The sequence below is a fragment of the Apostichopus japonicus genome, chromosome 12 (assembly GCF_037975245.1).
Source record: "Apostichopus japonicus isolate 1M-3 chromosome 12, ASM3797524v1, whole genome shotgun sequence".
In the NCBI taxonomy this organism is placed as follows: Eukaryota; Metazoa; Echinodermata; class Holothuroidea; order Aspidochirotida; family Stichopodidae; genus Apostichopus; species Apostichopus japonicus.
In genome coordinates, this window is record NC_092572.1 from 13,489,275 (window position 1) to 13,542,449 (window position 53,175).

The 53,175-nt window shown below is 35.2% G+C and overlaps 2 protein-coding genes and 1 long non-coding RNA gene across 5 annotated transcripts; 2 read left to right on the forward strand and 1 right to left on the reverse strand.

Moving 5' to 3' along the window:
• Window positions 1-3,400: 3,400 nt before the first annotated feature.
• On the reverse strand, window positions 3,401-16,455 carry LOC139976846 (uncharacterized). 3 transcript variants are annotated; one of them, XM_071985673.1, is made up of 8 exons: window positions 16,354-16,455; window positions 16,078-16,169; window positions 9,834-10,142; window positions 9,091-9,417; window positions 8,450-8,602; window positions 5,865-5,923; window positions 5,421-5,466; window positions 3,401-5,127 (listed from the first exon to the last, which is right to left on the reverse strand). In XM_071985673.1, exons 2-8 carry the CDS (start codon window positions 16,130-16,132, stop codon window positions 3,416-3,418), a joined length of 2,661 nt encoding a protein of 886 aa, XP_071841774.1. In that variant the 5' UTR covers window positions 16,133-16,169; window positions 16,354-16,455; the 3' UTR covers window positions 3,401-3,415. The 3 variants fall into 3 exon arrangements, with proteins under 3 accessions (XP_071841774.1, XP_071841775.1, XP_071841773.1); XM_071985674.1 differs by having other exon boundaries at window positions 5,865-5,914; window positions 16,307-16,446; XM_071985672.1 differs by having other exon boundaries at window positions 16,307-16,446.
• Window positions 16,456-19,394: 2,939 nt separating this feature from the next.
• On the forward strand, window positions 19,395-27,286 carry LOC139976850 (uncharacterized). Its single transcript, XM_071985680.1, has 11 exons — window positions 19,395-19,684; window positions 20,352-20,468; window positions 21,057-21,084; window positions 22,381-22,424; window positions 22,697-22,864; window positions 23,299-23,409; window positions 24,774-24,948; window positions 25,426-25,545; window positions 25,918-26,029; window positions 26,623-26,719; window positions 27,202-27,286. Exons 1-8 carry the CDS (start codon window positions 19,447-19,449, stop codon window positions 25,463-25,465), a joined length of 921 nt encoding a protein of 306 aa, XP_071841781.1. The 5' UTR covers window positions 19,395-19,446; the 3' UTR covers window positions 25,466-25,545; window positions 25,918-26,029; window positions 26,623-26,719; window positions 27,202-27,286.
• A 3,478-nt stretch (window positions 27,287-30,764) lies between these two features.
• On the forward strand, window positions 30,765-34,408 carry LOC139977716 (uncharacterized). Its single transcript, XR_011796647.1, has 2 exons — window positions 30,765-30,850; window positions 33,407-34,408. It is a non-coding gene; the product is annotated as an uncharacterized lncRNA (long non-coding RNA).
• Window positions 34,409-53,175: the final 18,767 nt, after the last annotated feature.

Below are 53,175 nucleotides of genomic sequence, written 5' to 3' on the forward strand. Positions count from 1 at the left end.
CTTGTTGCGTGATGGTGTTTCTCGGCAGCTTGATATAGTTTATGTTGAATAGTCTGGTATTGTCCTGAAAAGTAAAGAAAATTACTTTATAAAAATAAATGTAAAAGTAACCTTCAGTGAGTGAGCATATTCGACCCATGTGAGCAAGTCAACTGTCAACCCATGTGACTTCAAAGTGCTTTCGCTAAGTAGATTAACTAAGATTAATTCGAGGAACCTCAAAGTCAGAGGTTAAATAGGTACAATGCTTTCACTGTATTGGTTTTAATATCTCCAAACTGATGTCTGTGGGCATTACATTTTAGACCGGTATTGATAATATAAACACAGTATAGTCGTTGCTGACGTAGATTCGAAATAATAAAACTAGTGGGTGCTTGTGAGAGTGTCGAAGGTTCCATTACTGTTACCAAGCTATCACGCAAACTTGTTCTACTCCACTGTACACCATATGCATTACCATCAAAGATACTTTCCAGTTTTGTAAAATATATGTTTACGGTTCCTCCGATACTTTTCTTGGGGCTTTTGTACGAAATGTTTTCAACAAGAGTAGTTGAAACATTTTTACTTACGCTGCATAAAACATTGGAGGGTTCTTCCAAGTTCCACTTTTGAGGTCCAAGAATTTTTCGTCCCTAAAGTCATCCCAAGAACGTCTACTTGAAACTGCAAAATAAATGCATCGAGATCAATCTGAGATTTCATTCTGCATGGCTGCTTTCAATAACACACAAAGTTAAAATCACTTGTTTTGTATATGGTGTTCATTATCTTCGACAGTGTAAACGATACTTATTAAGTTTAGTTTTAGCAAAAATTGAGATCATATCACTAATAAATTACATGAAAGAGCAAAACCGATGCTGAGGAAAAGATTGAAAAGCCATAATCTAATGTTGTATTTAATTGTATAAGCAATAATTATTCCTGTCGAAAATTATAACACTCACTACAGATCTGCAGCTTTGGTTCCATTTGCGTTTGAAAAAGAGTTGTATACATACTTTGAGTTAAGATATAGCAACATCTACAGCGGGTGAAAAATTGATGCATAAATACTGCAAATGTCGGGGATAAAATTAGATTTATGTTACAAAGTAAAGAGGCAACGGTTTCAGCTTTCCGAATTAAACATCTGGATTATTTATATTGTAACATATTTCACATAACATATATGACTTACACGTATACCAGTCATTTACCTTTACAAATACAAAAACAATGAATGCATAATCGTCTTTTGAGGTGATGGCGAATGCAGAACAATTGTTTACAAATTATATTATATTTGCTCTTCAAACTAAGCCGCAAGCGTTATTGAATTCCTCACCCACTCTCGGCATACACTACTCTCGGTCTACAAGAATTAATAGTTTTCAAAGATTTCGTTTGCCTTCATCGTAAGAGCAAACACATTAGCACAAGAAAACACACAATTAACGTATGGTAATTGTAATAATTTACTTACTTTGTATACTTGTTAAAGCTTCTTTGTCTTGGTATTGGTCACCAACCTTTACAGGAACATTGTATCCTACAAATCTACAAAACAAAATGATAATAAACGAGAATAACAATCTCTATATATAGAATCTTGTTTACCGGATACTGAAAATACCAATGAAGTTTTGATTCAGCATCTGGCTACTGTGTACCTGTGGTTTTTATGGGACGGAAATTACAATAATTATTACTCCAATCAGTTGTCGTCTTATTCCAGTGGCAGATATTATTGCTATTGTTTGAGATGTAGATTTTCTACTCTGTAAGCTGAAAATCTCATATCAAGATTTCGTTCTTAACGTTAGTTGTGATTGCTTGAATGTTGGCTATTTTCTCGGAGAAACTAATGCTTCCTTTCTCTATTATGGGAATCAAAGTAGGTGGTCTGTTCAGGTGTCATCATGGCAAAACAATTCTAAAGCTACACATTTTGAGTAACTTTGATAATGTTTTTAATTTTTCCTTGTAGGGATACATTTAGAAATGTTTGGTTAGTGACAGATTTCGTTCTTAACGTTAGTTGTGGTTGCTTAAATGTTGGCATTTTCTCGGAGAAACCAAGGCTTCATTTCTATATTAAGGGAATCAAAGTAGGTGGTCTGTTCAGGTGTCATCATGGCAAAACAATTCAAAAGCTACACATTTTAGTTACTTTGATAATTTTTTTAATGTTTCCTTGTAGGGATACATTTAGAAATGTTTGGTTTGTGACAGATGTTATTATCATTTATAATTACATCACTATGCAACTGCTTTGAAAGAATAATATGTTTCTCATTTGTGAAAAGGTTTTATATTAGAAAGGAAGTATAACAAAATCAATATCAATATCAATGGTGACATTGCTATATTTGATGTAGCTAAATACATTAATTTAAGAGCTTCATGTTTTACTAAAATGTGTCAACGATAAAAAACACTAATAGAATGTGGCTGTAATCCAGGCTGGTGGAAAATTCACTTGACCGATAAACACGCATGGGGAGTTTCCCTTTTAGAATGATTATTAAGTTATTACTAAAGTCCTCAAATAAATACCGAATCTTTGCTGTGACATTTCTTTTCGCCCACTGTACGATCTTCATTAGTAAACCATCCTTTTGTTCCAGATTGATGTGATTTAACTCGATGATTTCAATCTCAGGCAACTCCAATTGAAGCAGAAAATCCAATGGGCAGTCTGCACCGAATGACATAGCTGCAAATTTTACCTGCGAAATAGATGAGATAAGACATGAGTTAATCTGTCCTTCTTTCTTATGGTCGTAAATATCGAAACTGATAGCAATAAAATGATTAAAATAAGTGTTTACCCAATGTGTCATTATCGTGGTATAGCTTAGTGCATTTTATGTTATGGAATGGGCCATTTGATGACAAAAAAAAGAGAGTTTATAACGAATGTGACTTATCAGGGTCAATTTAAGAGAATAAACATTCCTCGCTATGTCTTTGGGTATGAAATAAATTTTCACTTTGTAACTGTTTGAAATACTGCATTCATATGAAAAAGTATCTGTTTGTACGAAGGAGTTGTCGGCGTGTAACAAAGAGCGTTTAATCGTACGAATTAATGATTAATTGGTAAGACCGGGTTAGTTTGTACAAAGACTGTAATAAAATCTAAGAGTTATATTATAATTTCTAGTAGCATGATGTGTAATGTATTCCATAAATATTTAGTAAATTAATATTTTAGACAAGTCTTGTTATAATGAAAATTGTTTACTATGGTTGTGCTTCTATTGTATTATTATTCTCAAACTGATGCTAAATTGTATAACGCTGATAAATCCCCCACACTGTCTTTCTTCCTATAATAGTTGTGAAAATATATTTCGCTTGAGTGTTCAGAATCAATCGACAGATTACAGACGATTACAAAATCACTAATGTTTTATACAGTTTGCTACAAATTAGGAACGCTATGGGCGTTTGGAGACTTGTTTGTGACTGATAAAACATGGGTTAAGAAGATAGCAAAGCCGTTACTCACATTCGAGCGTAAACACTTTCCAATGAAGAGTTTGAATGAATTTTGATGATATCGCTCATCTAATCGCACAACTTTCATGGCAATATGCGACGTGTTCTTCAGCAGAAGGGAAAACTGTTTGACAGAATCTTCATTATTTTTCATATCAAGAATATCCTCATCGTTTTCCGATTCGTAGATGCAATCTGCTAACGTATTCCAGCGTCTAGTTTCTAATAGGTGTTTCAATGTTTCATCTCTCATTTTATTAGATATGCCGCATATGAACCGCAATATTCGGGAGATTCTAATATTTTCTTCTGTCTTGTTGGCTTCTAATGCGCTCAAGAATTTCTTTGAAGCGACTAAATCCCCTGAAACAATGTATTCTGCAATACAAAACTCTTGAATATAATCATGAGAGAACATATTGTAGTCACATTGTGACACGCCAACATTCTGCAACGATTTGATAGGTTTTATATATCCAATTGATTTAGCCATTTCTATTCTATGAGCTTGAAGACGTGTTTCGTTAAGATCAAAGTTTTTAATCGATTCATTGATATCATAATTTAAAGATGCTTTTGCGAGTTCCATTCGTAACGGTGGTAGCGCACTTAGAATAGCTTCGTTACCGTGCTTCTCCAGGAAGCTTCTGTCGAGGCAAGTTATGACTGAGCTAACTAATGAAGACATTTTGTTGATATTCAGCTCAAAGAATGACACTTTGATGTTTAGTAGCTTTGATACTATGATATGAATAAACATAACAATAAACAACGGCGTGTCCTTAAAGTCTGTTACTAAATCATTTTGATTTAAAGTATAAATTGTTTTTTCTCTTAAGTCTGCATATATTTCATCCTTTCCTTGCTCCTTTTGTTTACTTCGTGCTGCATTGGCTAAACAATCGTTATGAAGCGTTTTCGTTTGACATGGTTTGATGCGTTTGTAATACTCAATTGTTTTACCGACGTATGTTTCAATCTCTTCTGTATTGAATCCTAACATCTCGACTTTAACGTATACGTGTTCGTAAATGCATTTTGACTGATCTATCTTTCGTGACGTAACCCACAACCTCAAATCCGGGTATTGATTCAAATTGGACTCGTTCAATAAACGTTTTAATGAAATATCACTAGGTGAGACATCAGGTGGGGTATTTTCGTGTTGGCTTATTTCGTCTAACCCATCCAGCAGTAGATGACATTTCCTTTTCAGTATAATGTCACACAGTTGTTCAATTGGTATGTTAACATCTCCAGGTAAAGTTTCATGTAATTGTTTCCCAATACCGGCATTAATGTCGATTCCTGTCAGTGGCAGAATAAAAAGCATTTCTTTTTTCTTTTCATTAAGTTCCTTCTTTGACCACTGACATGCTAGATACTGACAAAGTGTTGTCTTCCCATGGCCAATGTCTGCAATAAACAATGCCCTCTTAATGTTTTGAGAGTACTTTGGATCGAGCAAGGAATTGCTTGTTTTGATTTCTGTGGGGCTTTCCGGATAAGTAACATTAAAAATAGCTTCGGCGTAGAGCTCATCGATCAGAACCTTCTTTCCCCATGGTACTGGTTTTATATAGCTCATCGACAGATATTGATATTGAAGATGATTCATCAACTTGTCCATTTGTTCTTAAAACAAGAAGAGTCACAAAAGAATAGTTTAGTCTGAAGTTTTATAAACATTCTTGGGCAAAGAATAAGTGTGAACAGAATAAATTTGGTTACAAATAAATAAATTTGTTTATAACTTTATTCATTTTTGAAAAGAGGATTTGAGTTATTTATGTAACATCATTTTCATATTTATACTTGAGTTTTGTGTCATTTTCTTAAAGGGACAATTCCCTAGTGTTGCTTCCTTTGTCTTTACATGTCAGGAGAAAATAAAGTTGTCAAGACTGAATAATACACTACATCATTACCTTCTGATAAAGGCGATGAATGTGTAAGAAGGGGTTCTGTTGCACTCTGTGAAAGATAATAACATGACAGTTAAATGTTAATGATTAAAAATTGACATGTCGCATAAGAAATAGCGATTCGTGTACTTGAATATTTAGCAATACAAAGTTACATTCGACGAGACGCAATTACCATTTTCGAGGAATATAATGCAAACAATATGTGATCAACACGTAGATATTCTAAAAGAGCTAAATAACATCTCAATTATGCAATGGCAACAAGTTAAATTTGACATTATTTGTATTGATAAATTTATCAGCAATTGCTACCGTAATTATTATTTGGTGTATAATATAAGTCAAACATTGTTATAAAGCAATATTTCCAAAACTCAAGGAACGCTTTAAGAAAGTCTGAAATATCATAATATGAATAATTAGTACTATTTATACTGAACATACCAATTCGGTGTCATTCCCTTGATGTTCGTTTTTGGAGTTGTCCTTCCTTACTAAAACAATTGTTAACAAATTGTTTCAAAAAAACGTTTTTAAAATTGAAAGAAAAAAAAAGAAATTCATGAAATTCGATTTCAGAAAAGGTTGATACTGTTGAGCTACGTTTAAACGATGTACAATATAAATATGTCATCAGTAATGCGTTGGTTCTGCTAATATTTTAATCTACTCACTATTCTAGGACGTCAACCTATCCTCATAATATTCGGGGTACAAGTGTACATAAATTATATTTAACCCATTCTTAAGATAATATTAAAACTATACCATATAACATATACACAATTACTCAAATCATAGCAGAACATCTAATGATATGATTTCATTGTCTGACATGCTAAAATGTTGATCTGCTGATTAAACCTGCTTCAAACAGAGAATTAACAGTTATGGGGATATCTCTATCTCAAGGCAATTCTTAAATGTCAAGGTAGCGAACAATTAAAAAAAGTGATCAAAACCACCAATAATCATCCGTATGGTAGTACGCAGTCAAATAATCTAGAAAACCAAGCGCAATGGGTAAGTGACGAAGCAAGGAGCGGCTCTAATGGGCACACAATCTCCAGATTACTATAAGTATCGTTCTTCAGTGGCTGGCCAAGAAACGTTTTGAAATTTGAACCAATGAACAGTGTGACAATTTTATTTAATGGTTTTAAAGACGTGGAAAGTATATGAGATTGTGTACACTGTTATTGGATATGTGTTTACAAGGTAGCTAGATTTTCAGATAGCTATTGACCTCTGCTAGAGATTTTGGAGCACATCAATAGATGTCAGTAAGCTACATTTTTTTTCATATTCGAAAGCACACTGAACATACATAACAAACTGCTTCAACTCATGAACATGGAAATTGATCGAATCCTTAGGAATTTAAGCCTGTGTGCCGCCGAGTGCCAAGGATGACAACTAGGACCTTTTATAGTAGAAGAGTCGGTACCAGTTCCACGAATACTACTGAAACTCGACCCATTGCAGAATGCGCGCGATCCCCGATCCCACGTTTTGGTTCATATGGCATTGTGTCATGCCTTTAAATATATTGGTTCCTTCTGTGGAACTAAGACAAATCGTCTTTTCTCGTGTTTTGAAGGCCTGTTAGTACAGCGAAAGGCTTGGAACATCGGCATTTTCACAGTACTGGCAGCGTGGGGATAGCGTATGCTCAGCTGTGTTTACAGAAAAAAAGATGAACGGATGACGTCACACTGCAGGACTTATGAAAACGTCATGAGTCGGTTTCGAACGTATACGTCGTTGTAACTGATAACGAATTTGCATCAGTTTGCCATCGTAGATCAATGATATGGATTCTAAGTTACCAGTGTGGTATTTCGATATTGTTTTAGATGCTCACAACAGTTTCTATAACCAATCGGATTATTATTTTAAAGCAGTCAGTTTAATCATTTCAAACGTTCACTATAATGTACTGGCTAACCAGATGTTCATTAAGAATATTGTTCTTTCTTCAACGTTAACTTCTAAATATACAGAAAATTTTACTTTCGTACAGTCTCCTCAGCTTATTACTCTAATTATAATCAATCGTCCGAGCACCACACCTAACCCTTACAAATCGTAAACGACTGTATTGCCGTAATGGTTTTATTAATGAAACACGGTTATTTTTTTATTTCAGTGTTTCACTTAGTTCGATCATGTTTTTAACATAAAACTAAACACAACCAGATCGCAATCTACCCATATGACCTACATAATAGTTAGCAATAATTCGCGAAAACAGCAGGCCTTAACACATGTTAACCCTAACTTGATTATGTGGGTTCTGCGTACTCTTTGTCAAAGCGAATTCTGAGTAAGACATAAAAATGCCATATTCAAATGTAAGAGAGCTAACTAGTTACCATCCATCTCTTTATGAAGCTCATATCACATTGTGAGAAATGTAGGTTACACTTTTAATAGTTTTTCCATGGTAGAAATTTTGTATAGGGAATGCGCTGGAATTGAGAAAAGCTGAAAGGATTTTTTTTGTATGCAGTTATTAGCTTTGCTTCTCTGAGATATAGTCTCTGACTAAAGCCTAGTGTCAGTTTAATTATCTAAGAGTTAGTTAGTTATAATATGTACACTTGTGATCTTAGTGTACTAGTTTATAGTCATTGGATATTAAGATATCGAAAGCGCAATTGATATATTTAAATATAAATTTACTGCCATGTCGTTAGTCCCACTTCTTTTTCGAGCAACCAATTTATCTGATATGTTTGGTATTAAGGAAATATGATAGTAACACATAGTTGACATAACCATACAAAACGTTCCGTTTTTAGCGGATGTTTTGAACGCTTCAGACGACAGTATATGAAGTTCTTATTAGTAATCAGAAGACGTGCATAATGCTAAAAGACAGTCCAAATGAATCTGACATTTTCTTCATGCTATCGGAAAGATATTAGTTTCAGTATGATATTTAGAATATCTTTGTGACACTTTCATTTACTACGTCTCCTACATGAAGGACATATACCACTTGAAAATCAGAATCAAATACTTACGATTCCTCTTAATAGCAAAGCAGATAACGACAAAGGTACAGAGAACTATTAGTGAAAGAGCGACGATCACGGCGAAAAGCCAGTGATCTTCAAAGAAAGTGAGCACACTGTGTTCCAAAGACACCGTAGGTGTTGCTGATACAAAGCATCGATCTGCATGAAACGAAAATAATTTGAGATATATTTAAGGTATATTTAGAGCCAATTTCATCACATTCCTAATAACCAGTTTATTATATCATATATATCTACATTTTAGTTATAATTGCTACAAAGAATTCCTAATCTTGCACGTTTATTTGATGTTTGTTAAATAAACAAGCAGTGTTATAATTCATTGAATGACAAAACAGTTGTTCATTTTCAAGAAATATGTACCAAAGTGAACTATTCAGGTAACATTTAGGTGTAAGACAAAGTAGTAATGGTAATGAAAACGTTGTGCAAGTTATATCACCGTTAAACTAATTGGGAACAACAAATTGGTTTCATAGATTTCAGCTTTAAGTGTTCACGCTTCACTTTCGTCATTTGAAGGTGCTCCCATTACATTGTTTAACTTTGACTAGTCATAGTATATCAATATTTCAATGCTTCACCGAAAATCTCCTTGCTACTAAAATATAACATGCAAGACTTACCAGAAGTAAGTTCCAAGATACTATCACTGACGCTGAAGTCATTCTCCCCAATGACCGTGCAACGTAGTCTGATAGTTGTATCGCAATTCGGTATAAGGACTACTATCATAGCTCGGCTATTCCATGTATCACTAGAGTTATCATATGTGACCCCCTCTTCTCTAAATAGAACAGTATAATTAACTACTGTTTCAAGTAATAAGCCAAGATTAACAAGTGGACGAGCGTTGTTGATGATACAAGTGACGTTATGGATCTCATTTGGAGCAGAAACACACTGACAGGAAGAGCAGTTTGTAATAGCCGGGCAACTTTGATGAGGCTGAACTGTAGGAGAAGGAAGTAAAAGTAGTGTCCGGTAGTATAATCGTTACTCTAATTTTAAGCAATGGAAAATATATAAATTGTTACTTTCCTACGAAAATGCCGCCGATGACCTGTTTTAAGTGACATTAGCCCTAAAATATTTGATGCGTGTGAAAAAGTTCTTTATTTTCAATACAAAAACAAATATGCGCAAACAACCAACAAATAAACAAAAATGGAAGTATTGATTTTACCACCATTCTTCAGCTTCCACTTTGGCCCTTTTTAGAAAACAAAATTGACTAAATTATGTGCATGTCTTTATACTTCTAACGCAAACGAAGATGGCATAAGATGAATACACAATGAACTACTGTGGGAACTCTGTGGCTACTCTTTAGTAACTTTTTGAAAAACTAAATAGTCATCATACTCACTGGCGGCATCTAACTGCACTATGTCTTCTACAAAGGCATCATCTGGATAAACACAAAGGATGGTATAATGACCATAGTCTTCAGTCTTTACGTCGTAAATTATCAAGGCGCCATTGTCATTGATGTCGTAATGTCCCTCTTCCAATGTAGGAACTGTCTTTTTTCCACCAACTATCTTCACAAGGGGAGTTGAAGAGGACGTCTTGTCTTTATACCAGTATACCTCATAGAAATTTTCCAAGTTGCAATCCATAGACACATTGTTACCTATGAGAGCGTAATTCCTTCTAGTGCATTGAATTGTGTTGCCTGAGGATAAAATCACCCAAAAAATGAGGCAGAATACAACTTAATGTTCCATATCGAATCGTAATCACAACACTCTCTGGAATTCATGTATTTTCAAAGGAAAGTACTTAAAAAGTATCTTTCTTTCTTTTTTTTTTCAATTATAAAAAAAGAAGAAGGTTGTTCCGCAAAGTTGTATAAATCATTGCAAACTTAATGAATAAAATGTTATGGACTACATAACACACATGTTTACAATTTTCCAACTCATCCATGAAATATACACCGAAAAATCCGAATTTTTCTTTTTAGCATTTAAATTTGTTACCGTAAAAGTCATTGTAAGTAAATATTTTCAAAATATTTCAAGGGGTCAAGTCGTCTCGAAGTACCGACATAAATCTATTTTCCAACAAAAGGTTCAAAGTATTTTTGACAAACAACGTGATTCACTGTAACGCGAGTAATGCTAACGGTAACGTACAAAGACAGGGATTATAGTGTTCAATATTACACTTAACTATTAAGGTCTAAGTCAAGGTAGGGTTTGTATAGGTTTATACATATGTTTATGACTTCTTAGTCATAAACTACAGTTTCAGCCTAGGCCTACTTCCACCAATTACCTAGGAAAGTCCAAAAGATCTTTCATAATAATTCCTAACGTGCAAATGTACTGCTGTAGATAATGAACGGTTGTCAAATAAGCAGTGATCCCTGGTTTTTAACTTAAATTTCACTTCTAGTGTAAAAAACAATTTGCATTGCAATGCGCATGCCTAACTTAATTTTCGGCAAAATTGGGGGCTTTTTGTTTTGCATTTAAAGGTCTAATGCATATGCGCTTAATGTAAAACTGACCCATACTATATTAAAATGATATTTTTAATAGTGCTTTGGAGGGGGTAAGGAGAAGATGTGACTTACATGACACCCCTGATACCAGCATACCAACTACAACATTCTGGCGGCATGGCTGTACTAAATCTGTAATGTGTATAGTCTATTTATAAGACAGCAAAGAGACTATCATAGCGCAAAACATGAATACTGTTTTTTTTCCCGGTTGAATCGAATTAAAACAATAAACAATATTGGCTATTGTTCTTTCTTTACACTTCTGATAGAGATTATAACAAAACAATACTTCTATTGGCCTTTTTGTATCCTAAATTTACGAGCAGTTTCTTACAGATAAAGAAAGGATCAATAGCCTACACCAAGCCCGACTTACATCTCGAACCATAATGTTTAGATAATAACTCACCTCACATACCTACACTGCAGTTAACAGAACAATATACATCAATGTATTTGGCTTTAGAGACATATATGAAGCTTATTAGTTCTGCCCCAAAGCACTGATGTATCTAAGTCATACACACACACACACAAAACGGTTACAATTAAAAACCTTGGTAATAAATTTAATGATCTATAATTATTATTATTTGTCATTTGAGTTGTATCTGGTTTGTTGTTTTAGCCAACTTTTCTGAAGTCATCTTAAAATAAAATGTAATGAAATTGAAGGACCACAAACTATTGAAGAGTGGCACTGCTAGATATAATCAATAAGTAATTTAAACTTTGAGAGGTTAGACAACTAACTACAAATCTACATTTAGTCGTCACAGTATACAAAACTTGTCAGATTCCAGTGAGAACAGTTCAGCTAAGATTGAAGTCTTACCAAGTGATGGTGCGGGTGATTTTGAATTTTATCCTGGAATGAGATGATGCTCTTCACAAAAATTAAGCTTAATCTAATATTTGCTTACAGTTTCATGTACACTGTTACAATGTAAGTACTATATATGTGGATTAGGAGGTTTGAGGATTGTTACGTCAAAATTATCACCAGTACCCCATGATGTAATCATAACAATCCAGACACTGTGGTTCTTGTAACACACAAATCTTGTAGTACATGGTGGTAGGCCTACAGTTGGTCTTCACCTTGTTGATTTTTGGTACTTCTCTTCATCAATCAAAGTAATATTCCAAACTGGCAGTTGTGAAGATTAAGGTCAAATTATGCGGTTTATGAAGTTAACTAGAGGGAAAATGCTTTTTTTTAAATTAACATTTGCAGAAGTCAGTAGTCAACAGAAGGTCATAGGGTACGTTCAGTGCCGAAGCTCCAGGATAATGATGCAAGTTGAAATATTTCTTATTCTCTCGTAACCACTTTTTAAATTACAAAAGCAATCTCAGAGACAAGAATTTATCTACAATTGAAGGTATTCCAAAGCCCAGAGGCTGTACTGCTTTCTTCAGTTCGCTTGTAACTATTGAACGTCAAGACATAATTACATTAGACAGATTCCAATTTAAATGCATTGTATATAAAACCTCCTATGATGGTCCAACGATAGCCTACTTTTATCCAATGAAGGGAAATTGGACGTGAGCGAAAGTTATTCAGTTTTGCTTGACGCCGCCATTATCAACAGGAGATATTCACACTCAATGTTGACGTTTGAAGAATACTTCAACGCATAGTACGTTATCAGCTATTGACGGTATAGGTAGCATTTCAAGGACTAATTGACAAGGACATATTGCCCAATCTTTTTCAGAACGGCGTCTTTTGCATCCATTTCCGGTTTCACTTTGTCGGCAAAATATGTCTCTCTCTAGATCACCCCCTCTCTAGCTTTTAGACTTATATTGCTACTTTTCGGCGGTATTACATCACTTTGATCTCGCTCTTAACCATTGCTCGCAATAGTATGTACGTTAATAAAACAATTGTCTGTCACATGTGATAAAACCCGCAAAAAATGGTTCCGTCTCCTTTATATATTAAAAACAAGGACCAGGAGTAAACTCGTTTACTTACAATAAATGATTTGATTATCTTTTAACGGAATTAATTCACATATTTTCTGTATTAAATATGCATCAAAAGTTAAGATTATTTGTAGCACAGTGTTAACCTTGCCTCAATGTCGATTGGTTTATCCATTGCACATCTTCAACGGAACATGAAACTGACTTGCAATCCAACCTTTTCAAAATGTTTGACTAACTGAAGGAAGTTTACGTAAAGATTATTTCATGAAAGAGCTGCTTATTTATCACATATAACTTTAGTGCAATGTTGCAGTTGCTACATATTTGGTACGTTGTCTTTCATTTACAACCTGGATACTACAGTATTTTAGTTCCCATTGATTCAGCTCCACCTGTCACACATTGTCAAAAATACACACCCTGCTAAATTATTCTTACAAGCCATTCATGAATATGTAATGTATAATACGTATTCTTGTTAGACAGTGTAATTTACATCAACTTATACAAAAATAATATATTACTAGGAACTTTATGACTCTGAAAGTCTCACCGAAATGCTATAAAGTTTCAACAGAGTCTTATAAATCAGAATTGAATGAAGCGTTATTCTGGAGTTACCCTGCCTATGTATTAGTTAAATCATGGGGGAATGTGCAACGGAACCTTCCAGAAACCGTCAGCTAAGCTTGTACTCCTCCTTCCGCACTAACCTTAAAATACTTTGACCTAATACAGAGGCCGCTTTTATTCCCCAAACTGCTTCAGGAGGAATGCCGCCGACAATTTCGATCCAGTGAAGGAATTTATTGACTGTAGGAACGTGCATATGTTACTCCAATGAGAGCCCCGAGTTCCTACAGGGATTTTAGTCTTAGCAAGTCCCTGGTTGTGCGTTTTGGTCCAATGGTTTTGAACGGTAATTTTTTTTTACGAATATTTTACCTGAAAAACGTAAGACTATGCCGATAGTGTTAAATACATTGCAAGTACAAAGACTGATAGTAGCATTGATGCAATGGAAACTATTCTGAAAAATAAATAGCAAATAATGTGGCAAAAAATATAAAAATACTGCATTATAAATTACGGGAAGACCCAAATAAAGCTGAAAACAATGTAACTTGATACAAACTTGATTTAAATTGCATCAAAAAGATGTATCAATCATGAACAGCAAATTAAAAAAAGTAAATATAATTCATATTTGTTACTGAAAGGACTACAGAAAATTTGTATCGGGACGTACATTTTCAGATAGAAAGACGATAATGTTGATCCTGAATGACATATTCCTTAGAAATAGTCAAAATTTAGAATGGAGAAGATTTTTGTTTTTGTAATAGATTTGAGATATTGATCTTTCCAAATCCCATTTTGAACCTTCCATGCTTCTTTGCAATTTGCATCTATTTACAATTCTTTCCTGAAATGCCAACGAACATGGTGTGAAGCTTTTGTCGACGATGTTGTAAACTAAGCATAAAATTGACAAATACATTGCCAAATCGAGTATAATTAAAGTGATCATAGCTCCCAATTTCAAGCAGATATTATGAATGATATGTACAGGGCTGCTAAAGTTTCGTTTTTGGAATGTATCATTTCATATTTACTGTAAAATTCTAAAGATGTTTGGAAGCATTACAGTTATAATAATTTTCCAAAATTCGGAGAAAGAAACGATGAATTACGCAGTTATTCATGTTTATAGAATAATATGTGTTCTTTATTGATAAAAACTGTGATAGATTATGTTCAACTCCACCCCCCCCCACTAATTTGTTTCCTTTCGGTATAATATTACGTAGGGTACCGGGCATGTTGAATTATTGTTAAATAATCCCAGAACTTAAGGATTCTTAGCATATCATACAAACAAACATAACAATAGACAATATGAATATAAGTAATTAATGTTAGAGCTATTCGTAATAAAGAAGGTACTGTTTCTACCAAAAACTGGAAGTTGCTTAGGAAATTATCCAGTGTTTGTGCAACATGAGTAAAAGTAGCTAGCGGTTAAATTAACCTCCAACGTCTAAGGTTTAAATTAACGAAGAATTATTACTTTTAACCTCAAGTGGACCTTGCTTTCAAAAATATCGCATGATGTTGCTGCTGGGCAGGTATAATAAAATTTCCTTGCTTCTGCAAGTAACATATCATAATATGTAACACAAAATATTGGTTAATTCTCTGAACTTTACCTCGCACTGCGAGCTATTTTACACAGTTCAGCATAAAAAGAATAATGGCGAAGAATGCAAAAAATATCTATCATACCAATACATTTTAGACCAACGAAAAGGTAGCCAATCTTATCTATTAACTGTTCTCATTACTTTATCTCGTGAGACTGTGTTGTCCTATATTTTAATGATGAGTAACTTGTGTTATCGTACTCGTCAAAATGTTAACACCTTTTCATAGTTTTAGATACAAGCATATGTGAAATAAATATATAAATGTGTGCTGATACAATATCAGTTGATACTACTTCAGATAAGCCAACGATATGCTTACTCTTCCGTCAAAGTCAGCCGTGAACAGTGCTTGACTTTCACTTGCACAAGCCATAATTGGTGCTTGAATACATTTGCACATATCATCATGTCATCGTTTTGGTTTAATACGTTGCTAAGTACACTAACGCTATGCCCAATATATGAAACGTTCAACAAGGAGGCTGCTCGTTGACATTACGTTGCCACAATCCGGATTGTATGTTACAGTATCTAGAGTTTTACGTCACAGATTCGTAGCCTATCGTCAGTAGGTTCCTGTATGTGCTTTTTGAAGACATTGTCAGTGTTCGTTTATTGTTGCAGTAGTTACTTCCTTGAGCCCTAAACCTGCCGTGTAAATATGATTTATCTATATATGAAATACGACGCATCAAACACAGGCATTGGAAGTCAAAGTTAAACAGACGTTTTCTATTTTCTGGGTCTAAATATTTTGTTATTTGCATCGAAAGCACTTTACTAGATTATCGACTAAAAGGTGTTTCCTTTGTAATGATTGTACATACCCGGAATTGATAGCAATAGAACAAAATGAAATCAATTCTACCAGAGCACAATCCGAGTTAAACGTTTACATTCATGATATAAATGAATTGTTTAGTACGCTAAGTATAAAGTCATATACTTACCCGCAGAAAATAAGCATATGACAAGCAAAGAAATTTCTAATATATGAGCAGCCATTTTGTCTCCGTCAAACTTGGTAGTAACAGCAAAGAACCTGGAAGACATAAACGGAATATAATAACCAACCTGCCCAAGAAATTCAGGCAAACATTAAAACATTATTTCATAAACAAAATTGCCAACATTGTTGTAGCTTTCAACTTCTTAGTCATTAATCTACGTAAAACTTACCAGTCGCAAGACTAGACGAGATGTTAATTCTTTAGTGTAGTAAATACCTGTTACTCTTGCGAGCGCATTTCCTTATTACACTGTATAGCACGGTTTGTGTTTTTACGATAAGGCTTAGCGTACGTGTACTTCAACCTTGTATAAATGTGTGCTGCTGTCATATGTAATAATTGTATTCATACCTAATCCTAGATGCCCTTTGGACGTGCTTAGTTTGTTTTTTTCAATAGTAATGGAATGATTTGTTTGGTTGGGAGCCAATGTACGTTTGAGAGTCACTGGTGGCATTTTACGAATGGATGCCATATCGTTACAGTGTATGGCGTTTCTAGGTTCCTCGTTGCCCTACTTTTTAAGCATAACAAAATTATATATTGACCATGATATGTTAATTTCCATACTGTGCTCTGGTATGGACTAAGTACATTACACGTCAACTTAGGGTATTTATATCAATATTTACTTATATTTAGTTGAGTTGAGTTATATAGTACGGGCGTAAAACATTGGTTTGCCGTACCTCTAATTGTAACATTGTTTGAACGCGTAGATAAAGCCGAGGTCACAAGAAGTTATAAGCTCCTTATCAACTCTAACGGGTGTTATCACCATCAGAGTACTCAGCAGTTAGTTCAAGTTTACTAATAGTAAATACCAAAACAATTTCGACTCATACCTCGTAAACGCTACACGAACGAATTGAATGTAACTTTACCGATATTGAACATGTTTTCACAACAATTGCACATGAAATATCCTTTTAAGGTAGCATCCTCTATATTCAAACCCAATGTTGATATACCACACATAGGTTCTATCAAATAAAGACCTTTTTTCTCAAAGATAAGCCGCCCTCGCGTTCGAACTAGACAGACCTTTCATTGTGAATTACTCCATGTTGAAAAAGTTAGGAGCCAGACACTACATTTCCGTTTAAGTACAGAGAATGCAAAATGGTTGTGTAAAATATTTGATTCATAGGCATAACGTATTATACAACAAAATATGTACAGGTACGAACAAATCGGAATTACTGATTAAAAGTCTATCTAATACAGAAATCCATCTCACACTTTTCTTACTTCCCCCACGCATGATTAAGGGAAATTATCAGGTGGCAGCTAGTGTCTACTCAATGGAGTCAAAGCATCTTCATCTCTGAAAAATTAAGATAACTTTATCAAGATAAATGAGTTTATGAACAGATATTGTGGATTTAAATATGCTGTAAAGTAGCATGTAATAAATTACTCCGGGTGATTAAGAATATGAATACAATTCAATAGATTGACCTTTTGCTTAATCCATGACACGAAACTGATATTAATTTGTATTTGCAGAAGTCGCATGATCTGCCGCAATACGGAGCTTTTCAGGTGGCATAAGACTTACTGAGAGAAGTATATATATATATATATATATATATATATATATATATATATATATATATATATATATATATATATATATATATATATATATATATAGCCCGAGTGTTTTAATGGTGCATGGAATCTGACAATTTACATATAATTACCACTTCTTATAAGCAAGACAAGCCGTAAATAAAAATTAATCTGTAGAAAGTGATATATATATATATATATTAGATATATATATATATATATATATATATATATAAATATATATATATATATATTTATATGTATATATAATATATTCATGTCAGGTTCTTAATAGTAACGGTTGTACCATTACAAAATATACATGCAGGTGCAATATATTAGTAAACAAGCCTAAATATCCCAGTATTAAGACAATTAGAACTTTAGATATGAGATCCTATTACTATCTTATTATCTAGGCATACTTTATTATCGAGATGCAAGATCTTTAGACATTACGCATTAAGATATAGCCAATATCTAGTCATTAAGTTATTTATGTACTTAAATATCTAGATGAAAGATCGTTTAAGTATGTAACCATCATATATTGATACATCAAAACTAAAGTTGTTAGTGTCTTGATCAATGGTCGTTGACATGCACTCAGGATGTCACCTTACAAACTCCGTAGCTTTCCTTTAAATGTATCTGAATCTTGTGTCTTTACATTGATAGGCCTGCAATATCACTATTACACACCTGACTGATAAACGCGGATATTATGTATTTAGAACGTGTGATATTATTAATGGCTGTCAGCCAAGCTTTTTCAGGTTTGTATAGTTTTTCTTATGTCTATGTGAACGAATACATGACAGTACATTAATGTAGACATTTGCAATTCCATTTCTAAAATATTTTTATATATATAATTACCACACAGGCGTCCCAAACACATTTAAAAAATGTTTATGGAATACGACGTCTACCGAGGTTTCTTTGGTACCTTGCCGAGTACCTAACGACAATGGATTGTGCCTGGTGTGTCCCATGGATATTTCAGCGTCCAGCGATGTAATTTGGAGACGGCACGATGAAAAGATTTTTCTTAAGGAACATCGATTGGTTGATGATAATATTTTGCGGGATGTGTGCCACCCTACCCTTTCTTCTCTATACATCCCGAATGTTACCTTCAACAACGCAAACGAGACGTACCAATGTAAAAGTCAGAATGGAAATACCGTGACGTTTATACTGATAATTATAGGTAGGTATCGATAGAACGTAACATGTTTAAATGAATGTTTCTTAAGTAGTAGTATGTATTATGCATTTTAGATCCTCCTGCAAGCAGGAACTCTCGAAGGAGCCTCATTGGCTTATCAAAGCTGCAAGCTGACCGAAGTCAGTCTCTTATGTTCACATTTAACGTCCATGATTATGAATTGTCAATTGTCAACAACTCTGTAACTGGGCGACATACATTAATCTTGGAGTGACTCGAACCGGGGACCTTATGATTGGAAGGCATCGGCGTTAACCAATGAACTAACACTCCTTAGCTAGTGTAATTACACTAGTGTAATAACAAATCTTTACCCTATAACAAAAAAATGATAATATTGTTGTCAGGCCAAAAGATTCGAATCTCTAAATCCAAATTGATACCTTACTAGACATGTTACAAGCTCAATCTAATATCATGTAATATACACATTTTGTTTCACTGAAGGTCATCCTACGCTTTCGATTTCAACGCAGTCAGCCGGATCATTTTGCTCAGAAATAATGAAGAAACTGGAATGCATTGCAAATGAAGTTTTACAGCCAGTGACGATGAAGTGGACGGTGAACAACAATGACATTTCAAGTAAAACATTTTATGAGATTTCGAATCAAACAGTTGCATGGACGCAGACATTCGATACCCTGAAGGAAACTGACGTTGTTAATTGCAAAGTGTCTGGACCGAATATCACTCAGGTCACAACGTCATTCAACTGCTCTCGAAACGATGAAGAGCTAGGTAGGTCAATTTGGTTTAATTCATAACATTCAAGTAATCATTTATCAGTCTGATAACTCTGATTATTTGATTATTCTTAATAATCAATGACACGCTGATTTGAGAGACGAGGATACACACTCCATCTTATTCACAATTAAAAGTGGCGGATATGTCTGCGTTACACAGATCATTGTTTGTCTCCTGGTCACGATACATGGTTGTAAGTACCAAAATATTTCCGGCTACAACATTTGAGAATCATTAGTACAACACATTGAATTCGGGTCAACTTTGTCAATACACAGATAAATTCAAAACAGTATATTTCTTAACAATGCACGACTGTTAGCCTAGTCTACCGTTCTTATTTCTACAATGCAATTGTGGTTGTACACTAAGAACAGTTCTATTTATGTTAATAACCAATCATATAATGATGTAATTGATGTTTTATTTTGACGTTTGATGCTTAACTTTCATGAAATAAGCAAAGCTGAGCAAAAGAGTTGAATATCGCCTATTACTGTCTCGACAATGTTAACTTCTCATCGACATCAATGAAGAAATGAACTAGAAAAAGAGAAATATCCAAGTTGTTATGCAACCGGAACCTTTGTTATACTAAACGTCTTTTAAGAATATACTAGAAAGGTTTTTTTCGAGAACTCTACCTTCCTCTTCGCAGGTTCCCCCCTTGCTGTGTTTGTCATGTTTACAATAATAAGCTTGGTTCTCACAGGGATTGGCGTGAGTTGTTTAATTTGTAAAAAGAAATATACTGGAGCTATTTGTAGGGTCACAAGTAAGTAGCACAGTTTTGTATTGATCAATTATGAAGGTTAATTTATGACTGTGCACTATAGCTTAACAGTTTTAACATAACGTTTGTAAGATCGGACTCCCGACGCTCTAATTTAAATGATCTCATACCACACATGATAGTTTAGCTACTATCCCATTTTAACACTTTTGTCTACATTATCAAGACGAACAGTAAAAAAGTGGTCATCATTACCACTTTATGCTGTTTCCTGACCAAATTCCTAACCATTTATCGTGGTAAACTGTTTAATTATTTAATTCACGTGGAGGAGAAGGTAATGGAGGAGAGAGGGGTGGCGGGGTGGGGTGGTTGATAGTCTTATGTAAGTTAAAGTCACTTTTTCTAAGCATTGGGGGGGGGGCGTGTTACGGTGAGACAGAAGTAAAGTTGACATAACGTACACAGCTACAAACAATGCCGCCTACGTTATTTATGCCAAGCAGCAGTTATCACTACTAACATTATATATTTGGCCTATTAAGCATATGAAATAACGCGATCGCAATCAAGATCAAACACATAACATAAGTAAAAACTTAACAGTAGTAATTTTCCTTTACTTTTCAGATATCAATAGAGTCGCACGTAGTGAGCGGTATGGTTTTTCATAAAAAAAATATTATGTTTACCTCTATTCTGAAAAGCAACTAATAGGGCGTATTACCCGAGTGTTATAACTGTACAGAGTCCACACTGGTTCTGTGGATCTGGCAAATTACACACTATTACCGTTGACAGTTATACAAAGCTAGTATATACACATGCACACACCATTAGAATAAATGTGGTCAAGTGGTACGGACTTGTGGTGTGTGACACAAGGTCCTGGTTACAATGACTACCTTCGGCTGATGAGTCCAAAAAGAATGAAACCGGTATTGAAGTGGTATTTTTTACTGGTGTGTTGATATTTATTACTTTTTTATATGCGTCATATCACTTTCTATACGTTCATTTGTTATTTACGGCTTGGCTTGCTTATACGAAGTGGTAATTATGTGTAATTTGTCAGATTCAATGCACCATTTTAACACTTGGGCTATATATATATATATATATATATATATATATATGTATATATATGTATATATATATATATATATATATATATATATATATATATATGTATATATATGTATATATATATATAAATATATATATATATATATATATATGTATATATATATATATGTATATATATATATATATATATATAAATATATATATAAATATATATATATATATATATATATATATATATATATATATATGTATATATATATATATATATATATATATATGTATATATATATATATATAAATATATATATATATATATATATATATATATATATATATATATCTATAGCCCAAGTGTTAAAATGGTGCATTGAATCTGTATCTATATATATATATATATATATATATATATATATATATATATATATATATATATATATATATATAAATAAATATATATATATATATATATGTATATATATATATAAATATATATATAAATTTATATATATATATAAATATATATATATATGTATATATATATATATATATATATATATATATATATATATATATATATATATATATATATATATATATATATATATATATATATATATATATATATATATAGTTTATCTCTATATATTACAGAACGAAGTGAAATCTTTCTTTACATAAATGAACAGTAATCCTAACAATATAATGCAATTTGTTAATATCGGATATCACAAATTAATAGGAATATGTTAGACACATGTATATACTAGTAAACACCGTAACCTATCAGTCTATGTTTTATATTATCAGCCTAATAAGTTTATCATGTTGCTGAAAACATCATATTGTACATTTCTTCCCGGTTAAACAGGAAAGACAGTGTAACAGTTGTATATTCAAAACCATCCACAAATGGTGAGTTCGATTTCCCGTGTTGTAAGGTTACTGATAATGTGTGGGAACGGATGGAATGTAGCGTAAACATACCGACATTGAATGTGTTTACAATCATTGTACTAACTCATAATTATGTACATAGAAAATTTGAACCATAATCAGACTCCAAATTCTGATCAACGTGAACCTTTGTTTGATTTTTACATGTTAGTTAAAGATATCGTTCATCCCGGAATTTATGTTCCAATCTTATTGTCTCTAACTTACATTGATGTTTTTGACATAAACAGAAGAAAGAGAAAACATCGACACCGTGGAGGACGATGGTATCTCTAATTCAATTTCTCAAATATCCAAAGGCACGTGTCTAAAAGTCGGTGAAAAATTTGAATATTGGAAGTGCTCGTTTACTAATGTCATCAACGAGGAAAAACACTGCATTGTGAAAACTCTTACTGGTAAGCATTATATCAGAAAGTTTTAAGTACTTGCCAGATAACTAATGTATTATCCCAAAGTAAAATGTTCTATCTACGTTCAGTTTTTAAAGTCGTGTACTTTGATATAATCTATAGTGCACTATATTAAGTTTATAGTAATCTCATGCAATTAATTTGACCTTTCTTCTTTAAGTTATTCTTTCCACTGAATTATAAGAAATCGATTTTGTATGTGGTAACCATTATTGTGTTAGAAAGCATTGACTGTTGTGAACATCACTGTGTCAATATGTATTTAGCTAGCCATATGTGGATACTATATACCTATTTTCTACTAAGGCAGTACTGATATAACCAGTTCTTCTTCAACACGTTGGTAACAGGATCTTATTATACACCTTAAATATATAACTGAAATTAGAAAAAGAACTCTCTCTTTTTTTTTATTAAAGCTAATAGTACCATCACAGAAGCTGAAGAGTTTCGCAAGTTAGCTAAGCGATTAAAAACGTTAAGAAAAAATGCTTTCATTGTGGATCTTCTGTCAGTGTCACTGGATATCGGTGAGTTTTGTGTCTGCACATCCAAAATTGGATCTCTTCATTTTGTTTCAAAGCAACAAGATTAGTCTTTTGTTTAGAACATTGCAATCAACCTATTTTCATTATTCAAATAGGTAATGTGTGATGTTTAATAAGCTGGTACAGGAAACTGAATGAAAACAGGTAAACGAGCTATTTTAGGGGATTTGGGACATGTCGACAACACATACACCCGATACAGATAGAGAACAATGTTCTACTGTAATAACTACAGTAAGAACTGAGGATATGTGTAATTCCAACATTTCCAGTTGTTGACATTTGTTGAGATAACACATATCTTCAGTTCTTACTTTAATCCTAATTACACAGATCACCGATGTATCAGATTTGTCAGCACAATCCAGTATTTACTGTGGTTCACACTTTTAAGATTTAAACAAGTTACTGTAATTTCTGTGTGAATCGGCTGACACAGTAGTAACAACCTCTGAATGGATGGTTTAGTGAGATTAGGTACCATTTGGAACAGTACAATTGGAGCAAGTACCCTATTTTCAAATCATTAGTATTATTCAATTTCATATGATTTTTTTTTTTTTTGGGGGGGGGGTGGATTGGTTTGATCGCACTATTTCGTACTAAGACCATCAACATGTTAGGTGATAACATACTTCTTGATTGGATTTACTGCGGATTTTGTTACTTCGTGAATGTAAACAGTGTGCGACATCTCATCCATGTAACATAAATATAATGCTCAGTTACTTGTATTTGTACGAGTGAATTTCTACAACTTCCTAGCGGTAATTGTAATGTTCGTCGGCTTTTCTCAATGGAGAATATGTTAATGAAAATAATAGGTCACTGGCTAAAAACTAATAAAAGGAATCTCGTTTCACTCAAGACACATATTATTATAATGAATCACAACACTTTTTGAACTCTTTTATTCTGTTTAATACAAAGAGACAACGTAAACTGGAAAGGTTTTATTTCTTTACCATACAGACAGAAATTCAAAGTAAAATAACTATATACAAACAACAGAAAAACAACTAAGAGATGAGCTTACATTGTTTCTACATCGTTGCCGTCTACTGAACGCAATGAAATTTCATTTGAATTTTCGTTTGAAAAAGCGAATGATGTGAATGGATTTTTTATACCCTAAAAAACACGTTACCTACACACACAGCGTAGCCAGTTACAATGTTTCTGTGTATCTTGTGTATATTAACCAACATTAAGATCGCTCGAATGGGATATAATTTTGTTCTAAAGTAATGATCATTAACAATTTACCTGTTTGTACAAAGTGAATATATTACACTTGGCATGCTCTTTATTCGTGAATATGTTACTCCTTGTTTTTTGTACATCAGTTCCTTCCATAGCTTACATGTTCATGGAATTTGGGACATTACGAGACTTGTTGCTGATGCGGTACGAAAAGACAAGAAGTCCCACATCAGTACAACAGTACATCATCAAATTGAGGGACTCATATCATTATCATATGATGTTGCATGCGCCATGCGTTTCCTGGCTTCGAAGAAGGTAACATAGTGTCTTAGATAAATAGTACCAAAGGAATGATTGTTCTCGGTCATCGCCAGGAGCAAGTGTTAGGATGTATATTACATGTGTATTTTTACTCTAAGAAAATAAAACAAGCCATTTTGCTCTTTACTACTGTTCTTTGTGTTGCCCTTGTATGAATTATAAGTAATGAACTCCAAAAACTTAATGTATGGTTTGCATTAAACAAGTTATCTCTCAATGTGATCAAAACAAGTTGCTCGTTATTTTCCAGTCGCAGTTTTAATACTGATCTGGACACTTCAATCAATGTTTATATAGAACAAGTTAATGTTGCAAAGTTTCTTAGTGTTCTCATGGATCATAACCTGAACTGGTATATTAATCGAACAAACTTAAGTATCGGAATGAATGGATGGATGAACGGAGTGAATGAATATGTGAATAACGGAATGAATGATTCACTCATTCATTGACTAATTCATTAATTTCCAGTATTGCCACCCTGTTCTGTCAACGAGAAAAGTTTTACTAACGGAGGAATGTAGGTGCAAAATTTATGATATATGTCCCGAAGACATGGCTTTGGTAAACGCGAAGAGACAAATGGAAAAGGTATTCATTTTTCATAGACTGTTGAAGTATTTAATTTCAATAGTCATACTTGTATGTCGTTCATTGAAAGATATACTTCTGTCATGTCAGTTTACAGATTAATGTGATAAAGGTTATAATAATCAAGTTATTAAGAGTATTTTATTAACTACTATAATAGTTAAGGATCTTTTATAAACATTTAACTTTCATTTTCGTCCCACTTACTGTTAGCTATATATAGATGATCAACGTCACAAGTGTAAAAACCGATTGTTCAAATGATTATCTCTATCTTTGTGTTACTTTACTTTTAATATGCACAACACAATGTATGTTTTCTTCTTGCAAATGTCGAATCAAATCCAATGTTTATCTTCTATCGCATTACAGAAGTTCCCGCCAATAATGTGGTTGTCTCCTGAAGCTGTCTTTATGAAAGAATATTCCATTGAAAGTGACGTTTGGAACTTTGGTGTTTTTTTGTGGGAGACATTCTCCATAGGTAATTGTCAGTAAACAACTGAGGTTTCTAACAATCACAGAAAACCACGAATAAGAATTGTTCAGTTTCTAGTAGAGTTGTAAATTACCTTTAACACGATCTCTTATTCTTCAATAAGGTAGTACTTAAGTTGTACAGTTTTTCATTTTTGCCGAGATTTGTAGTAGTCGCATGTAAGACATACTACACTGTCGACAGCTCCGGTCAGAGCCCTGTCCAGGATTTTAAGAATGTCGGGGTGTAGCTCTGAGGTCTTTGAAGCCCACTCTTGGGTCGGTGGGTGTAGGGAAATGTTAATGTTTATGTTAATGTTAATGTTAAATGTTAATGAATGCTAAAGTGTTTGACACCAAATGCTGCATTCTGTAGTTGAGCTATATTTTATATATACTACAAATTTGATTCGTATTTAGGTCTTTACGCAAATTTTTGTTAAAACCACTTTGAAGTTTTGTAAGGTTGAAAAAGACGGATTCACATCCCACAGCAGTAGATTCGACCCTGTTTGTGGTGCAATCGATGGCTAATTATATGAGTTTGTTCCGGTAGTATGACAATAAAGTAAACTGTGTCGAACAAATTCTCTTACCTAGCGGAAGTTCCGTGCGCAGGTCTCATGAAAAGCCAGCTAGAGGAAAAGATAAGGCAAACAATTATCCTTACACAGCCCGTATGTTGTCCAGGAGCTTTGTAAGTATATCTGAACTCTTTCTGAGCTTGTTCATATTGGTATGTTTATTCAAATGACACATGGCGCATTGCCGTTTTCTTGTAAAAGTAAAATTATATTGAGATAAAATGAATCCACCCTAAATTAGTTGAATATCAGATAACAATACTCTATTAAGTTTTAAGCAGCTAAAATAACGTGTGATATTGCAGTACACCTATTGCCTCAGTTCAAGTTGAAATAAAAAATAACGTCGCAAAGAAAATGAAAAAAACAAGTATGGAAACAGAAACAGATTTTGCACATTTTTTTGGCGCTGACAGTTATAAACACCAAGTTAATAAAATTAACTGATATGTCATTAAGGATGCGTGGTTTATTCACCCTCCCGGAGACAATTTTGCCCAGAGAACTAGTGCATCTGCAATTAATGACTATGAAGAACTACTTAAATATAACAGAAGAATGCATGAAATATTTGTCACGTTTCTTATTGCTAAAGATACAGCCTTATGCTTATGTGCTGGTGTCATTCGAAAGGACAACGACCAACAATGGAAGCCTTACACAAACAAGTGAAAACTCTACTTGAAGGTTTGGACGTGGTAAGTAATTAGCTTAACGTTGGAACTCATTTTATATTCTTCTTTTGTTTTAGTGAGAGATAAAAGACATATCACTTTTAAGTTTCAGTTGACCACATGGTATTTATCATGAAACATCACAATTTCAATATTATCAATCGATAACGATTTCTATCACACTGTTTGAATGTTTCCTTTTTTCCCGTTAGAGTGCACTAAATGAAGACGTTGGATCATTAGACAAACATGACATTCCAAACTGTGATATCGTCAACCCTGACTAGCTGGAATGTGAATGGTCTACAGGTGGTACCAATAACACTGAATGCAGTATACGCTTGAATGCACTTCTTCTATCTAATGGCTGATTCAACATTATATAATTTAACTTGCTGCTATCACCATGTCTATCACAGATCTTGTTTATTAATCGAAGACCTCACATAGAGCACAGAGCACCCATACATTTATTCTAGTACAATTGCATATAGGATAGTGGACACATTTTGTTGGTCGAGCATCATTTAAAGGTTTACATATTATGTTGTATACCTTTATGATGTAATGAGATAGAGTCAAAATATTATTCCTACTTTAAGTGCTCAAACAAATTCAGTTGCTTTAACAAAGTTTGTATTGAAATGATTTTTTATTGCACCATAAAAGGAGCTACTTTATGTTACTCTGCAGGAATTGCAATGGGAATAAATATTCAAGTGAGGAATCATGTTCACCTCACGAATTTGTTAAAAATGTATTGCATAGCCTATTAAAAAAATATATGTATATATACATTCATATTGCCTGTTACCTTTGGGGCTAACGTTTTGTCACTGATATATATAAAAAAAAAATCTACTTTGAAAATGTGACATCCTTTTTTGTCACTTTGTATCATGTGTTGAATATTTTTAATTAAACCTACCCATTAGTACATGACACCTTAAGTCAACTGTAACCATGGTAAAAGTGGAATACATTTTAGTTCCACTGTGAATTTTAAACAATAAGCTCTGCTAGTTTCACTACAGAAAGTTTTCTTTTCTTTTCTCGTTATCCCTAAGTTTTATTTCTTTATTTCTGAGTGATTTTATATTTTATATTTTTGTAAGGTTCCATTTAATCAAAGAATTTAACGTTAACGTTTCCTCACTGATGTAGAAATAAAACTCTACTTTTGAACGTTTACATCCTTGTTGGCTTTTTTTAAATATTAAATTAAACGTATCCATTGTAATGACACATTAAGTCGTTTGTAATCATGGCTAGAAGGGATTACTCTTTAGTTCCACCGTGTCTTTTTTAATAAACGTTGCTAGTTTCACGAACATAAAGTTTTCGGGTTGTTTTTTTCTCGTTTATTTCTAATTCTTTACTTTTGAGTGATTTCCTTTTTCATAAATTGGAGTGGTACTTATAAAGTACTCTCCATGTTTAACTTCCTACTTTCGAATCATTTACGTTTATACTGGGCTCGAGAAGTGTTTTTGTTAAGGTGCACTTGAGTTCAAATTGAAATGGACTAGGCCTTTTAATGATGAGGAGTACAGTAGGTGGATTAGTCAAATAAACGACCAATACTGATACTCGAAGGCAATCAATTTGGAGAAGAATGGTGGTATTTCCCACGTATTCTACGATGCATTTTTATTCATTTAGCAACTCGTCTTTGAATCGAAAATATTTTAGGGTCACTTATTATCACTGATATACTGTTCAGTTTGGTTTATAATGTGTCCGTTATTCATTCACTTATCCAATCGTGCAACACTAAAATGAGACAAGGAACGTGATTTGGACGCACTTTGTATGAAACTGTGAGGAATTGGTGATCAGCTGTACCCGCCAAGCACCATGTCGGTTACTTAATACACGCGTTTTTTAACTGCAGTGGCAATTAAGAAGTGATGTTGATGTCTAACTTTCTACTTTCGAATCATTTTCGTTATTACGGGGCTCGAAAAAGGTTTTTATTTTAAAGTGCACTTGAGTTCAAACAATACAACAATAAAAGAACAGGCCCTGCAACGGAGAGCATACAAATATAGAAACAGTAAAATAGAATGACAATAGGGAATGATACCTTTATCTCTATACACATATAATAATGGCAACTTCTGAACATATATCACATAGCTGTATAGCGTTAATCCATGCAAATTTCAACTGTAACTAAGAATAATGATATTACGAAACACCATCAGTTCTTAACATGCAATGTTAGATATACAGTACCCTTGGAGTATCACCATAATGTCCTTACGTAGAGCATTTGACACAAGACAGCTAAAACACTAGATCATTTAATTGATCACATCAAGAAGACTTAGAATATAATTAACATCAGAGCAATACCATTGCAGATAAGAAAACGCGACCCAGGGGAAGAGCAGTGCTCCACAATCCTCAGATAACCGCATTAACAATGTCCTTTGTAATAACTCTCCTTAACGTCAATTCAAACTGACGGTACCCACATGGTTCTATGAACCAGCCACTTATAGCAATACACTAATTACTCTAATACATTCTCAGCCTCCAAATTAAATAAATACGTGTGGCGATGCTTAGGTGAATGCACACTATCAGAGTGGTTATCTAGAGATACACTTCCTGTAAATAGAGTACATCAAAAAATAACGCGATTTCTTTTAAAAAAGAACTAAGAAAAAGAGAAGACAAGAAAAAAGGAAGAGAAAGAAGAGGAACCTAAATCTCAGTATAAGTTGAAGTAAACTCTCTTATTTTGCATTTAAAATGAATTTGGGGAAGGCTGTGACCTGATATTAATCAGCAAAGAATTCCCATGTGATGCTTGCACAATGACGAATGCTATATTTTCCTACATTGTTGCAAACGCGATTAGGGCGTAGAAATTGTATGTGCCGTGAGTTGTAATTGCGAATGGCACGGTTGTGAACAAGGAAATTTTCGACAACAGTTGGGACCTGTCCTTTAATAGTTCTACATGCAAATGTGGCTACATATACATATATTAAATCCGGAAGCTTGATGATTGTTTTGAAGAAAGCCTTTAAACATGTTATACAACTTTAATACATGTATTCCACGGTGGTTATAGGTTTTAGGACACCCCCAGTCTGTGACACGCTCGCCCCAGGGCAATATTTCCATCATTAACTGGGAAATACGAATAACATTGTCGGTGGAAACCTTACATCAGTCTATTTCTCTGTGCACCTGTCCATGGACAACATTGTGTGATGAAATGTCATGGTGTTCCTCCCATCGATACCACAATGGTTTAACAATGGTAGTTATGATCAATAAACAGAAAAAAATAGTGGTTTTTACATAAATATGGCAAGGGTAATTTAAGAAAGACATTTAAAGATGATTAAAAATTCTATTTTGCAGTCTCTAAACACGTAACTGGCAACTTTGGAAAGGGAGAAAATTAACAGTTTTAATTGTTTTGACCTTCACAGAAGAAACACAAACTATGGACTTTTCCCTAATACCAACTTCTTCAGAAGTGGAAACAATGATAGTAAGGGTTACAACTCAGCTAATGAATCAGTAAGCTGCTTCACTGATGTTCAGCCAGTAAGTTGCTCTACATTCCCGTTGGTACACATATTTCAAACAGCAAGGCTTAATTTGTGAACACATTATCTCAAAATGGGACGGTCTCTTGGTCATTTTTTTCTAAATGTTGTTTACACAATGTACTGCTCAAAAAAGCGAAACTTCTAGGGATATTAAATTTGGTATTGATATATATCAAATTGAGTACATGCAGGAAGTCTGTCAATTAGTAGAGTAGTCATTTTAGATCAACTTGGTGTCAATATGAATTTATGTAATATCTCATATATGCTTCACTTTACCATATTTCAAATTAGTGAAAGCCTCATTGGCTACATCATCGAAACTACAATGCATTCTGCATTCTGGTTACCCTCATTTTGATCACTGGTTTGTCATTTATGTAGGCAAAATCTTCTTTGTTTATGTGTTTCCTAAAGTCACACTGAATTTAGTAACGTAGTAGCAATTTTCCGTGAAGAAGGCAACGATGTGAGTACGAGATCATAGCTTATATTAATTGTCCGTGCGGTTGCTAGCCCCATTGGTAGGCGAACAAAATCATCTTCTGTTTTGACTCCGGATCGTTTGGTCTGCAGGTCGAATTTGCATGTTCATCGGGTGGGCGCTCTGAATAATTCCTTCAACGTGATCCTACGAGTGAACTGATATCAGTTGAAATAAAAGCCGACTGGTTCTACGTTTTCGGTAGGACAGATAAAAGCCCTTTCTTTAATGAAGAGCGTTGGTTCTTCGTTCGTCAGTTGTCTTAGCATAGAAATATTTTACTGTAAACAATCTTTTAAATATAGTACTGACAAAGGAAGACCGAGTAGATGCCAAAATTGAACAGGGTGAATCTTTACAAGTCTTCACTTGGACGTAGAGATAACAAACTTAATGTACAACTGTTTGGCTTAAGCAACATTTAAAGTAGAATGGCATACTGAACACGACACACTACAACAAATCCGTTTTGGTGGTGACCATGGAGCACGGAGCTATTAACAGATGTAATAGCTCCATGGTGTGACATAATTAAAGAATAACGGGTTGCCCTGACGGAATCCGTTTGGATTGATGTCAATGTTGTTTACACTTTACATTAAGGAAAACAACGTATTGTATTGTGTAGCTCTTCAAATACTCTTCTTTCATTCAGTGCATGAGAATCAAATCGGTTACATCAAACTATTGGTTTGCTAATTCGTTCGCTAATTCATAAGGATTAAAGTTGAATTCATGTCAACTCGTTGCGTGATGGATTGTTTCGGCAGCTTGAAATGATTTATATTGGATAGTTTGGTTTTGTCCTGAAAAGTAAAGAAAAATACTTTATAATCAAAAATTTATTGGTAACCTAGTGAGGGAGCCTGCTCAACCCATATGAGCAATTCAACAGTGAGAATGTCAACCCATGTGTCTTCAAACTGCTTTCGCTAATTAGAGTAACTAAGGCTACGTCAAGAAACCTCAAGGTCAGAGGTTAAATGGGTACATTGATTTCACAGTATTTTTTATTCTCTCCAAACTGATGTTTGTGGGCATTACATGTTGGACCGGAATTGATACATATACACACAGTGTAGTCGTGGCTGACGTTCTGTTGCATTAGGAAGTACCCGTGCAGATGCAAACGAATTCCGCCAACTAGCATTGAGCTTAAAGAAGTTGAGAAGACATCACCTTTTAGTGGCTCGTCTCCTAGTGTCGGTGGAAAATGGTACTCATCAAACATTCAGACGCTTATAGAGACTAAACCATGATTTCTTTCATTATTGATGTAACTCTGCAATCAGTGTATCTTGTGAAATGTATCAACTCTTTTACCCTAGATACTTTGTATGTGTTTGATGTTTTTGTAGTTAAAACTAAAATTACAAATTAACCTAACTTAAACGAAAAGTAACATATTTCTTACTACGTTCAAAGTGTTCATTCACATGCACATAAGAAGTTTAGTACCAAGTGATCTTTGTAATTTCCAATGTAATGTCCAATTGTTATATCAAAGTTAACATTTCAAGTGGGAAAGATACATAATATAATTTATCACGTTTCCTGATAAGTCTACTTTTCACATCCTGCTTTTCACTGCTGGGTCTGCTTTTCACACCCGTTTGTAGTTTTTTTTTTTTACATTTGATATGCTTGTGTACACTTCCATCGGTATACTATGGATACATAACTTATGGAACCCTGCGTGATATGTTGATGTCTCAATACCAAGAAGCCCGGAAGTCATATATGTTAATAAATAATAGAAAGCAACTTCCAGAAAATATGAAAAGTCAAGTTCAGGTGTTGCTGTATTTATCATGCGAGGCTGCTTTAGCATAATGACATTGTGTTGGAATACATCAATAGATCACCGACCAACATTCCAAACAATTTTTGGGACAATATCAACGCTCTTAGAAAATGTTACCCAAGTAAGTCAATTCAGAATTGTATCCTGCATGTAATCACTTAATGTCATGATTTTCTGAGAAATGCTCGACTTACTGAAACATCCAGAATTTCTCAACAAAACTGTCAACTAATGTTAGATCTCCTTTCTTTTTCATTATGCAGGAAGAACAAGTTCTTAGATGTAAAGCATCGGACTACTACTCAACCTTGGAAATATCGTAGTTAAGCTGTGGTGATATATGTTTCATTAATATGTGATGATGTGCAAGAAACATTTAGAAATAGAAACAAATGCACAGTCATGTTATGAAGCGTACATTGCAGTTTACTCAAAGAATTAGCCGCTATGAAAGTACCTTAAGCTCATTTCGTCAGCATGAAAGTCTGTAGTAACATCTGTAAACTTCATCGATGCTTCATTCAAAGTATAAAGTCAGTCCATTCTGGTTTGAATAAATCATAGAAGTTTATGTTCATATTTTAATTCTCTGCCTCTGTTGCATTTGATGACAAAGTTTGTTAGTGATAAATTACCACCAACATGTCTATTGCCCAATGCGAGATTGGTCAATGTAGATCATTTGATCAGACGGTAACATTTACATTACTTCAATTAATTTTAACAAGTAATTTGTGTGCTTTACAATCTCAAAACTTATTAAAATCTAGTCTTTAAAAGAATGAGTGGACTGGTGACAATGTCGATAAACAATTGGAGAACAATATTTGCTTTACTTCTTGTAAATGCATATTGTGAGGAAAAAAATGGTTCTTGATTACCTTATCTTTCAATTTCTAACTTCCTACTTTACAAGATATATATTTAACAAATTATCTTATTTGACAAACCCAATAATAATTAAAGGCCAAACCACAATGACTACATTTGTTCTCTTCTTCATTGACGGAGCTATTTGCCTCAAATTTGCCTCAGATTTTCAGTTATATATAGATATTTTATTGATCTAATCATATATTTTAAAAACTTACAATGAAGCAGACTTTACAACATTTTGCAATTTACCCTAAATTTGAGGTATTTGTGATTACGATTTAACCATTAATCTAGATTTAATGAAGTTTCTCAATTGACTAACCAATAATAATTAAACGTCAAACAACACTGAATACATCTGTTCTCTTCCTCAGGAATATCATCGACGAGACTATTAGTTTGCCTCAGTTATTCAGTTTAAAATAACCATTGTATCCATTTTTCCATTATTCATTAGTTTTCATTGATTCAACCATCTATTGTAAGAACTTACAATGAATCAGATTTTACAACATTTTGCAATTCACCCTAAATTTGAGCTATTTGTGATAACGATTTTATCATTAATCTTGATTTAATAAAGTTTCTTATTTGACTAACTCAATAATAATTAAAGGTCAAACCACACTGAATACGTCTGTTCTCTTCCTCAGGAAGATCATTGACAAGACTATTAAGTTGCCTCAGTTACTCAGTTATATATATATATACCCTTGTATCATGTTATTCCATTATTGTATTCTCATCATCTATTGTAAGAGCTTATGATGAAACAGACTTTACAGCATTTTGCAATTTACCCTAAATTTGAGTTGTTTGTGATATCGTTAATCTCGAATAAATTTCAATTAAAAAACAATACTCAATACGATAATATACTTTCAACATTTCATTTCATTATTATAAATGAAATTCAGTTATTTGCGAAATTGTTACCAATAAGGTAACCGTCTCTTTTCTGTCAACTAATTACACTAACAGCAGAGAATGGTATAATAACTGTGTACACAGTACTAATATGTCTTATTATTCTTACTTTTACAAGACAAGACAGCATCACACACACATCATTCACGCAGAAATGAGTATATCTATTTTCAATAACCCCAAAAGACTCTTACTTTCAACGTACCATTGTATGCTTAATAGCTGTATTGCGTTATTGCTTCGTTCAGGTTTTTATTCAGATGTATTGCATCTATGAAGTGGCTATGGCTACATATCTTTTTAAAAGGTTTCACTCCTTTTCCCGTCACATAGGCAGGCATTAATAGCATGTATCATACAAGGCAAGACAGGCAAAGGGAACACGGTATTGTAAACTGCAGGTTAGCTTTTGACATTGTAAATGTGTACAATCTAAGTACTGTAAGGTACTTCACTTCATAACAAAGATGTTTACAAAACCGGACATACTAGTTCTGTTTTATCACCGTTATATTACAAGTGCGCGTGTGAAATATAGCGTTCATAAATACATAAAATACGTATGAATATAGTTTAAGGGTTGCACTTTGTCCCTTAGGAGTTGTGTTTGATATTGAAGTACATGATAGTTTCAGTTTATAGTTTACATTTACTTCATAAAAGTCTGATGGCGATATCAAAGCTAGCACACTCGTCTGCATTTAAGTATATATTAATATAGGCTTCAACACTAAGATAGGTAGGTTATAGCCCGGCAGCCCAGTGCACTTTGATCAAACGAACGAGGTACCAATATCTGAGTATTGGAACATTTGTGGAAAAACCCAGTATATCCAAAAATGGATGTCTGCCGTGGTCGCTCTGCTGCATGTGGCCCCTGGGGCCGGTTAAAGGGGGCCCAAAAATGCATCTGATCAAACGAACGAGGTACCACTTGAAACCAATGTCAACGTAATGCATGAATGCCACATAGTACTGAATGGCCCATGCCAGACAAATTTTCTGCTGCAAAGGGCCCGCCAGACGCCCAAGAAGGGCCCCTAAAAAAATGCATCTGATCAAACGAACGAGGCACCACTTGAAACCAATGTCAACTTAATGCATGAATGCCACAAAGTACTGAATGGCCTATGCCAGACAAATTTTCTGCTGCTGAGGGCCCGCCAGACGCCCCCAAATATGGCCCAAATGCCCATTAGCGTAGCATTGACCCAGATTAAATATGCAAGGTACCACTCAAAACCGGTTTGGAATGTTCGGGTTGATCTTACAGACTATGGAAATCATATGCCAGACAAATTGTCTGCTACAAAGGGCCCGCCAGACGCCCCAAAAGGGCCCATAAAAATGCATTTGATCAAACGAACAAGGTACCACTTGAAACCAATGTCAACTTAATGCTTGAATGCCACAAAGTACTGAATGGCCTATGCCAGACCAATTTTCTGCTGCTAAGGGCCCGCCAGACGCCCCCAAATATGGCCCAAATGCCCGTTAGTGTAGCATTGACCCAGATTAAATATGCAAGGTACCACTCAAAATCGGTTTGGAATGTTCGGGTTGATCTTACAGACTATGGAAATCATCATACCAGACAAATTGTCTACTACAAAGGGCCCACCAGACGCCCCAAAAGGGCCCATAAAAATGCATTTGATCAAACGAACGAGGTACCACTTGAAACCAATATCAACTTAATGCATGAATTCCACAAAGTACTGAATGGCCTATGCCAGACAAATTTTCTACTGCTAAGGGCCCGCCAGACGCCCCCAAATATGGCCCAAAATGCCCATTATCGTAGCATTGTATATGTATATGTATACATATATATATATATATATATATATATATATATATATATATATATAGCTGTATCTATCCAGGTCATAGGTTATGCTTACCTAAAGTATAACACGCATATCAAAGGTATGAAGCTGCAAGAACCTAAGAACCAATTTACTTGTGTCAAAAAGCCATGCGTTTGACGTTATTCGTACTCTTTTGAGTGACCTTGATATATAACTTCCTTGTTTCGAATTCAAAGTAGTAAATGTTGTTGAAAAAAAGTTGTTACACTTATATATGCTGATTACAACGCACGGTATAGTGGTGGTTTCAATAATTAACTTGTTGCCAGTTTCTATTTTTTTCTCTTTCCTGTTACCATGCTCTCGTTTTTGCTTTCGCTACGGAAAATTCATAATAAACGAAGTGAAACCTTCTTCTTCTTTGTCTTCTCAAACGGCTACCGGGTTTATTGACCATTGTAGGTAAAAGCAAATGGTACTGGCGGATGAAGATTCGATGTATGTATGGGACTTTGGAACTTTTGCTGAAAGGTATTTTATTACCATAGTCAGCTTCTAAACACTACCTGCTGACACTATGTCAGCTTTGAGTTACTGTTTGCTACAAGGTCCGTAAATCGTAAGAGCTGCGTCTATAGAGGCAGCTGTGTCGTATAGCCCTGGAAATATGATGAAGCACGCCATCTATCCTTGAAAAGCATCCATAGAAATATTTAATTACAAAATCCTTCATACTCAGGTGTGATTTAATAGTTTCCAGCAAACTGTTGTATAATAAGAATGGAGGATATTGTCACAATTTGAGGTGACGTGATAAGAGGTGACGTCACGTTTAGTCTCTCAGTCACAAACTAAAGTTACAATGTTTACCTCTATGTGTGTATGATATAACCATGGATGCACACCAACATATACAATACGATGTATTAAAATATCGATATCGTTTCGATTTATTCGTGGATTTTATGGCCTGTTGTCATCATCCCAAGACAGTGGATGAATTATTCCTCTGTTTTATATCAACTTTATAATTTGTAAATTGTGTATGTCATCTGCTGAGAGAAAACAGTGTGTCTTTGGGTTATAGAATCACCATCACCACCACGGACAGTAGGGCCACTAGATGTAACACGACAAAGATTTAATTTAACTGACAAAACACTGAACTTGTTTTAAATTTATCAGAAATGAGAGAAATTTCAGTGCATTTGCTTAAAGAAATAAACATTGATTTTGAAATGGACGAATTGGTTAACTTATGAAGCAGGAGTTACTGGTTTGATAATTGGTAGCCAGATCCTGTCCAATGTTAACAAAATGATCACTGCATCATCTAGCAACATTCTTGGCAGTCTAGAGATCGTCCAAGTGTTCCTCTGGATAGTTTTATTTTCATCAACAGTAAGACCTTTGTTGATGTTTTAAAAAAGTAAGATCGGATGCTTTTTTGCTCATTTGAAGTTGATGAATCTCTTACGAGGAGTCAACTGTGAACTATTTTCAAGCGCAAAGAATATGTTTCCTCCGACTGTACATTTGAAATCAAACAAAAAACTGAAATTCGTCGATATGACACTGATCGTGGACGATGTAATTCACTTATCTGTGACAACGTCGTAATTTAAATACAAATGAAGTTCACATGCATATTATCTATAATGCGTTAATGGCACCTAATTATACTTTGTCCCTAAATTAGCTGGAGTGATATTGACCCTCTACGCAGGGTATATGTGCATACATCTTATCAATAGATAACACTTTAAAAACAGCTAAGTGTACTTTGATCTAATGTGAGGGTTTAATACCGGCGTGCATACCAGTTTCAGTTTTATTTTAACATCCACTTAATAAATGGTGGCACCGATTTAAAACCCCATCCCAAACATCAGTGTGTTAAGTACTTCTCGCATGATCCATAAGGTCCTTTTTCTATGTAAGGTTTGTCAGTCAATTTAACTAGTGTTAATGTAGGCGATGTCTTGTAATGTATATATGGTGCATCAGAAATACCACTCTAGACATACATTGGCATTCCTTGTTGGTTTCTTGGCAAATATTTGCATTTTCCCTTCGATACGAATGGAACGGCAGTGACGTGGCCAGATGTGGGAAGGTTGTACGGGGGAAGCAAAGGCCTGTAAAGACCAAAAAAAAAAAGAATTACAAAGAAAAATAAATCACTATATTAAATATGATACTCGATAGGCTACTTGATTTTATAGCTCGGCGTTATCTAATTCTCAGAAGTAATAAAATTTGTAATACTAGCACGAAATTTCAATGAAAAATTACGTTTTATTTCAAAGACGACGGTTTTTCAAATGTCAGTGCGTCGAATGGAACTGATTGTGATCTTTAACTGTTTATATGAAGTAGAGACTGGGGACAAATGCGTGTACCCACATACACGTTCTTTGATATATTGTTTAAATGTTCCATCTCCTTAAGGAACAGAGAAACGCATTCAATGTGTTAGTCATAGTATGTATGTATGTGTTTTAGCAGGATCTCGCAAAGAAGCCATCATTGGATTATCAAAGCCGCAAGCTGACCAAAGTCAGTCTCTCAGATTCATATTTAACGTCCATGATTATAAATTGTCAATTGTCAACAACTCTGTAACTGGACGACATACATTAATCTTGGAGTGACTCGAACACGGGACCTTATGATTGAAAGGCACCGGCGTTAACCACCACACTCCCAACAAAGTAAGATGGAAAGTAGTTTTTTTTTTAATATAATGACACCGTTGAGTTCCCAGGAAGTACAACGAGAAATGTTAATCAAACGAACAATGTTTATTGTGCACAGTAGATGGTACTCGGAATGAAAAGATATTACAAAACTGAACGTTGAAATGAACTCTTATACAGTCGATCTCGTAACGTGTTGCTCAGACGGGAAGTTTAATATATTCTTCTCACTAGAAAATGGCTTAACTCGTATGTAGTTAAAGATTTTTTGTATTCACCATTTTATTTTTCATTCAACTGGTCCACGTTGTGGCTGTAGTTAGCATGGTTTTTTTTTTCTTCAAGAAAATTAATTGAAGTAAAAGTCCCACTTTGGACAGCATTACAATAGACCAGACAATACCTATTAGTTTCCGTCATTTCAAAGGATATGACTTTAATTAACAATTATGCTACTATAGTCACTCTGTATATAAGGAAAGTAATTGTTTTCTCTGGAATTTGTTCAAATAAATGAGATATACCGAGTTTCAAATATCGGCGCTTTCAAGTGCAGAATGTTTTCTGTAGATTAACACACAAGGCGATTAATTTTGGTTGTTGCAGTGCCAAGTGCATATTATACGTAATGCGTATATTGGTCTCACAACTGAGAGTGCCTGGGTCAATTTTCCTACAGTAATGTGTGATACATTAGTATGTGAACTTCGTAAGGAGGAACGCAAGACATTTTGTACTAAGTCTTACACGATATTCCCAATTTCCGTCAAAATATTATCTCTTGGAAATCTGGTGCAGTTATAATAACTACCGATACCCGAATCCGGCCAAGTCCGCAACCTACAGCCCAAGCTATTCTCCTATCAATTACTGTAAGTGAGTCATATCGCTTTCATCGCTTACTTTAAGTGATAGGTTTACAATCGAAGATGACGATAAGATCACAAACTTAAGTACAGATATATCAAAGAAAATGAGAAAACAAAACGAAACATTTCATGAAAGTTGAATGACGGAACAATATTCCAGACGGAATTGTTTAAGAATTTTTGGAATACACGAAGAACCTAACGTAAATATCTATAAAAAGATTAGGAACCTGGCAGAAAGACAGACAGTCAACAGAACATTAACCAAAATTATTAAGCTAGTTATGGTCACAGAAAAATTAATATGTTTCAGACTGGGTGTTTAACGTGTCCTATTGTTGCCAAATGAATAATTATACTTAACATAAACCAATTCCTTGTTGTGGAGGTTACATTTGTGTTGCAATGAATATGTACATAACGTTTTCTTGATACATACTGGCTTATACTTTTATACCAAATTTAATAACACATTTAAGTTTGAGTTTATATCCCATAGAGCAAGGCTGTGCTGATGACGTACTACAGTAAAGATGGCGGCGTGCTTACCAAATGATGAAGTGGGGAAATCACATTCGATAAGTCAACATAATTGTTGTACTACAGCAGAAAGTATTAAGGTGTGTAGGCCTTGCAATAATGACATTATACTGAATCATTGTGCACAACTTACGTGACGATTGCATCGGTTTCTTTGTTAAAAAACGGCAATGTGTGATCGCTGTCTGATGTACAAATTTACAATGTCTTCAGATTGACATGACACTGTACTCAGTATACGGTAGTACTGGTACAGTAGTATGTTACGTACTTACAGTTTACACACAAGTACACAGCAATGTTTGTACACAGTGTCAGTAGGCCTACAGCGTTAGGAAATTTTATGATCTAGCTAGACTAGAGGCCACGGTAGCTATTACTAATACTATTACTAGGCTACTGAGCCTACCTCATTTCATGATTTATGCAAACCTAGCAAAGTACAAGCTGTAGGCGTGTTGTACTAAAGTATATTATAAGGCAATAGGGCTAGGACTGATGGATGGCTATGCAGTGCTGAACCCTAGGCGTAGGCCCTGCAATGGAATTCGCGATCTTTCGTTTTCCACCTTATGTTATTGAAGCGACGCATTTACCCGACTGACAATCTTAACTGAGTAGTACGTCATCAACACAGCCTCGCTCTGATTGGCTAAACTCCACGTACACTGCCCGAAAGGTTCAGGAAAAAAAATCGCGCTCCGGCAGTGATTTTTGTTTTCCCAAACAGGTTTACGATTACAGAGTTTTCAGCCAATCAGATTGTTCATGGGTCAGCACCAATAATGACCATGGCTTGGAAGTTCGAAGGCATACACTGGAATACACACTTACATCTAGTAACGGGGGTTCCCTTCAATCGCCCTAACTTAGCTTTTAATGCTTGGATCACATGTTGACCTTACTTATATCCATTGGGTTCGTGTTTACGTTATTTAAGACTCGTGAGCCGTTCTATTGAAATCAGTATTCGTTTCGTGGAATATGTACGTTAAAATCAAATTCACGACGTAAGTTTGCGAATTTTGAATGAATATACGCAACGCAGTATAGTCTGCAGTATTATACATTTCCGTCACTTCCCTGTGTACACAGTTATAATGCATATAGGCCCACAGCACATGTTTGATGCACCCTGTACGAAAATTTCACTGTGCAATGTTATCGATTAATACATTCACATAAAACTTCGATTAAACATCGATAGTAGATCATACAATCATAACAAACTAGTGTGATAAATATGTTTTAACCAATTCCAAAGATACGAAAAACTTTCGGGTTTATATTTGTTGCAACGATGGATGCAGACATACGAAGTGAAGGTTTAGATGCTGATTTACACACAATTGCAAACCAGTTTGAGAAAAAAATCGCTCCCCGGCATAAGCATATATCACTATAAATCTCACTTTTAATGCTTTATAGACCAGTTGTGCAAATGTTCCTTTTGTGGTGAATGTCTCTTTATGATTATGTATGTATCAAACGAAAAATCACAATTTTACAGCAACAACACCAATTAGTCACTCAACGCATCAACGAGAAATCTAGCAAACATATTGCATTCTTGAAATCATGGTATCCCCTAAAATAACATACTGCGTCAAGCATGTTCAAAGGTTCTCGGGGGCTTCTAGTGGTGTGTGTGACACATATCAAAACTCGGTCAACAGTCGGTTTCAGAATTGAATTCAGTAATGTACACACATGCAAGTTATATAAATAAAGAAAATTGAAAAACGAAGAAACAAAACCACTATCTATGTTTCTTCCTAACGTCTGCACTTTCCAAAACTTGGAAAATAATAGACTGAGAAAATGCAACAGCTTCTAGTGTAACTTTGCAATTCAATCCCTCTAAAATTTTAATTTCTCTTATAAATCAGGTTATTTCTTGACTTTAAAGTCACTTATTGGAAGTTAAAGATACCTGCAAACTCTGAAGCTGAAGTCCATGATTCCCACTAGCGCTTCGAATACATTCCAGAGAACTACAATATTTTTGTGTTTTAGAGTATCCACGAGGGATAAACAACTGTAACCAAATGATAAAGCTTCCAGGGGTGTTGCTTTTTGACCCCAGCTACGCTCTGAGAATGTAAGAGTAAATTATTTTCTAAAATGGAGATCATAATTCTGCTGTGCTTTTCGTATCAAGTTTAGATATGGCGTGATGGTTGCAAATTAGTGCATGATTTTTATTTTTAATTCCATACCCGCTTACCACGTTGTTTACAGTATAAAGACAGCCTACCTGCGCATATAGGTCTAAACTGAGGCACTTCGAGCGATACGAAGATCCTATCAGGTGGAAAATGTGGAAATTCGTCAGCTCAATAGTGCCAGTATGAAATCAAATTAAACGTTATACGCCGCGGCCCACAATACCCGTCAGCCCCGCTTTTCAAGGTTTTAAGCCCATTATTTGTTCAGAATTTGAAAATGCACATTCCTCGTGAATAAATTCACTTGAAAACATACCCATAACGTTGCAAAAATTGTATCTATGGACAACCAATATAGAAACCTCCTTCAAACCCTAACAGACCGGTAAGGCCATCAGCTGAAGCTCAAAATGTGGCTGTAAAATCAGTTTCGTTCCAGCAACACCGGGTCTAGACTTTTAATGCATTTTTGGGTAGTTTAATGCATCACAAACATTATATCAAAAGTTCTCCAAAAAATTTCCTGCAGTATTTTTGTAACGCACCCTTGAAATTGGGTATGTTATGTAGACATTACGTGCTACGATGCTATGTATTAGGAACACATGTGCTAACGTTAGATTTGGTACAGTGGTGCATACATACCACTCTTTTCTTATATGTTTAATTACGACTGATATATTTTTTTGTATAATAGTTGGGTCAGGGTTACAAGAATGGTGGAAGAGGATTCTGGTCTAAGGGTCAGTGAGGGTTGTTTTCAGGCATTACCCCCCCCCCCCCCCTCCATTTTCGCCAAAATGGTAAAAAATCACATTTTCAACTTTGAAATATGAAATACAATTTTTGCACATTATAACTTAAGGGTTTTAATTATGAAAATGTACCACTTTTAATAAACTCAGATATAATGCTTTGTAAAAATCAAATATTTTTAGATTTTCCCCCTATGTTATGAATGCATTTCGTCTGTGCATGTATGTGTAAATATACACATATAATGAAAAGTTCCTCTCCATAATTGTTACACTCCCCATCCAAACTGTTTTACACATGTGACCCCCTCCCCCTCTACTTTACATGTAGCTAAATCCCTAGTTACAGTGAGATGTGCCAATGCCCCAAGACCAGTGAGTTATTTCTTTTGTATAAATCAATATATAAGTTGGCACACTAAGACATCATGGCATATCGTAGATGTGAAATAAAGTTAGTCGGTATATATCCGTTACCTTAGTACTCTTTCTACAGTCTTCTGCAAAACTAGGTACTTTCTCCATGTTACGGAAACAACATGTTTATAATTCGCATTCCTGCAAAAAGTGTTTCCAAGGGAGTTAACGTATAAAAGAAAAGATCGACAAGGTTTCGAATGGTATTTTGAATAATAATAGTCCTATATTCTACAAATAATATGGATAATAAAGGTGAATGGTACAAATAAGTGAATAACGAAGACACTTAACTTAAGCCCCAGATAGAAAGAAATAATGTATCTATTAAGACTGGGTCGATACACTCAATGGTGTAGTAGAGCTGGGCCTTTGCGATGATTCAAGATACAGGTTCTTCATCAAAAGGCGCGGCGAGGAATTAATAAGTGATTAAAAGTTCATCGAAGGACAGTTGTACTAGTTATAACAGGATCCACTTCAATTCACTGCATGGAAGTCAGATATGGTATGGAAAAGGGAAAGAACATTCCGTAGTAGAGGTGAAGATAATTAGATGAAATAAAAGTCACGAAAGACTTGAATATCCTTCAGTCAAAACTTGAACAGATGCACAAAACGTGTTAACAATATGAATAAAACAGGTAACGAAATGTTACGGCAAAACAATAAAGAACCGTGATATTGGAACAGGGTCAGGGGCGATGGTTCCCCAAAAACAGTATAAAAACCTCTGACTGGTTTCAGGACGCGGTATTTGCGTCATCGTCATCAGTAAATGTAGTTGTGAATATGCAAGAGGTAAAGCATGCCCATAACACCCTCCCCCCTCCCCCCTCCCCCCTCCCCCCTCCCCTCTCAGCAAAAAAAGTGTGATTTGAAGAAAATGTGGATATTTATCATAAGGTGTCTGGTAGGTAGGGTAATCTACGTAAAACTACTAATAGCTAAAATGAATATAATGAATAAGATCGTGTTTTCTGGTTCCTTTAAACTCTGGGGAACAAAATAATGACAACATGACTTTGAAAAATTTAACCCTCTTCACAAACTTCAAACTTGATTAAAATTTCAGACTAAGATATCAAGATTTAACACCATCACAGTTCATCCTCCAAATCATCTTCCCCTGCATCAACAATCTCAACATCTTCTTGGAAGTTGCTGCAATTTCTATATTTACATAGGTCTGTACACGGTAGTTGTGCATTCATTCAGGAACATCTTCCTTTAAGACATTTGCCGACTCTACAGCTACTGAAGCAAAACATCTGGGTCAGGTGGCTTCGTCATCGAAGTGATTATAAGGTCATCATTTTCAAGTTTCCATCCATGTCCCTCTGGTGAGAGTGCATCAATCCTTTGCTGCAATGCCCTACTGTGAATAGCAGCCTGGTTGGTGCAGCGCTTAACATGCTGGATCAGAGCATCTTTTGTTGGTGGTAAACTCTGCTCTGAGGAGGAGATGAACAGAACACCTTGTACCATGAAATTGGATATTTTTGAGTCTCACATTTTATGATGGGGTACCAATATAATTACAATTCAGCTAGAAATATGTTGCAAATTACTTTAATAATTTCAATGGAAAGATTAACCTGATATTGCATCTCAAAGCGTTTAGAGAATTTTTTAATTTTCCTTGGGGGAGGACCCCCATATTCCAAAAGTCCTAGATCCACCCCTGAACACTCAATGAACCACACATTGAAGAGAGTACTTTACCTTTCAAGATCTGTATGTCTTCCTTGTCAAGAATTGTATCTAGTTTCTTCAACATAGAGAGTGGTACCTCACTTCAATGGCAACACGGTCTTTTCCTCTAATATTCATAAAATCTGGGCTCTTCTTTTTTCCGCTCTGCTGCTTGTCGAAGCAATACTTTAATAAAATGAAATATAAAAAGCAAATTGTTTTGCATTTTCTGTTGATCAAAATGTAAGTTTGAACAAATAAGAACTAAGACAATTTTATTTATATACCATGTGATCTGCTCATCTTCTATGGACAAACAAAGACACATTCAAATTTTGCAAACCAGTGTCATGCAAAAAAGAATTAAAACAGGCTTTTTTGACAGTACAGTACATTATCCCTTAATGTTATGGTTTAAATTATACAATGGTAGATTATATCTGTTACTAATAATAAAGGAGACCGGTACTTGTTCATTTTGGTAAAGGTACAGTAGACATGCTGACCATAAGACCTTGCAAACCTAACCTTATTGCACCTTTGTTACACTTATTTTATTAACTAATATAATATCTCTATCATTCAAATAAAGGGCCACAGTAAGAAAACTATGAAGCCTGTATTTAACACTTAGGCTAGTGCCCCAGATGGAGAATTTGAAACAAATTTCCGTTCCTACCACCTTATAACAAAACAAATCAGATGACCATGCCACTAATTATATTATGTTCAGGTCCAACATTGTGCCCTTTGACTTGGATTCTATCCCTCAAGGGCTACTGATCTTGCATTATGCAACTTCTCTTAACACTTCAACTACTGTATGCCACAGAAGTACAAGTAGAGTCGTGTAGTATGCTTAGGCTTACCTCCATCGAAAGTCTCTGCCTGCTGCAGCTTGTCCTGCACCCGTTTGCAACGCTGAGTAATGTATTGTTTCTTTTCCCACATATAATAAATTGAACAGACAATACACCAGAGCTTCTGCTTGGTTTCCTCGATCTTTTCCGTCAATTCTTCGTTTAAAATCATATGGGGTCTCCTCTGGAACTGTCCGTTTTCTTGCAGCAATGTGCTTGCTATCAATGAACCGTCTGTAACACTTATCGTGGAACCCCATCATACTATGCTGTTGAACACACGCTTGATCGTAGTAGGCCATGGAGTAATCACGATACGGCGATATCACTGTCTCCGCCGCTGAGATTGAGCCAATCTTTAGCGCAGGAAAGTAACTTTAGTCCATCGTTTATTCGTCAGTGCCTTGACTGCTTCAAATTTTACAGATTCAATGTGCACTGAGCACTGTAGATTTCCGTGTGTCGGAGACTGACTAGCGCCCGTGGGAGCCGCCATGTTTGTTGTTTTCTACAAAGATTGCACACAGAACTCATGGCTCATTGGACAATTTATATCACATGGTACAGATATCTCACTGGCGCACAACTTTTGAACGTAAAACGGCAGGTTTCTTAACATACGCAATACAAAATATAGTTCGATCTTTCGAGCGGAATTGCAAAAAAACTGCAGAAAAGTACATGGACAACTTTTGGATCATTAATCTTAGTTAATTTATGTATTCAATGCTGTAGAGAAATTTTAGACCCGCAGTTGCTGGAACGAAACAAGCGAATTTCGACCTTCAGCTGATGGCCTAGGTCACGAAATTGCACGAGTAGAGGGAAGTATGATGAAGAATGCTGGTTAGGGAACTTTCGAAAATTCAGACACAGTTTATTTATTGGTCTACAAATATTAAAACCTCTTATAACGACTACTATAAAACTTCGTTGAAGGAAATGAACAGATATTTCTGAAAGCGAACACTACACACATAGGCGTAGGAGGCGGGAGGGGGGAGGCTGCAGCCTTCCCCAACCAAATATCTTTGTGAAAATTCGAGCAATATGCTGAGAAGCTTTCGGGCACCTACTGAAAGAAAAAATAAATTGCAATGGTGTATAGCTAAAGAAGATCAAAAGTTTAAACCAAAATAACCTTGGTAATTCAAATAAAGTTCTAAGCTTGCCGACTATTTCGCAATTACTAACGTAAAAGAGAGTTTTGACATAATTGGACCTCCATGCTTTTTCTCCATCTAAATAAGACATTTCGTTGTTTACATTAGCATCAAGCGGTATACTGCGAAACTTTCACGGACTGTATACGGTACACGATAGCATGCGATGTAATAACCGATGCTTGCCTATATGATATTTACATATTAACATGTTGAACGCGCAAAAATTGGTTATAATTTTTAGGGCAAGTCGTTACAGCCCCCCTCCCCGCCCCCAATCAAATTTGGCTCCTACGCTTTTGACTACACACTTAGACAGTTTGGAGGCTGTTCATCCTGGAACGTCATTTTCATGCTCACTGATATGATGTAATATCTGCTGTTTGCCTTACAAATTCGAATAATTGAGATGAGACTAAAATAATGAACTTTTATCTGTTTATTGTGCAATGCCCCACATTCTTTTATTTCGAAAGACGCAAAGTTTCAAGTTCATTACACACTAAAAGCTTCGATTCTCTATCTGTCTTCGGTTTAGGGGAAATCTTGGGATGTTCATCCCTATAGATATCGCTAGATGTTGCTAGATGTATCCATACAGTACAGTGTCCTTGGTATTTGTCGGGCCTGATCTTAGGAAATTACAAAATCAGGACTAGTCGCACTCCCTGTAGGTCAGTGCACGACCTCCAGATGTCACTAATAAACACAACCCGATCACTTGTTTTCGACGAAGTGGTGTGTTGCCGGATTTTGTCAAGGTCTTGGTACTACGGGCGAAGTTCATTAATTAAGTTTCGTAACTCATCGAAAAGGGATTAGATGATTGAGGCGTAGGGTTGCAGAGAGAGAGAGGGGGGGGGGTCGTTTTCATACAGTTGGGAACAATCTCAAGAAGTGGTGGGTGCATCCGCCTCCCCCACCCTCCCACCCATGATGCGCCCTTGGATCCACTACATTATATTCGCAGGAGATGTGCTCAAATCTTCAATCGCATGCGGAATTTATTTTTAGATTCATTGTACGAGTAACGATACTAGGTTTGGGTTAACAATTAGCATTCAGGTCGGACTGTATAACATTTTATCTCTTGATGGCAGTGCTGCATCGAACGCCATATGACTAGTGCAGCTCGCATACAGATCCTGGTCTATAACGATATATATATATATATATATATATCAGGGTTCTGCCGCTGCCGGTCGGCGCCGGTCGGGCCCGACCAGCACGCTGAATTACCGACCGCCACAATCTGCCTGAGTGACTTTTCCGACCGGCACTTATTTTCGATAGGAACTCCAAAAAACAGCTCCATAGCCGGAGGGTCGAACGTACAGAAACAATCTGATTGAGACTAGGGGAAATCCAGTTCATAACTGTTCAAAATATCCAACACATCACAGTGTCATACGGGTACTTAGTAAAACTTCAACTGACTCAGTAATCCCGCAAAGAAAACATTTGTCTGCTGGAAATCCCGGCATCGTTTTTTTGCATTCGCGATGAGTTTATACTCAATGTACAACTTATTCACTTGACCGTATAGAGAAAAAAAAAACTGAAAATCAATTGTGTACCAATTGTGTACGGAAAGGTGGTAGGCTACACCTTTCAAATTTTACGAAAGATCGAGCAATTAAAGCACTTTCGAAAAATTCACGCCAAACTTGCATATCGTACTAAATGCAACTAATGTCATGTAAACAAGGCTCTAGTGCATCCATTTATGAATATACCGTAAGACCACATCTGGTGTTAAGCGGGGGGAAAAGAAAGTATTTTCTAGCATTTCCAAAAATACCGAAAAAATAATATCCTACCATAGTTAAGTGTATAGCAAATAGCCTAACCACCTCGGCGGTTATAACGGATCTCACGTAACTACAAAATCACAACTAATTGTATTTTGCGGAGTTTACGTTTTCTACACGAACATGGAAACAATATTTAGCATTGAGTTAATCATGTCAAGTGACCTAAAACATGTGATTACATCACAAAAGTTCCTGAGATGTCAGACACAGAACTCATTCAGAGGTTGTGTACAAGGCAAGCATTGCAGGCAGTGTACACCAACTTCAGTCAACTCGCGAAGATCCTGCGGGTCATCTCAACAAACACAGCTGACCCAGAGAGATTATTCTCTCAAATGAAGCCGATGTTGAATAAATGAGAGAGAATACATAATTCATTATGATTCGTCTTTATTTGGGAGTGGACTCTCACTCACTGTCCATCTAAAATTATCATCTCAGCCTGAATGATTTATTTAATAGGCACCACCGGCTGGTCTGTATTCTAGTGCTCCAGATATTTGTCCTAACTTTGTTCATTAATTATGAAAAATTCCAGACATGAGATCTCATTTCAAAGCTGTCTACATGTGGCTCAGAATACCCGGGAAGGGCCGTTTCAGGCCATCTGGGGGGTTTCCAAAACCCAAAATTTTCTTGTACGCTCCGCGCCAACCGATGGTGGCGCTCCGCTTAGATAGTCCTGCCGGCACTCAATCCACCCTGGGCAGAACCCTGATATATATATATATATATATATATATATATATATATATATATATATATATATATATATTTATATCTATTAGCAGATCAGCCACTAACCCAATCAAAACCAAAATCCAGGTTGTGGACTCCACCGGAAGGACGTAACCGCTATATTGACCTCTATATCAGCTCGGTTAGGTCACATCTCGACAAATTTATATGTTCCATTTCCGAGAATTAGATGCAATCTCGTCCTAACCTCAACAAATTGCAGCACATGGCACTCCAGACCGTGAAGAACAATACCGGCATTGTGGTGAAACCAGCTGACAAGGGAGGAGTCATTGTCATACAAGATCGCGACGACTACACTTCGGAGGCACAAGGCAACTATGCAACGACACTTTCTACCTGCAACTCAACTCAGACCCAACAGTAAACCATCACAACGAACTTAACCGCATTTTCTCAACCTTTCCTGAACGGCTCCGCCAAACCATCGAGCATCTCATACCCAAAGCTCCATCATCCGGTTGCTTCTATATGCTCCCTAAAATCCAAAATGAAGTCAATACCTGGATCCTCTGAATCGACCGCCACAATGCACATCAATGACAAAGAGATACCACCCGGACGCCCTATTGTTTCTGGTACAGGTACCCTCACTGAGGATATTTCTGGCTTCATCGATAGCCATCTACAACCACTGATGGGGAACATACCTAGTTTCGTCAAGGATACGACAGATTTTCTTCGGAAACTATCCATCGTACCCACCAGACTCCCGGCCCAAACCTCAGTGGTCACAATCGACGTATCTGCCCTATACACTAATATTCCACACGATGAGGGGGTGCAGGCATGCAAAAAATACTTATCTGATGGAAACCACCACAAGGAGTTCGCCCTACTTATAGACATAATCCTCAGACACAATGTGTTTGCGTTCATAGACAGATTATACATTCAGGCTAAGGGGACAGCCATGGGGATAAGAAAAGGCCCCAGCGTATGCTAATCTCTTTATGGCTGATTTTTAATTTAGATTTCTCGAAATTTCTACTCTTGTACCACTTTTGTACTTACATTACATTGACGATATCTTTGTTATTTGGTCTCATCGAGAACAGTCTCTCGATGCGTTTGTAGATAGCCTCAATCTGTTTTACCCTCCATTAAATTTACCATAGATAAATAAAAATCTCATGTTGCCTTTCTGGATACTCTGATCAATCTATCTTACGGTGGGATAACACATCTGTATATTCTAAAGCCACTGACTGTCACACATATCTCGACTTTCATAGTGTTCACCCATTTCATATATAAGGGGTCAATTGTCTTAAGCCAAATGCTTCGCTACAAACGCATCTGTTCTGATCCCCTACAGTCTCGTAGTCAATTAACCACCCTTATAAGTCACTTTCTTGATTGTAATTATACCTACAAATTATTGAAGAGAGCCCTTAATAAGGTCTGTTGAGTTCCCTGGGAGAAACTGCTTCAAAATCACACAGGGAGGTGAAAGAGCATCGTATTCCATTTGTCGTTACAAACAGCGATCAGGTCGATCCATTCATTAGACTGGTCAAAAATGAATGGAACACGCTGAACTTGGGTGACGATATGGGTGACATATTTATTAACCCCCCTGTAGTTGCCAGAAGACAACCTCCCAGCCTACGCAAAATCCTTGTTAGGGGTCGTTTACCCTCCACTGAAACTCCCCAACCCAAGGGGAATATTAAATGTGGTAATCCCCGGTGTAAGGCCTGTTATCACATGATCTCGGACAATAACATTCAGCTCTCTCCTTCAGGGGTGTGTTTACAGTCCATTCAATTGTGACACTCCTTTTGTGATATATCGTATCACTTGTGTTCTCTGTCCTGATATACAATACATTGGCCAAGCCCCCACTCCTCGTTTAAGACTTAATAATCACTAAAGCACTCTCAGACTCACCAAAACCAGTTTTCCAGTGGCTGAACATGTTAATCACTCTTTTTACACCTGAGCAATTTCGGATACCTGAGGGTGTCCGAAAAATGTGTGTAACATGTATATAGTTATATATTCTATTCTAAAAGGTATGTTGGATTTAAAGGTATAAAATGTTGTCCTTATCTTTTTCTTTTCTACTATATATATATATATATATATATATATATATATATATATATATATATTTATATATATATATATATCTATATCTATACATGTACATCTATATACATATATTTATATATATATATATATATATATATATATATATCTATTTCTATATATATTTATATATACATAAATATATATAAAGAGAGAGAGAGAGAGGTGGAGAGAGAGGAAATATGGAACTGTCAAAATAGACTGTCGCTGTAAGGGAAGTGTGAGGCGCACGCCTCTTTTGAAATTCTCGATCTGTCACTGGCTACCCTGTGTATATATAGGGATCAGCGCTGTACGGTAATGATATCACTGTTCCTCTTTCTCTTCCCGGGGTCTTGGCGTCCCCTTTTCTCCTGTATCTCTATTTCTTCTTTGTATTTCCTCTTTCTCCCTCTCCTCCTCCTCTTTTTTACCCCTTTTGCGTCTCTCTCTCTCTCTCTTTTCTCTCTTCTTTTTATTACCCGGGGCGCGCCCCCATCGCCCCCCTAGATACGCGCATGTAAATGGAATACTACTTTTTGGATCCGTTTCGGGAAGTTGTTCATGACAGTTATCACATAAGTCTATAATGAATGTAAGCTTTGT

Coding starts and splice junctions, on each gene's coding strand:
- LOC139976846 (XM_071985673.1), bottom strand. CDS start 16,132: ATGGCTGCTCATATATTAGAAATTTCTTTGCTTGTCATATGCTTATTT. Junction 10,143..16,077: donor CATATGCTTATTTTCTGCGG/GTAAGTATATGA, acceptor TTTTATCCTCAG/GCAACACAATTCAATGCACT. Junction 5,128..5,420: donor TTCATCGCCTTTATCAGAAG/GTAATGATGTAG, acceptor TCTTGTTTTAAG/AACAAATGGACAAGTTGATG.
- LOC139976850 (XM_071985680.1), top strand. CDS start 19,447: ATGAAGAAACTGGAATGCATTGCAAATGAAGTTTTACAGCCAGTGACG. Junction 22,425..22,696: donor TTCAAAACCATCCACAAATG/GTGAGTTCGATT, acceptor TGACATAAACAG/AAGAAAGAGAAAACATCGAC. Junction 22,865..23,298: donor CATTGTGAAAACTCTTACTG/GTAAGCATTATA, acceptor TTTTTATTAAAG/CTAATAGTACCATCACAGAA.